The sequence below is a fragment of the Amyelois transitella genome, chromosome 21, assembly GCF_032362555.1.
Source record: "Amyelois transitella isolate CPQ chromosome 21, ilAmyTran1.1, whole genome shotgun sequence".
NCBI classification, from domain to species: Eukaryota; Metazoa; Arthropoda; class Insecta; order Lepidoptera; family Pyralidae; genus Amyelois; species Amyelois transitella.
The window spans coordinates 4215632-4270951 of record NC_083524.1 but is presented as its reverse complement, the minus strand read 5'-3'; the positions used below and the strand labels follow the sequence as shown (position 1 = coordinate 4270951).

Sequence of the window (55320 nt, the reverse complement as noted above, 5' to 3'; positions counted from 1 at the left end):
TATTAATAATTAGGAAATCCTATAGCGTGCTAAATGCGATTTGTCCAAATTTTCAAATTCAATTTACGCTTTTGGTGCAGAGGTTAGACGAGGGAATCGTCCTAGTTCGATTTTGAATTCTTAATTTATATTATGAAAGATTTTTACGAACGTTAATGTAGAAATAACAAAACCTTTCGTTTTCTTATTTATGTATTGTCAGTGACATCCGTAGTCTGAGATCTTCTTTTGGTTATAAATAACCTAGCAATAAACGTGATAAAATAATGTTAAACTTAGTGCATAACAAGCTATTCCTCTTTTCATATGTATGAAATTTTAAAAATAATAATTTTATAATTTAAATTTGGACATACATAGATATTACAATTATTATGAATTTTAACATTTTATGTATGTACCTAATTTTTAATGATTTTTAATTTGTTTGATATATTTAAATCAAATCAAATTTTAAACTAAATATTAAGTTGTACTACACAGCCGTAAAGCTACTTACTGACTTACGCGAAGCTTGCCGGAGACGGCGCGACTCCGGTCACGGTTCACCGGCGGAGCTTCGCAGCTTCCGAGCTTTCCCGGAGCGGCGGGAACTTGGGAAACAATCCTTTGTTTCACCAGGTTGATTTTAATACGATTTTAGTATTTTTGCATATTGTGTGTGATTTGATCATTTCAAAAGTGAACGGATTTTTTTTGACAATTTTTCATAGGATATTGTCTTAGCTTCCTTGCTGAACTGGTAGGAAATAAAAACAGCTTGTATCTGCATTTTGCCCTAAAGCTTATAAAAGGCTTAATATCAACATTTTACGCCATCCTGCAAAACCTTCATAACTATTGGCTCTGTTTGCCTAGTAAGATATAAAGATGTGATATCTGTATCTTAAGATATGCACTATAAATTATTCTTAAACCGGATGTAATTTCGCAAATCTTGGTATAAAGTTCATCTCGGAATTTAAACTGTAAGTTAGAGAAAAAGAGAGAGAACACCGGGCTTCTATCTCCAAAAATAGAACAAAAACAAAATATTAGTGGTTTTCAAATACTATCGTTGAGTTAATATCTCATAACACAAGTTTCGAATTAACTTCGAGGTTAACTCAATCTGTGAAATTTGTCCCGTATAAGTATATTTATTTACTAAGTTACCAAAACATGAAAGCCAAAAACTCGCTGCTTCCAAACCCCAACTCCAAAATATCATAAGCCACGTAACCCTTCACATTGTACGTAGATAATATAAAGTGTTGTAGGGTTATCTTTCATCAGGATTCTATGCGTGGAGCGGCGGTGCGCAGCGGCGTGTTAAAGACATCAACTGAGCCGAACGGTGGAAACTTGAGGCGCGGTTTTGCGAGACGGAACTATACAGAGATGATGCGTACTTATTTTTAATTACGTCTTTAACCCTTGCGGAGTAGACAGAGCAAACAGTCTGGAAAAGACTGAAAGACCACCAAGTAACTAAAATTAAAATAGTAACTGGTTGCTAGCCTATCGATAACCAAAATACCTTTTTACGACAGAGATGATAATATCATAATTAGCAAGCAAGAAAGTAAGTAACCAGCTTAAGTGAGATAGATTTGTTGCTACTTTAGAAGCGAACATAATAATTAGACATTTGACAGTGGAAAGAAGACACCTCTTTGCATACCTACCCCTCAAGGACAGAGTGATCGTGTGTATATAGAAGAAATGTTTGATATCATTTTGCCATAATCGTTAACTTTTTAGCAATCTCCATATAATTAATTTCAAAATACCTATACAACACTGTACCGCCAGGCTAAATTCTTCGTTCGAAAATAGTGTCTTTTAATAAAATTTTATTATCAAAATAATTTTTAAAACAATATTGCACAATTTTGTAGCGGTTCACTGAATAAACCTTTTATTTTATTTTAATCGTATAAGATACATTGCTTTGACATACTGATGGAAAAACGGACATGACGAGACTATAAAGATACCATTTAAGTCATTTCATACGAGTATATTTAAAAAATATTATCAGCTCTATGTAATATACCAAATCGGATAAAGCAGAGCAAAGTAACGTGCCTCGACCGCAAAGCGCGTCTCCTCACATACTGCTTCACTTCAAGATTTGATATTAGTCTTCTACGAAATAAATCCTTATTTAAAAACTAGAATTCTGCTCGTAATTTATTGTCTTTTTTAAAAAGGCTTTTGGAGTGCTCTTGAAACAGATGTGGACGCAACTAGGACTAATTCTTAAATGTTTAATCAGCCGTTCTAAGGAACACTACGTATGAGGGAATCTTCAGAAAGATGGGTAATTTAATTATATAAATATACCTACTCGCAGTCATTGGCAGACCCTGGATTCCTCTCTGAACAGGTGTGGACGCAACTAAGACTTATTTTAGAATACAAAATCAACCGTTTTAAGGACAGCAAGAATGGTAATAAAAACCAAAGAGTAAATCTTGTCTATCGCAGAAAAGTAAAAAAAATATTTTTAAACAAAACCTTATAAAATACGGATTGTAAAAATAATTTTGAAACTGCGTCACAAGGGTCACGTTATCTAACCAACAATATTCTCTTACTTCACTATAGACCTACAATATCTTTAACTTTAATATAAAAAAAATCACAGCCAAAAACATGACAAAAGCCTTATCTCCTAACAGCGAAGAAAAATTCCCATCACGCGACTTTCCACACACGGCTTATGGAAGTCGTTCACGCGCGCCGCGTCCCAATGCGGTGCGGTCGGATTAAATTATATTTCTAAGCGAATATGTCGGCTCTCTGGCTGGGAAATTGTCTTGCGGTGTACGTACACTTTGAACATTGCAGTTTTTCTTTAAAAACAATTTATTTTAATGTAGAGTTTGACTTTTACGAAGGAACAAGGAGTTGCCTACGTGTATATTCATCATAATCATCATCATTTCAGCCGTAGGACGTCCACTGACTTCCACCTCGCTCAGGTTGAGGCGACCTACATCCAAGGTTTCCCCGCGGACTTCACCAGATCCTTGGTATATCTCCCTGGGTGGCGTCTTACGCTGCTAAGTGTATATAAATTATTTAAAATGTTTAAACTACTTATTGATTTAGGTTCAAATAATTTTAATAATTGTATTCAATTGTAATTTTATTGTAATTTAGGTAATAATGATTTAGGTTCATATAATTTTAATAATTTTATTTGTAATTCTATAACGAGTTGGTTTGTATGCATTATCATTTTTGTCATATAATCCACATAACAAAGGATTATTTTGAGCTACAGTCAATAAAGATACAAGATGCCATTTAAATAAATAGAAGACAATAAAATAGCGCTGAAAGCGTATAGGTATTTCGTTTGTAACTATTTAGAACAAATTCCGTCAAGGAATAGTAGGCGCTATACACCTGTCTGGATAAGTTACTAAATCATTGAGGACATACCGTAGAATTAGTTAACTTTATTGTTTATTGCACAAAAATAAAAGTATTTTATGTCAAGATTTTCTACCCTAAATCTAAATACAAAGTTTAAATTGTATGAATAAAATACTAAGTTCAAGTTTCCAGTGTTTGTATCAGAAGAGCTGTTTAAGAAGAAATGAGGTACTGATTCGCCCCGGTCGGGCGATTCGCCCCGTTCTGCACGCACCCGTGATCATTTCTTTTCACCACACATTACATTGTTATACTTATATTTATAAAGAGAATTTCATTCGATGCACAGGGGTGAATAATTTCATTATTGTATCGGGTATATGTAAGTACCTACGTCAATGTTTATGACTTGTTGAAAATTTTCGTGGAAATTTTATTCATTTAATAATAAACATATTGTTTCTCTATGATTAATGACAGGAAAACTAAGTAAGATTTTTTAAATTTAATTAAACGTTTAAATATTTGTTTTCTTTTTATATCAGTCTGAAGTATTTGGCACTAAAACTTATTTCCAAATGCCAAGGCAGTGCCAGTAATTGAATAAGTAATCGATACGAATAAGATAAAGTTTGAAGCATTTATGTTTATTTTTTTTAAACAGTTAGATGCAACAATCAATCAAATACATATTTCTTACAACAATTTCTTATCTTGGTTCATTTCAATTCAGTACATGCATCTAGGGACCTTGTGAAAATGTCTCTAGATGATAAAATAAAAAATATAACGGCGCTTTTTTTAACGCGTATTGAATTGAAAAATATTACAGAAATAATCTTAAACAATCAGAAATACTTAGGTAAGTTAATTTAAACACATTCAAAATCAAACACACCTTAATAACCGTTTTACCTTAAGCTTAAAACGGCTAACTACTCCCCGTTAAGCGTCACGTATTCCTGTGTATTACTGTAATTAAGTTTATTGCGACACACGGGAGAGGGGAGGGGGTATGGGAGAGGGGAGGGGAGGAACCCCAGGTAGGGCTCTTTGACTTTATACCTCGGAAATTGTGTTACCCACTTAGAGTTCGCAATAAATTGTACAAAGTCCAATTTTACTCGCATTTGCATTTTTAATTGCAAATGATACGAAAATTGCGAAAGTTTGCCTCTGACGCAGTGGTGAAGTTGCTTCTATATCACGAAGTTCAAAGTTTGATTACCGGTCATTTCAAGATGGAAAATAATAAATAAACATTTCTAAGAGCTTTTAGAGCGACAACTTCTGTTTTCATATTTTATAAAAAAGTATATTTTATTTTCTCATTGCTATATAAATGAAATTAAATTGTACTATGGAAAAACGCCGTGTTAAATCTGCACATAATAATTATAATTATATTACTCCTGAAAGTCATTTACCCAGGCTGAGCTGAGAAAAATGAGACGAAGGCTCCAAGAAAATTTGTCTCTGTTTAGCCTTTCAATAATTTAAAATTAGGTTTATTAATCGAGCAAATAAAGAAGTCAAAGCATAATTATTTGTATATGGTGTACCTACTTAATACCATGTAACATCGGCATTAGGTTATCGAGTCTCAGTCGGCAGTCGTCGAATTAGACACGCCTGCGCGGAGTGCGTAATTACCAAGTAATTACATATGGGCTCAGTTACCTAGACCTCGCAGGTTGAGATACGACATACTGTGTTTAATATATTAAGGCAATGAGGAAAAATTAACAAAGACATACATAATTACAGTATAGCACGTCTTAAGTACGTAGGCAAAGCCCAGTCACAAAAAGACTGAGAGGTCGCGTTTAGCTGTATGGCAAAATGATGAAATCGAGATTCAAATAGTGTTAGGCATCGATTAAACGAATAAGCCCAAATTGTTTGTCAAATTAATAAGACTTGTGTTGAAAAATGATACATTTTTAGCTAAGCTTTCCGACATTATGATAGATTTCGTGATCTGATCTTCCTTACGTGATCCCGGTTAACCCTCCAATGCTATGCTTCGGAGCGGATCCACCATCCAACATATGTGTCTTCAGCATCTTCAATGTATGTGTTTTTATCGCAACAAACAGAAGCTTATTTTATAAAGAAATGTACAAAAATAAAATGCATAGCACCTCAGAAACCCATTTGCAGCAATTACGATGCGCGATGCATCTGATCGCCGCTGATCGAAGCTGATGAGAAATTTGCGCCCAACCGCTCGGAAATATGAGCCCGGGCTGGATCTAGCAAAATTGCAATTTTCTGGGTTAATATGTTAGCTTTCATCACAGATCCTGTACTTAAATACATGTACACACTACCGATGCGCCCCGGGGCTCCGCTCCCGTCTAAATTTCGCGATAAAAATTACTTAGGTATTATGTTATTCTAAGTTATATTCTACACGTGTGCCAAAATTTTATCAAAATTTGTCCAGTTAATTTTGGATAAAAGAGTAATAAACTTACATCTACACACCTGATGAGGTGAGGAGGGGACAGGCTTTGAAACATAAGAGCGTCGATTAGCAAACCTAGCTACCTCTGCTATATACCTACCAATAATTTTTGAGTACTTACATTAGTTTGAATGCAGACCTCTTACGGTGAGGAAAACTTTGTGAGGAAACTTACACTTTAGGTAATTGGATGTGTAACTATGATCCAAATCTCATGTAAGAACCTGACTTGCCTAATATAGAAGTTTTGACATAAACCCAAGGTTCTCCTCTGAGGTGAGGATGTAACCGTAGCTAATGCCAGGAGGTTGAAAGATTTTATATGATAAGAGATCGAATGTATATGAGAGAATCGGTAAGAGCATCAATCTCAAATAATAATCTTAAAAGTCCTTTTACGTAGAAAAATAAATACTCTAACATGTTCAAATTGAGTTAAGCAATCTTCCCCCGAAACCGGACATGACTAAGATACGCTGGTTTCTACCGTATTTTTAACAGCCCTGAAGCTCAAGATTAGTTATTTATTTCGAAACTTCGTAGGACCACAGAATAATATACATAAAGAGATAAAGTCATGCATTTTATTATTTAGGCCCTGTGCCTTTATTGATCAAGATTACAAGTGCTACAGCTTGGACGAGTTAAATAATGCCGATTACAGAAATGTATATGGCATTCATATAGTCACGCCTATATCCCTTGCGAGGTAGAACCAATAATCTTGAAGAGACTGATTGGCCACGTTCGGCTATAGTTATAATAGAATTGAGATTAAGACCATTATTGTTTATTTTCAAACAACAATATTTCCTGAAATATTTTTGAAAAGGGTCTGCCGTGCGGTGGTGCATTAGTAAAGTTACCCTGCGCAGAGCTAATGACGCGACGATTTGAGGGAATGCTGTTGACTGCACGAGTACGTGCCCTCCGTGATATATCTAAAACTGCGTGAGTGCATACTTCACTTTAAAATAAAAGGCTTTGAGCCTGTCAGTTAACTTATTTTTTTTATTTTGTGCTGCTATTTCGCTCGGTTCTCGTCCGATGAATAACTGGAGAGCGTTCTTGGCTACGCCCGCCTAAAACAAAAAATCCCATTAAGTTCCATTCGCGCAAGAATTTTGCAAATCCTTTCATAGTGCAACCTCCAAATAGGGAATTTGCATGCTAAATTACAGATCTCTAGGCTGGTGGTTTAGGCTGTACGTTATCAACCAGTCAGTTAGTCAATCAATCACTCAGTAACGAAAGAGTTTTATATATAAAGGTTTGAAGCCTGTCTTCTATTCATCTCTGGTTTGCTCCACGGCAGCAGTCCATCGTTCACGACTAATCGAGCGTTTAGAGCTGCGATTAACAAATGACGCTTAAACGCAACCTTTTTTCGGGACGCCTAATGGTGCTTAAACAATTAACCGGTTTTTATCCGGATATTTATCGCCGGATAAATTCTGTTGGCTTGTAAATGAATAATTGTTTTATTTGAATAATTTTACCTTGCTTTTTCTCTCAGCTCAATTTTTAATTTTGTGTAATTATATGTATTTGTAGGAACTAGTTTACTTGTCTTTCATTTGACATATCAACAATTTAAAAGACGGGTAACTGTTACTCTACATTTTTTTTTGACATCAATGATCCTTATCAAAATTATTAATCCGATTTTCATGATAAAAACTTAAGTAAACACTTCTTCTCCCTTTTGGTGCTGGTCCCTGTTACTTCTAACCTTTATGCACAGGATGATCCTGGATTGGGTACGTCAGCTTTTTTACACAAAACGAAAAAAGATTCTTTATTACTATTACCACGATGTTTTAAATATACTATACTTACTTATGTGGATACTTTGTGTGATACTTGTTAATTTCATCTTTAGCTATTTTGCATATCTGCGTAACACGAACCCATTGACTTTTCTTATTCCTATTCTCCACAATTTTTTTTCTAGAACACCTAACCACTTCGAACTAATACGTTACGCCTCTTACGTATGACTGGATCACAATATTTTACTACGTCGATCTCCTAAAGCAAAGCGGTCCATAGTTTATATTGCTTGTGTCATGAACACAGGAGCATCAATTCTTTTAATCTTTTATTCTTCATATGGTGGAGTTTTTCTTATTATACGCAAGTACTAATCCATGCGTCACTATCTGAATATTAATTACATCATAAGCCATACGTTCACCTGTATGGCAAAACATTACTTCATAAGGACAAAATTAAAACTGCGCTAAATTTAATCAAAATGAATCCATTAGTCTTCCTATTTCTAAAATTTTTACTCAGATTATCTAAGCTTATTTTACACTTTTTGTAGGTGCCACCATAAATAGGTACTGAAAAAATTTCTTGTGATAATTACTTACCTTTTTTGTTCGAACTTAGTAAGTTTCCACAGCCTGCTTGGTACAGTGGTAGTGTTCTAACGTCTGAACCACAGGTCCTGGTTTCGATTCCCAGACAGATCGTTATGAAGAACGAACTAAAGTTAGTAGGTATCCTGTAAGACTACTAAGCTTGGAACTTACTTTGGGACTAGCTCGATCTACATAATTATGTAATTTATCCCTTAGAAAATATTTATTTTTATATTTATTTAAGCTGGTGAATTGAAGACTCTATGATTACATTAGTGTAATATATAATTTGAAGCTTCAGATATTTCTTCCTTATAAATATATTGGATAAAAAAATATAATGGAATAATAAGTCGAATGTATACCTCTCACAATTTATTGAAATTTGAATATATAATATCATTAAATATGTAATTAATTATTTACAATAACCTTTTAGGGTTAAACAGGATTTAAGCCTACCATATAAATATAATAATATATGGTTATTATATAGGTACACAACCGAATATATCTTATACATACATATTATAAATAACATATTGAGGAGCACATATAGGTACGGAATTGTACTAAAATCGTATAAAATGTAAATTCAATAGGCAATGTAGATGACACTTTAAAATAATAATAAACTATTGTATAATTATACAACACTTCGTTATTGCGGCAGTGATTATTATATTTGGTATTGTTATGCATAATAAAGTATCAATACTTATAATTATTATTTTTCTAATAGTACACAGTATAACATTATAAATGTAGCATTAATATCCATTTGATTGCTTTCTAACTTATTAATTATATTACTTTATAGTTATCTTCTCTTTGGTATACATGCAGCTGCAATTTTCAGAAATTTTTATACAATTTTATGGTTCTTTTTACGTTAAAACTACACTCAATTAATACAAATGTAATTAGGTACGTGTGATTCGCGAATTAATGTAAAGGGGTATATAGGCGTATTTGGTTTAAAAATGAATATTTGTAATTAAAAAAATGTTCTGAGACACAATACTACTTTTTTCTAAATAAATAGAAAATACGCAGCATAAAAATTCTGATGAAAATCTGCAGTTTGATATTATTTGATTATAAAAGACAGGAATAATAGAGGTCAAACTCTTCATAAGATTTCTTTATTGCAGTGAATATAATACTCATATTAATTAGTGCCAATGAAAACTCACATAAAAATTTATCATTAATTATTAAAATTGAATTATTTCGTATAAAATCTAACCGCAACAAAATCCGCGATAAAAATCGTCCTTAGATCGACAGGACGGTTATATTCGAACCATTATTATCAAATACTAATATAATCGAATTATACTCGAACAAACCTAATTTGGTGTTTTTAATGAGCATTTAAGACGAATTCTACAGTTTGGGGTCATTTATTGGCGTATCTTCCTGTAATTATAAAATTTGGCACATCATAACTATTGGAATACCTTTTTTACCTACTCGTATATTTAAAAATCTAATTCACTCAATAATCATATATCTTAACATCATATGAAATACGTACTAACTTTATCAACAATAACATTTATAAAAAGCTTTGCTACATATACATATATTTCAAAATAAAATATATAAATATCGATAATAAATGAAAGAAATAGAAATCGTTTCAAATCTTTACTTTATCATATCACAAAAGAATACACAAAATCTCAAATAATAAATCAGACTTTAGTAACTTTATACAAATAATAAGGCCCAGCTATTTCAAAACTGTTGTTAACATCAAAATCTGTTGTAATTTGAGCAAACAGTTGCAATAATAGAACAGAATAATATCAAACATTTTTTTTTGTCATTAAGACATGATTATTGTACGCAAACAACTAATTTTAACTCCTTTATAACTACTACGAGCAAAATTAACATCGGAAGCTCATTAGTTTTTTTTTGTTGTGACGACCATTATAAGTAGACCTCTGGACATAGTTATAATTCTTCCTAGCTTTTAGGAATCAAGACAGGGAATAATCAATACTTATTACAACTCTACATGACAATACTAACCATGCGAATATGTGTAATATTAAATATGTTAATAAAAAAAAAATCAATATTGATGAGCAAAGCAATAAAGTTATTGATTCTCTAAATTAATGCATTTATAATTTGGAGAAACAATAACTTTATTGAATGAAAATACCTCTGGAAGGTGTACTTATAATTATAGTCGTGACATTAACATATAACATGATTTTGATATGTTTTATGTACTATATGTTAAGTTAGGCGTATTCGCGTCTCATAATTGTGATAGTATAACAACCCATCAATATATTCTTCTACATTCACTTACGTACTAATCTATTTACAACGTACTCTATTTACCATTCCTACGACACCAAAAACGTGGTAACGTAACATTATTGTGTATTCTCGAGATAATAATACTTTAGGCCTAACCGAATATAACATTAAATCCAAAACGCGTGATTGTAAAGCTAATTTTTTGATGTATAGGCTTCGCAGTGTGATTTGTAGTTAACGACATATTTTTAATATTGGTTTTATAAAACTGATTTTTACAAATGCCAGCTTTTTCAAAACTTAAGACGTCTTAATAATAAACACAGTTTGAGAATCTTAGGATATTGTTGTTTTGTCAGACTATGGAGCATTACACTATTTCATATTCTGTTACACTCATAGAAATAGCAATAATTATAAACTTATCTTTTTACGATTTCTATGGTTAAACTTTTACTTTTAAACATGTCAACGTAGAATTCGGCGCAACATTTGGACCAACAATCATAAAAGCAGCTTATATAGAGATCATTGTCAATATTATTGGAAAAAAAAAACTAGAATAAAAATTATTTTAGATCTTTTTACTCTAGATTTTTCCAATATCCAATAGATGAGTTTCGAATAGTAGTTATCGCTAATGAAACAAACATATACAATTAATAGAAACTACTATAAATATAATAACAGCCCCTAATATTTTACTATTCAATAGTAAAATTGATTATTTACCTAATATCGTACATTAGTTAAATAAATTAGGTTACGGTTCATAAAAGCAGAGTCAAAATCGAAATATTAGTTTTAAAATACAAGAATATCGTGTATACAGACAGACCAGCAGCACTTGGTATTACTCTGGCCAGTTCAAATACCCAAACAACATAGTTTACATCTAAATCGACAACACTTCTTTTTAATTCGAGAATATTTGTATTGTTTTTTAAATCTAAATGTTGTTGAAAGTTTTTTTTTTATAATAATTTCCTTTATAAAGAAAGACGATCAAATTTTATCAGATTTTAGATTCCAATTATTTGTTAACTTTTTTTTATGCAATAGTTCTAAGAAATTATGTATATCATTATATTCGTTCGACATTTCAGCAAACATTACCTTATCTTTCACAATTCTTCAGTGGAGGCTATGGGTGCTTTCAACAGAGGAGTTCTAGGACTCTTCGAGCCATCAGAGTTTCTGGCAGCCGCCTGGAAGTCTTCATTAGATAGCGATGCCGGCATCGGTACTATTTTAAGCTGGTGACCGTTCAACTTAATTTCTGTAATGGAATGTGATCTGCCGTGGTTGGTATTTGGTTTTTCTTTATTAGAGGTCGTCATGGGGTCGTGGGTTGGAGTTTTAGCTAACGATTGGGTCACTCTCGTTCTGTTCGACTGTTCCCTCAAAGCCATTTGGTAAGCCACTTCGAATGCCTCGCCTAAAGTTAAAATTACTTCCGTGGCTTGATCCTGTAATAAAAAAGAAATAAACAATGAATCAGTATTTGGAAGGTTTATTAGCTAAACAGCCTATAAAAGCCTACTGCTTGGCTAAGGCCTTCTTAGAAATGGGGGATTTGACCCATGGTCAATACGCTGGGCAGGCGGGTTGGTGACCGCAGTATCTCTTGATTCTGGACTTTGTTGTCATATCAGCGTAAGAGGGGCTGCTGCTCACCTTGTTAATTCCTTAATCACCTTACCAACGGGATGATAACGGGATGATATTCTGCACGGACGGTTCATTATGTCAACTCAAATAGAACTCTGATGACCTTTCTGCATACATGAGCAAAAATAGGCAATATAATATTTTCGGCTCTGAAGGGTTATCTTCAAACGTTGATGCTTTTGAAGTTAAGATGAGGACGTAACAAGTACAATAGCCGTCCCAAAGAATCCAAAGACAATTATGACATATTGCTAACAAATGATGAATATTGTACTCACCATAGTAGCAACTCTGAAGACATGGCAGTAGTGGCTCTTGGTGGCGTGGTCCTTGGTGATGTAGGCGAAGTGAGTGAGGTCGTCGGCGTCCTGACACGCGCAGTGGATGTTGCGGATCTCATGTTCGCAGACCAGCTCCTACGTGGAAAAGACATTTTGATTCAATAAATAATAAAGATAATCATGGCAAACTATTTCCGTTCAGTAACAGATACAATCAACACACTTCATTTAATTATATAAGTATCAATGAATGTAAATATATTTTTTCTTGTGTATGAGTTTAGCGTATAAATGGATACTTGAAATTTCCTATATTGAACATTTAAAAACATAACAAAAAAATTAATGAAAAATAATAAAACGGAAAGACCAAACAAAAATTAATTTCAACAGTCAATTCATAATAAGGTACACACTAAAATAACAAAGTTAAGTAAAAAAAATTTACTTTCAATTCGTAACAAAAAACAAATTTAATCAAAAATCACAGCGTTGCTTGGCAAGCATAATAAAGAAAAAACACTAATTATCCCACTTAACTAACCGTGAAGACTTCTAACACAAAATTTATTGTACAAAGGGGAGAAAAAAAAGCAATCTTTTTTTCTAGAAGAAACAAAAGGCAAGATTGGTCACTGGTCCGATCAAGTGTGAAGAATGTTCCATAATTAAAAGTCAAGCGACCGGGTCCGATCTTTTGTCGGTTGGTCTTGGTCAGACGGTGCCCTTTTCTCAAAGGGGACCAACACGGCCCCAACACACTTCGGCGCATCTCAAAGAAAACAAAGATTTACAAACAAAATACAGAAAATTGGCTAAACAAATGGTAACAGTGTGACTAATGGTGAACCCTTATATTTTGTGAATTTGTTTTTTTTTTTTTTTTGCAAAAAAATACTTGTTGTTTGTCTGTTGCAAATACACAATTTATTAATTGTGCCAATCTTTACGAAAAATCAACATATTTAAATGTACAAAAGATGGTTTTAATCCAAAAAATATGTAAAATAGGCGGCAGAAACTGGTCTTAAAATAAAACTCACCCTAGTAATAGTGTTAAGGAACTTCACGCCTCTATAGCTGATGGAGAGGATGATGTCGGGGGAATCCCGGGGTTCTTTGGTCGACTTCTTCAGCTTCTGTATGGACTTCTTAGTGGATTCCGTCCCCCGGAGCTCTTTCACTACCGTGGAGCCCAGGTACTGTGAGAAATAGAATTATTGATTTATTCAATCATCAATCACTCAATTGTCTTTGATTTTTATCAAAAGGTAGTATATATGTAAATGTAAGAAAAGAGAATATTTAATTGAGAGGAGTTGCACTGAATATTTATTCGCACTGTCTCAGGAGATAAACTTAAATCACTAACATCTAGTGCATGTTTCATTAATACTGATAGAAGTAAATAGGTAGACTAAACTAGTATATATGGCAAAAGAAGACTAACTTACATTAGCGACATACGTCACCGCCCCAGTCACCAACACGAACGGCTGATGCTTCCACTGGGTCTTCAGAGCCCCGGGCACCCCAACGAGGAGTTCTGAAGGCGCTCTGATCTCCAGGTCCGAGGGTCTTGGCGGTTGAGGAGCAGGCCTGTTCTTTTTGCTACGTTTCAACGTCTCGCCGCCAGGTGGAGCCAGTGTGGGCACCACTGGAGGGGGCACGGGCTTCAGATTTTCAGGCAGCTTTTCTTTGATTTCTTCTTTGAGCTGTTGTATGTTGTTCTTCTGTAACAAAAGTTTAAGTTAATGGATATGTAGGGGCTATTTTTAGAACCCTTCAACTATTTGAATAATGTAAAATTTGTGGCTAATACAAATTAAGTAGAGCACGTTTGAGACGTATAAGAATAACGTGTTCAAACACGTGAAGTATAACTTGAGCTGTCTATTCTATTCTGTATATATGTCATCTGGGACGAGACAAGAAAACATGTATATATGTAAGTACAACGGTACACGAGAAGAAGTATGTTCTTCTCCTTCTATCGTACCTTACTAGTTAAAGAGTATGTTTATTATTTTTTCCTCTATAACAGTAGTGACAATCATACTGACAATATTATTCCGTACCGAATCGCTCACCTACGCGCGACACTAGACGAACCCTAATTAAATCCAAAGTGACAATCACACTATCATATCAAGTGAGCGAATGACACTTCACACTTCACAAGTGTATAACAAAAGTGTCACAGCTCGAAAAAAAAGATAGCGGCAAATTTTAATTAATACACTAAATGAGAGATACAAAAGCAATTGCGAGTATGAGCCGTCTAATTTGCAGTTAGTAGTGACATTAATAAAAAAAAATTGAGGCAGTATTGCGAGTGCCACATTCAGTTTTGTGAATAGCATCATGTTCCATCGGAGTGAACTTGAATGGAGGTAACTCTGTGGCTTTACATTTGGTTATTACCATGTGTTCTCGAACGTGTACCTTCTTTTTAATTTTTTTTACTGACTTGACTCCCGATTTAGAAGTGTATACCTATATGAAATATCGTTATACCACAGATAGTAGTAGGGACTACGTAGTTATATCAATAGTTACGGAATTTGTTTTTTCACTAAAAGTCATTATAGTTCAACGTACATAAAGCATACTGAAGTTTAAACAGCGCGGAAAATTATTGAGATTCAGAAAGCGTAAGATCAACTAAAAAAGTAACGAACCCTTACCCAACAATAAATTTACTTTTAATATTAATGGTACACCTGTGCTAATATGTCAATTTATTTTACCAAATCGACATACTAGCATAGCGAACCAATAAATTAATGAATTCACTCGTTTTCAAATTCGATTCCGAAAAACTTCGACCCATGGTAGGGCCCAACCTCTCGCATCGAAACCTGCGGAGCGCGGCATGAATAGACCCCGGTGAATACGCGAATTGAGCTCTAATTACCTATACAAGGCCGACGACGTGTGAAATTAAAAAAATGTGCATTCCCGTTGCAGTTACGCATGTGTTGTGAAAACCCTTGTAGATGAAGTTTTCGCTGTTATTGATATATTGTACAAAACGTCATTGAAATATTTTATTTAAAAGATTCGATGGTAACGTAGGTACTGAAAACGATGAAATTTTCGAAGCTCTTAATCATGAGATTTTCAGATTGTATCTCTAACTATAATGCTTCAGAGCCGGGCTTAAATCCTAAACAAGAGTAATCTGTTTATTGAAAACCATGTAATCTGAAGGACACAAAATAAACACACAAGTTAGCCCCGTTTTATGTTGAAATTTATTTCTTATGTTAGCTCTTGAAACACGTGGTACGTGATAGGCAGAACAAATAAGAAGTGGGTGGTCTTCAGTCCAAAATGTCCGCAATTTCAAAAGGGGCAAGGCCTCAAATCTTAAAGCATTTTAAGTAAATTGTCACCTTAATCCACGATTATAAGCTATCAAGTATAAGTGAATTCGATGCTTTTTCCATCTATATAAAATCCCAATTAAACACCAATAACCATACAATTGGCTGACACTTCGTCAACCCTTCAAACGCGTCACGTCAATCGTGACACCTGAGGGGCCGCTTGGGTGACGATCGGGGGCCGTATGGGGGGTTGCCTGGCTACCACGTGATTACCGCTAGATGAGCAATCTGATGCAGATTAGCAGTTTTAATCGCGTCACGTGTTAGCAGGTTAATTTTGAACGCCCTCGTCTCAAAAGTGAGCAATGTTATTAGGTGTACTTAACGATAGAAATTGGATTTTAAAACCCTACTATCATCTCTTTTCCATAACATACTCTCGATTGCATTTTTAAAACCAGGGTTGGCTGTATAACCGGCCAAACGTGAGTCGAGCATATAAAATTTCACTAAACATTGACATAACAATATCGAAAATCTGTTTAAGTAACCTCTTTTATTATCATTTACAACTGATTCAACTAAACATTTATTCAAAATATATTTATCTCTTAGTAACATGTAAGATTGCTTTATTTTTCAATTACTGCACAATTTTAGACATACCTACATACGCACATGATGCCATTAGACTACATAACCATAACTGGACATTTATTCAATGATTTTATGCCGTAATGGACAAAATAATGGTGCTTCAAATTATTTAAACCTTCCCCAAAAAGATCAAATAAAGAGCAGAACTTATCGCACTTGCAAAGGTAAATGTAAAGAGATTGAACATCGCCCCAAAGTTAGGGGGTTGCCGTGCGACGTAGCACGTGTAGGTAATTGGTGTTAAATGAGCAATCTTTATTGAATGCAATTATATTTAAAAAACTACACTTGACTATCTATAATAAATGAAATATTTATTTCTCCATAATATAATTTGCTGCGCCTTTATACACGAGGACAAAGGTGGTCGAACGGTTAAGGTACCCACCCGATTAAAAATATATGCTAATTCTACCGATTTACCAATGTGTAGGTTTATATAACCGATGCTCTTACAATTGCTGCTCATTCAGGCAACTAGATGTGGAACCACGATGTAATATGGGTAAAGTTCCTCTGCAAAGGTCACGGAGGTCAAACGGGAGTCGCTTCGTGTGAGAACCTGACTCACCCATTCCAGGAGGAATCTCAAGTGGACCATGATTTACGGTGAAGTTGAAAAGAATAAATGTAATACCCAAAAGTATAGAGCGCCGGACAAAACCTACATACATACACACGTCTTTTTCCGTTACGAGGTATACAAGGTCTTGAAAAGATTGAAAGGCCACGTTCAGTTGTGTGGCTTATTATATGATTGAGATTCCAATAATGACAGGTTTCGAGCCCTTCGCCTAAAAGACAAGCGGAAGAAACCTAGATAATAATACTTCACTAGACACTTCAATTGCTACATTCAACACCCGACACATTTACGAGGACACAAACGGCTATAGACAGTCTTTGAGAAGGACATCCTCTTTAAAATTAATTCAATGCTCGTAAAGCACAATAAAAGTTTTATGCACCTGAACTGCAGTTGCGTCGCGTTGCATATCAAGTGCACTTCGGTATATGATTGAAATGAATAAATTTTAAACCTTTGCCAGTATATTGGCATCATATAATAATGTTTGATAAAATTCACAGATCACGGAAGATTTTTATATATAATAAGTAAAATTTTTTCAATTAATTATTAATATCTGAATAATAATTCTATTCTTAAGCCACTTAGCTAATTGTCCTAGTTCCTGTCCTGTCTACCCCGTAAGATAAAGAAGATATATGTACTTATATGTATGCAATATATGATTTATGTATGAATCTTAATCTGATAGAAGTATTCGCTTGACTTATGCTAATAACTTATTTTAAGTCTATGAAACGCCACTTACCAAGGTACTGAGATCGGCACTAATGTCTTCCATATTATTGATAGGTCCATTCTGTTCCCCCGAGACCGACGCCAGGATCCTTTTCCTGTGACCGGCCTTGTGGATCTCCAGGACAGCCGTCAATTCCACCTCCCAAATCCTTTTAACTCTATCCATATCAACATATAAATGTTTCCTAAACGTATCGCTATATTGATCTAAGTTAATGTTCCTCAACCATTCTTCTACAGATTCGTTTTGATTTTTACTTATATTATTATTGTTATGATTATTGCTTATTTCCGCTATTTTCAGAGGTAACTGTTTCGATGATTCTAGAATCTTCTGTCTGTCGTTCTCTTCTATGCCCATTTCTCGGAGGTCATTGTCGTCTAGGATACCGTTCTGAAACAATGAAAGAATAATTTATTTGTGATAGAATGCCCTAAATTATCAAGTAGAATTTTTTAATACAAGGTCATACTGACTCTCCGAAAATGTAACTAGGTACACCCAAACTTTATAGTTCATGAGAAACTTATAAATATAATTAAACTATTTATTTTAAGTTTCGTTGTGTTATTTTTCCATAACACAAGTGATCATTTCAGGGTTAGCCATGAAAATTGTTATAATTAAGTATACTGATTCATCATCAAACCCGTTGGTCTAAAACCCTCTGCCTGTGTCCAAACTTTCATATTTTAATTAAACCACGCAACGGATTTTTTTTGATGCAATTCATATTATGTATCTACTAAATTTATCCCCGTAAACTACTTAACATACTTAACAAGTTAAATAAAAGCTTTTAATATATCAAGCCGTGTATGCCGTGTGGTTCCCGGCACCAATACAAAAAAGAATAGGACCACTCCATCTCTTTCCCATGGATGTCGTAAAAGGCGACTAAGGGATAGGCTTACAAACTTGGGATTCTTTTTTAGGCGATGGGCTAGCAACCTGTCACTATTTGAATCTCAATTCTATCATTAAGCCAAATAGCTGAACGTGGCCATTCAGTCTTTTCAAGACTGTTGGCTCTGTCTACCCCGCAAGGGATATAGACGTGACCACATGTATGTATGTATGTAATATATCAAGAAATATCACTTACAATAAAATCGATGTCATCGAACCCGCTCTCCACAAAAAGAGGTTCGTAATCATGAAGCCCCATGCCCGACAGCCAGAGACCCAGGTTCGAAGCCACGGAGGGGCTCAGACTGGACTCGGAACAGCTAAGGCCGAGTCGGGACGTGAACTCCTGCTCCAACTCGGACACGAATACTGATTCCCGGACCAGCTTGCTACCAAACGACGCCATTATCTCGGAGATCTTCGCCCATTCCTCCTGTCGACAAATAAAATAAATTTTTATAGCTGTTGCACACAGCTGGGAATAGCTTCTTAACTTGGGATTCTTCTTTTAGACGATGGAAAAGTTACCTGTTTCTAATCTGAATCTAATTGGGCGTAAATTATCCAACCAAACGCCCAAGCAAAGGTAGTGCCCAACACGAAAGTTTTACAAAATTCTACGCTATAAACGATGCGCGGAAGATTTTTATATACGTAAAATTGCTACTACGCATTCCGGATGTGTCAAACTCTAAGGTCTTTTGCTGGGTGAAATAAAGGATACTAAACAACACATTTAGCTCTGCATGTAGGTAAAATGAGAATTGCAGCTTGTTACCACTTCTTCTGCACTGACGCCTTGGAAGCGGCAGTAAACTTAGTTTTAAGTAATTTATTTGACGTCAACCAATTTTGTGAAACAAAAAGTTTTGACAGTTATTAAGCGATATGAAGTATGCTATAATAATGAATAATTTGAATTTGAAAATTAGGTTATCACAAATCAGTTACAAACAGGAGTACGAGTATTCCTTTAGTTACACATTTTGACTTCTTACTACAAGTAAGTATATCACTTTAATCAATTATTCACCCAGAATCGTATGACGAGAAAGAGTAGTTATTCTAAAAGGAATCACACGTCTTATAAACCTCGCATGTTATATTCAAAAACATTTTTATCCATATCAATGTAAAACGAGTTTACAATCAAAACGGTGGAAGAGCTTTTAATTAAAACACGTTCAGCATTACCATTTGAGATATCTAAAACGACGTATTTATTCCATATCTTTACGCTCATTTCATAACAGCTGGCAGCCGTGTGACAGTTTAGCACCTGCCTACCTGCATGTTATTATCGGCAAAAATAAAATAAAATTGACACCAAAACCAGTTTGACTAGACACTTGCACTGTATAGAACTGCATACGATTCATGAGTCCAGTTACATTGGTAGGTATTTGTATGGGGGCGTCTTGCCCGCATATGCGCTTTTTTAATCGCATGTTGTGTTAGGACCAGTAGGACTGTGCGTAAACAATAAAAATGATAAACTTCTTGTTTTTTTTTCAGAATGATATTTTTTTACGTATTTAAATGAATAGTACCACCCTATCCCATGGATGTCGTAAAAGGCGACTAACTAAAGGATTGGACACATCAGGTAAATGAGGGGTTTACCCAATCCAGAATCATGGTCGAAAAGCGCATCCTGGGCTTTCCAAAGAGATCAGAAGGGATCTATCGACATAAGGTAATACTAATATTTTAGTAGACACAGCGACGCAACTAATGTAAATTTTTTGTAATCATGATAATGAATCATTTATTTTAATAGTGAATCAATGTACCAAATTAAACTCGATATGCCTTGGTCGATAGATAAGACAAATCGTTAATCCATTGTCACTGTTTCTCTTCTAGTGAGGATCATTGCATGTGATGCAATAGCGATGTCGATAAACTTTTGGGCCATGCATTTTCTAAGAAGTCAATAGCACATTAGTTGGTATTTGTTCAGGTAAAATATAAGGTTTTATCACTTTGCGTGATGTGTGACACAAAATGGTGGTAGAATGAAAAGAGAAAGATGGATAGCGCAAAGAAAAGAAAGATTGGGGAAGGAATGAGAAGTAAGATGGCAAGTGACAAAACCAATGGAAGGAATTAACAAAGTTTGCCGGCTCAAGGAAAAAATGGAAAAAAAACAAAACAGGTATACTTATATATACGAGTATGGTCCATAGCAACGCAGAAGCACAACTCTATGTAAAGAGTAATATTTCGCTTATTTTGACATCATTCACCAAACGAAATTTTATTTATGCTTTTTTAAGCATTATAACGTTTTTACTATTGACATTATTAAGAAATAAGTAATCTCATTGCGATCTCATCACAATTAGATTACTAATTTCCTAGTCTAGAAAACAATTGATCAGAAAGTTCTAAAGAAAAAAAGACTTAAAGCCTCACCTGTTCATCAAACGGGCTAAGAATCGACAGCGACTTATCGCCACTCTGGTTGGAGCTGGTCGTGTTGCTGCGCCGCCTGACCTCGTCCTCGACACCGTTGACGTTCCTCTCCACCTGTCCATTGCTGCTGAAGTTACCCACTGGCGCCTCGGAAGGAGACGTATCGTACACGGACTTCAATTTGCGGAGGGTCTTCGGCCGTTCGGCTGGCATCGGCCGGAGACCGATCCCGTCGAGAGTGGTCGTTGAGCCTTTGAACAGGCCTGGGGACAAAAAATACATGTAGGTTTGTTGATTTAGGACTATTTAGTATCTTACGATATGGGCTAGGTTCCCTTGTTATGGCTGCGGTGGCCAGAAGTCGCTTCGTGTAAAAACCACTTCACCAATCCAAAATTATAGTTGAAGGTGTACCTCGAGCTTCTCTCACCACACGTGAGTATTTCGCCGAGACTAAGCCTTTTTTGATGTCAGACAAACACCAGATGCATTTTTTGTAAAAAGTTTTAAACTATATTATTGAGTTTGACATGTAAAAATATACGTGCAACTACATTTGCTTTTAATATAACTTAATTTACAATTAGCAAATCAGTGAATCAATGCGCAATGCAATTGCATTTAAGTACATGAATTAAAACTGGTAAAAAGTAGTTATAAAGTATAATATTTATATGTAGATACTGAATATCCGTCAATAGTTCATTTGCTTGGACAACATAGAACAAAATCCGTCACCACTATATTTAAATGTAACTTTAGCACCTGTTATAACAAAGTTACTCGTTAAAATTTCCAATACGTCTATAAACTACAAAAGGTGTCGCGCAGTCCACGGCAATTTGAAAACAGTTAAAAAAGTGAAACCACCACAGCATCGGTGCCAAGGCGACACCACGGCTGTTAGATTATCAAAACAACCGGTTTGCAAGGCTGACTGTTATCGTGAGTGACGACTGTGCTTCAAATATAAGTAAGAGAGTGTTTTTATTTATTTTATTTGATCTAATAGCTTTCGCCCGCAGCTCAGCCCGAGTTAAACCGAAATAATCGGTTTTCACGTCCCCTTAAAACGTCTAGAAGATCTAATTTGCCAATATTCAGAACAATCAGTTCAGTGGTTTAATTGTTAAGAAATACCTAACAAATAAACAAACTTACTTTCGGATTCTTAGTAATAATTAGGATTGGAACGATTTTTTCGATCTAAGTAAGAAGTTCTTCATCAAAATGCAGAAGATCCTATTAGATAGAGAAATTTATTATAACGCTTGGTGTTACGATCTTAATTCTAGTGAATCTAAGTGATAATTCGACAAAGATTTACGGTCAATTTGTGGGCCTACTCAAATTTCCTTAAGCCTACAGAATGTTTACATTTCTTACGTTTTAACTATGAAATACAGAAATTCATGACGTTAGACGTAAGTGGCCTTAAGTGAAGTGTAACCATGATCATTGATCATTGTAGTTGATATGAATCGTTAACCAATGCTCTACACCTATCGAAGAGTGATAAGGCTATAGATTTGTGCCGATTTTTTCCAAGTTCAAACATAATCTTGATTTATTCTACTAAATCAAGTGCGTGACACATAACAATGTATACAAGATGAATTGTGTTTAAAATATTTTGCAATGATGTGCCCACGACATTATTTTATTCCCAACCTTTGTCACCACTCCGTAAAAAAGCCAGCATGAAGAGGCAGTAGAATCCTGCAAGTAGTTCAAAAGTTCAAGCCATTATTGCAGTTAAAAATTGGGAAGGTATTTAAAGAAATTAAGTCATTTACAGTATACGTACTATAAATTTCATTTCCAATATTTTTGTTATGAGGAACAACGTAGTTTGGTATAACTTTCAATATAGACTCATCACTAATACCAAGCGTTAAGCGTTTTTTCTGCTTCTATCAAATTTTATGACCAAATTAGCAGTGACACCCTGTTCGCTTATATGAACAAGTTTAATATTCTATGTCTTATCTCACAATATTTAGTCATGAAATCCCAAAATGCTTTGTTTATTTTTCCTGTAACCAATTTCCTGCGTCCATTGTATTAAACGATCCGGATTCCGGTTCCTTCGATCGATTTGAGAGCTATAAACAGAATGGCCATTGAACTTCTGGAAGAGATTACGAAAATATTTCGGACTACTGTAATCGATTACATGGTTAAATTGTAAGATTGTGTGAAAAGTTATTAAGTATTTAAAAAAATTGCAAATGTTTTTAAATACTTAATTTAATAATACAAAAGTTTAGAATAAAAGTTTATCGTACTTTTGAACCATTAGAATAAGTTTTTCCAAAGATATGCAAACACTTTAATAACTTAATAGTTATGTCAAAAATTATTATAAATACAACTTTAAATCTAGTTTTAATTTATTTAGAGTAAGTCTTCTTGTCGACATTAGACAATAGTTTTAGTGTCCTTTACATTTGCCAGTGCAGTGCGATAGCAGGCATAATTTCTCCACTAATTATTTTAGGATCCGTCCGGTATCGATTGGTCTAATTTTTATACAACTAAAACAAACACCGCCATTCGACCCAGAAACGCGGGAAACCAGACGGGAAACACATCAGACTCAGGATATTTTGGGAGAAATCAACATTGCAAATACTGAACATGATGCAGCACGCATTCCTATTAATTAAGGTCAATTACTTGGTACAGACAGAAAATCAATTTGTGTGCATGTAAGTACAGTGATAGTAAATATGTATATTTATAATAATTTTAATGTTCTTAACGTTAACGCGAATCATTCTTATTTTATATCAAATATTAAATTTGTATTAGTCTTGGTGGAATAAAGTATATTGTATCCATCTATGTTATACATTTGTATGTTATTGAGATTAAATAAGTAAGATACAAGTGAATCTGACCGGACTAATTCGTGAATACTTACTTATGGCGTTTGGTTCCCGGCACCAATGTTAAAAAATAGGACCACTTCATCTCTTTTCCATGGATGCCGTAAAAGGCGACTAAGGGTAAGGCTTATAAACTTGGGATTCTCCTTTTTTGCGATGTACTAGCAACCTGTCACTATTTGAATCTCAATTCTATCATTCAGCCTATCAGCTGAAAGTGTTCTATCAGTCTTTTAGCACTGCTGGTTCTATCTACCCCACAAGGGATATAGAGGTGATAAGGATCTGCAAGCATAAATCTACCATGCTCAAATCAGAGTACCTATATTCACAGATCATGTTACATATTATGACAATCAAAACATAACAAGTCCTTAAATTGTTTAACTTTCGCTGAGACAGGGACACAATGCTACTGTTGAATAATGGCAACTTAATTGAAACCATTCTCTGTATGGTTTGTGAATTAAACACTGAATCGATTCGTATAATTAACGTTATGCCTTGACAATATTATTCGACAATATTTTAAAAACATTAATCATACTTCAGTGAAATGTGTTTATTCAAAATATAGTTAGGTAATTCATATGTTTTTTATAAGTTGTGTTATCAGTTTACGGAATACGCAGTGTCAAATGCTTAAATACGGAATCTTAGTTTCAAACAAGTTTTATATCTCCTAGCATTAAGATTAGATATACTTTTCTAAGACATACTTCTGCAGTCTTACTAGACACCTGAATAATAAATCTGAACAAAGTTATTCACCTGCGTGTATAACAGTATTTCATTTTTACATTTATTATCAACGTAATTTTGACACTTTGTAACACTAACATTAAATGAATAAAAAGTGATAAATGTCAGTAAGCAGAAGCAATTACAGAAAATTATATTAACAAATGTTATTATTTACAAAGAAATTTGTTTTTCACAAACATTGCATGCTAAGACGTAAAATGGCAGATGTTAAGTCTAAATTAAATATCACCTGTAGCCAGACATTATGAGCAGGTGTTGTTAATGCCTACAAATAAGAAGCGTAAGAATAAACACTTGTAAGTACAGACAGGTGAGCTTTTAATATTTAAAAGAAACTGTTTCCAAAGTAATGAATATTTCACATATATGTAATTTAATTACTTTAATGGTAAAGACCTATAACTGAGCCTATCAGGACACAAATGCAAATTTTCACAAGCCAAAAGCAACGAAAAATCGCAGTTACCTTTTCACCTCTGTGATAGTAAAAACTAAAAAGATCAGGTCACGGCCAAAGGTGTACAGGATGCCATGACAGTAACAGGAGTGAGAGCGTCTGCCGTGAACAATGGTGTTGAAACAATAGCCCATTGTGGTCTATTGTAGTCATGTGTGGCAGCCCTGGATTTCGTGGTGATGCCACTGATGCCATAATGATAGAGCTTATCGGGGATTTAGAGTGGAAAGAACTAACGAGGGAAAATGTTTATGGGCAAGACCACCTTGGTAGAGGAATATATTACCAGTAATTTAAACTTAAGGAACTTCAAGTGAACCTTATCCTCTTACTTAACTATTTGCAAGATGTTCTTTACAAAAAGGGTTACAAAATGACATAAATTTTCGTATTTGTGTTCAGCATTATAATACATAAATTAAAATACTTCTATGATGTAGTTAGGTTTAACCAGTCGAATCTGTTTTGAATGCAAAATTAAGTTTATTCGGCAGACAAAGAGGAAGTTGTTGGGTGTCAAGGACAAATTTTAGATATTATTTACCGATAAATTCGACAACTCTGTTCTGATAATCAAAAAAAAAAATTGGAATAAGACTTTAAGGTCACGGTTTAAATAAGATTTAACAGTTATGATTTAAAATAATAATACCTATCCTTATTAACTCGAGTCAAAACTAGGAAGTTATTGCTTAAACAGTGAGTACAGTAGAGTCATAAACTGAAAACATGGAACTTACTGTTTAGTTTAACGAGCCTATTCAAAATGTAATGAATGTTTCTTTTACGATCAGTATAAAACGGCTCTCTTATAATTTCATATGTCATTATAAGGAAAATGTTTATTTAGAAATATTATTCAGGCAATATATTATATTTTGTGACTTATCATCCTCTGTGGCTCAGCGGTAGTACGCTTGTCTGTGACACCGGAGGTCCCGGGTTCGAATCCCGGCCAGGGCATGATGAGAAAAGAACTTTTTCTGATTGGCCTGGGTCTTGGATGTTTATCTATATAAGTATTTATTATAAAATATAGTATCGTTGAGTTAGTATCTCGTAACACAAGTCTCGAACTTACTTCGAGGCTAACTCAATCAGTGTAATTTGTCCCGTATATATTTATTTATTTATATTTATTTATTTATCATGGATTCGCAATGCAGTCATTGATAAACTTCTTTTCCCAGAACAAAATTGGAGTCATAAGAAGCATGTAGACGAAGTTAAGTTCTTATAAGGTAAAAAATACAAATTATTTTACAAACCTAAACAACTTTTAGAAAAAAACATTATATTAAATGACCTTTGCAAGTAACGACTATAATTTTACTCACAGTTTCCCATTAGTGTAGCAGTCATTAAATATTCCAACGGGTTCGGCCGTCATCTCTACATTAGTTAGATTTATTTCTTCAAAATATCATTTCACAGTGAGTTCCCACGGCACATTTCCATAATCCACTGCATCCAAATTCGAACACAAATGATGTTTAACTGATGATATTCGGTGAAACGTGTTCTGTTAACCGTGTAGAAGGTACAACTAGTGAGAATGAAGTAATCGATGGTATAATCTTAAGCAATGCGACCGATGAGCGCGTCGCGGACCAACTGCCGAAGCGCGGTATTGATAAGAATGTGCGAGGGCAGACGTCACTTATCGTGGCCACTTTATTAATCTGCATCAATTTATTCATGAAGACAATTGTAAGGATGTTGGCGGACTGCCTTATTGCCAATTTGTTTATACAATATTTAAATATTGTGTTAAAATTGATATTTTAATGATAAAATTAATTACCATTTATAAAGTACTTATATTGAGTTAGGTTATAATGAGAAACTAAATGCTTATGATGACGACATCGAAAAAACTATAAAATTTAATTGCTACGAGACGTACACACTTGACAATGTGAAAAAATATTATTCTAGTTGACGAAAATATCGTCACTTGTAAGTAAACATAACAAGAAAAAAGAACTACTTGCTTAAGAGAAAATTTGTTACGTTCCTATATTAAGTCATTCAAACTTATGTTATGACAAATACATTATAATATTTTCGGAACTGGAGCAAGATTGATAGAATTCGCTATCTTTTGAGGCGATGCGAATGTTTTCAATTTTATCAGCTTGTGTTAAAGGTGCGTCCTGCTGATAACGTGACATGTAAATATTGATATTTCTTATTTATTATATATTATTCTTATCAGTGCAAAGTTGAACCGCTTTCAAATCATCGAAAATTATAACACTGAAAGATTTTTAATATTATAACAATTACTACCTTTGAGATGACTTCATATAATTATCCTCTTAATGTTAGTCCTGGTTGCGTAGGGAGGAACTAGTGGCAAATTTTATTATAGGTAAGCCAATTAATCATACATTACAAAAACTTCAATGTATGTCCTTAAATAAAACGGCCAATGATAAACATGGAATATACCTACAAAATAATAATTTTATTCAAATTTAATCATAAAATATTCCTGCAACTGTTTGTTCCTATCCACGTTCATATCATTAAATATGTGGTACTTTATCAATGTCCATATCAGTGAGAAGTTGGTGAGTACCAGTTCCATTATAATTTACATATCAAAATTATGATAGTCGTTAATCAGAGATGGAGATAGAGTGAAGACTAGTTTTCTCAGCGGCTTTAAACAAGTTACACACTGGCGGAGGCTGTCCTGCTCGAATGTTTAACAAATTGACGTTTTATCCCGTGGGATGATATAATAATCCCTTATTTTTTAGCTTACATAAATTTTTTTGCGCCTTTCGGGGTAGATAGTGCCAATTATTTTTCTTTTACTGAATGGTTTGTATTTCAAAGTTAGAAACATCTCGGGCTCCTCTCCAGAGAGGTGAGGATACAACCGGGACTAATGCTGAAAAGATGTTGTGTTTGTATATATAACATTGGTGACTTAATAATATAAGGAAGCAACAATTTGAATTTCACTTACGGTCTAGCTAATCTTTATTCAACATAATTTCGCTCTTAATATTTTAGCCTGACTTTGACTATCTGCGTGGGATAAAAGCAGCTGGCACATACAATGTTTTTCTTCGCATCCAAACCAGCATTGAAGCCCGAATGTCCTTATGCCTTTAATCGCCCTTTACGACATCCACGGAACCACTACAGAACACAATCTATAGCCAATATTTGTTAAGCGTTCGCTTAAGTTACCTACACAATTATTTAAACTAGTTACACATAAAAAATCCAAATTAACGGCTTAACCATGACAAAGAGTGGATGTGGTTAACTTTAGACAACGAACAATGAATACTGATAGTGAGGGTTAGTATTACTGGCCACATGTACACTATTAAATTTGGGTAACGTAAGTCATGTGGTGGCGAGGATAAACTTAGTTGATAGATGCCGAGTATTTATAAATTTATACGAGATTTGAAATTTAAAATTTTATATTAAAAACAATCGTAATGCTTATAAATTTTCGTTCTCTGGGTTACTAAATTTACAGACTAATCGAGAACCTCATCCATTTTAACAGTGGCTTCATTTATCTTGAAATTATGAATTAATTTACTAATTTATTTTTTATCTTTGAATAATTCAACCTATAATTCGACATTCTGTATTTGACATTCTGCATTCGACATTCTGGGAGAAGATATTGGTCAAAACTTTATACTTGACAACAAAAATAACTTAAAAATTGAATTTCTTCATTTCAACCTCTACAAAAATAAGTTATCAGTGCTTCACGGCCAAGGCTGCCAGTATTTGGATGAAGATAAGACTTCTCGGAATAAACGCATGAGTTCGTTTTTATAGAAAGGGTTCAATCCTGCGGGTTCATCTCAATGCCGCTTTATCTGATGTTGTCAATTTTATTTTTTATTTTTTTATGAATTCCTTGACCTTTACTAATGAATGGAGGAAAATTAATAGTGTTATAAAAAAGCAGTCAAAAATAATTAATTTGTTTATATTAACTTAATAAACATTATGTGATTAATTTCATACTGAATAAATAAATATTGATAAACTGAAAACCTTGATTATTTTAAATTTAAAAACTACGTTACAATATCATTGTGTTTATAAACAATATTACTAAAATTACTGTAATACAATATGAAAGGATACAGTTTTAGTTAAAAAATCATTAAAAAGATAAAATTTGTGAAAAAACCGTACTGTAACCCTATAGGATAAAATTCTCACCAAACGTCACTTTTTGTTACCACGAAATTAAAACCACATATCCGAAATACAGTTGAATTTCAACTGAATGATCAACACATCAGAGTTCATATTGTACTATGTAACAAGAACCAAATAAAGCTGTTTGGTGGAATGGTGAAATCTGATAGTTCCTGTGGTTTTTATACATTTTTTAACGGCACAGATGTTACGATTTGCTCTATTTATAGAGATCGGTGTCAATCCGTCTGTTTTATTTTCTGATAATTATAAGGATACGTTTACATTATTTTACAACAAGAACTCACTAGTGTATGGAAAATATTGAAAGTACAATATATACCTAAAAATTGGTCACGTTCAGATGAATGGTTTAACGATGGATTTGAGATTCAGCCAGTGAAAGTTAGGTATAATTAGCAATAATTAAAACAATCAAAATAAACTACATAAGCTTAAATATAAAATAATTTAAACATAACATAATAATCTTGAGTCACGTCGTGTCACTTGCGTAATCACGGGCATTTCTCAAAATGAAGTGAGCGATGCGCATGCACATTTCATAAATGGTAAACGTGATACCTACTTCATAAGATAATGCGTATTGTTTGGGATTTTCCTTCAAAATTACTGCTCTTTGTTTGCTCTTCTTGTTCCGATAAAATATTTTTTATTTTTCCGGCAAATGGTTTAGATACACGAGTAATATAAATATTATCTTCCCCTAATTGAGTTCTGCCAAAAAAAAAACAAAAGCATTTAACAAAATAATGGCTATTGTTATATGCTAATATTTTCAATGCCTCTTAAATTTTTCTATTCCTATGAATCTGAACCGATCACAAAAAATTGTTGTTCACCAACATTGATCAACAACAACTTTTTCATGAACTAGATATACAAGTTATCAAAATCATTAAAATCCATTGTATAAAAAAGCTATTTATATATAATTCTTAAAATTTAAAGTAAAAACTATTTTACGAATATTTTTGACATATAAACAAAAAAAAATACAGAACGTAAGGACGTCCTGGTAAAGGGTTAGATCAAAAGTACCCGAAACCGCCGAGCTTGCATGAAGAAGGTTATGAATGTGGATGAAACGAAGGAAATATGCAGAGATCGTGGCAAGTGGAAAGAAGTAGTCTCTGCCTACCCCTCCGGAAAAGAGGCGTGATTTTATGTATGTATAAAAATACAGAAAAAACTGTCCGTCATTCGCAGAACATAGCATTGACAAAAAACATAAACATTTTATTTGACACGCTTGGTAGATCAAGTTAAGTGCAATATGCAGTCACACTCGGCTGTAATCACGTGATAACCATCACTACCGGTGATTCCTCTGACTCACTGACTGACTCATGTGAGGTAAAGTAATCCAACATGATGTTCCATAACACAAATAAGTAGAGTATAGAAGTGACTATACTACGTAGTAGCCTGCATTGTAATACAAACCTGTTCATACAAAACAAAACGAAAGGGTGGTCAAATTTCTCTGCATGCGAATGAAGTAACAGTCAACCGCATGTCAAGTTACTTTGCATAGAACTAAATGACGCGGTAATACAGGCAAATTTGCAGTAATATGTCTTTGACCTATTACTGCAAATTTGTCTATGTTATTAACACTGTACAGGGATCACAATTTAAAAAGAGTAATGCAACCTCATTTGTTTAATAATAGTAATGGCTGGTAAATGATGCTTAAAAAATAGTAAGTAAAAAAAAAATTTAAGAAAAATTTGAATTGTTTTTGAGAGCATAATTATTATGTTAATACATAATCGAGTTCACTGATTTTAGATCACAGTTTTTAATTAAATGTGTAATGTATTGAATTTAGTTCATATAACAGTCAAAGCTACAAGTCTAAAGTCACTATGTTATTTGCTTCACACAAAAGGCTCCCATATGTCAGCAGTGCAATAAACAAACACATAACCTAAGAAAATACCTATAGGTGCTAACTATTACTAGGTGTAAAACTCATAGACAACGAATTAAATATAAAAAAAAACACTTTGACCGTTTCTGTTTTTCTTTAATTTATACAGGCCGGAATTACCTTCATTTGCGCGTCAAACTTTTTTATCCGATTTAGGTCAGTCTCGACGCTTTTATCAATCGGGAATTTATCTCATGCCATTGTTAATTTTGATACAATTTTTTTTTTATGAAATTGAATGCAGACTTATAGAAAAAATATTTGTGTGGTATGTTTTGAATTGTGGTTATGTAGTAAGAAAAGTGTAAAGTGTCATCTTTCTATAAAAATAAAAAGTGTAAATATTATATACACCGTTTTTCACGATTATGTCATCCCTAGAAGACTATGTGAAGTCCGGGGCTATGACCACAGCTGGAAAGTCAGCGACCCCTTTCTGACCTCTGTGACCCTACATCAAGAGATAGGGTTTACCTTGTCACATTCAGTTTCCTTGCAGGTTTTGTCGCGATTTTTATCCTCACTGTCACAATCTCCATCTTTTACGACTAACTATTCAATCAACATCATAAATGCTGAACATAAAATCTATCGATATTTATCTTGGAAGTAATGGCGGCGCATTTTAAATCATTGATGGTTAAATATAACCACGTGCCGCCGTAAAGAGTGGACAAAGGAGTTCGATGACTTTGCAGTTTGTACATTCCATTGTTAGAGACGATACGATATTGCGAAAATGAGCGTCGGCGGGCGAAAGTTTAAAAGTAAGGCGTTTGAACTGCGGCATTCAGATTGGCGCACTTGTAATAACACTAAAGAATAGCTGCATTTCATAGTAACGCATTGCAAACGCGCTGTTCGTGAAACTTGTGACATGAGCCCGCGCAGCCGCCTTTACAATGAACATTAGTAACAAGTACTTTGCAACGAAACGCGCGATTCTTTTACATACAGCGGTCCACGGGTCAAGCGCGCGGTTTAACCAACCCTTTTGAGGTGCATTGCAAGGTTTGAATCCTAGAGTGCACCCATGATGATACCTATGACTGTTTTCTGGTTACGAAGGTAAGACTTGCTTATCTAAACGTCCAATTCAATATCAATAACTTGCGTCTTCAATGTTGCGAAAATGGATTAGGCTACTTTTCAAGGTTGCGAAAATAAAGGTTTGATTTTTTATTGAAATGATATCGTGACGCATATAACAATGGAGCCGAGCATCGAAGTCGTTGCACCGCCCCACCTGCCGACCTTGCAATATCTGCGCGTATATTCGCGGGTCTGACCGTAAACGAATATTTACGCCTCGCGAACTAGACGGGATTATGAGGCTTAAACTTCGGATTTATATTACTGGTTTTATTGGTTTTTATAATATTATTTTCAATACATTCATTATTTAGGCGTTTGTCTCTGTGACATCCTGCTGGGTGTCCGCCAAACAATATATTGCAGTCATGTAATTTTATAATGAAATAAAAAAAAATGGTGTAAATACGAACTGTTACATACAGAATGATCAAATGCTCACAAATCCAGTTGCCCAAAAGTGCAGAATTCCTTACTCCTTCACAATAAGAGATTATGCGTGAACAGCAACAAACAAATATACAAACTCACTTATCCATTGAGTTTCTCGTAATCACTACTTATTCCGGTTTTTGAAATTTATTTCATCTATTTTATCGCAAAAACGCATATTATAAATTAAGATTTCATAAAGGATCTATGTCCTACCTACATGTTTAAAATAAGAAGCAGCCCTTTTATGGCAAAATACCCCAAGTACCGTATCTAAGATCTTACGCTATTGTTGGTAGGTACTCGCATATTGTGTCCATAAAGGGTACTTGGTTTCTTAAGATTTTTTATTGCACTGTTTGCCTGAGTGGCGCAAGATAAAGTAGGTTTTGTAAACCTCTTTGTCAAAGTTCCAGAGAAATCTCGTGCATGGCTTTGTTGCACCACGGGTAAATAAGTGGATTTTTTTAATAGGCCTTGCAATGTTTGTTGTTGAAAAATGAGTAGTACTTTAAATGATACGAGAAACCAATGTTATAAGTCAATGTTATAAACGGATGAAATTAATTTTAGTTAAAACTATGACGCTTTAGTGAATGTTTTTTCACTAAACACCTCAGGATTCTTGTCGTATAAGACCACAGTATTATTGTCGTATAAGAAGAATAGAACCAGTTTATCTCTTCATGTGGTTGTTGAATAAGGCGACTAAAGGAGAGAAGGACTGCACTTCTTCACAAATTTAATCCTGATCCAATTCTATACGATAAGCATTGTACATTTTGCACCAATGGAATTTATACTCGTATTGTAAATTTTTGAAGAATAAATCAAATAACTTAAAATATGTTCCATCTAATCCGCTTATTAATTTCGTTATACATCTTGTTAACTAGAGTTTCCCTTTCACAAGATATGAAATAATAGTATCAATGTTAAATTTGGGTTTTGGCCTTTTTGCATAAATATATCATATCATTCATTCAGAAAAAAAGGAAACTTTTCAAAACTTTTTGTTCTCAATCCAAGTGACCCATTGGCCCTATACACAAGTTATTTGCCCTGTTAAAAAGTAGATAAAAGGTACAATATTGTCAAGTGTACACGACCTACATAAAGTGGAAGTGTTAAGTACAGTGTGTACAGTTAGCGGGCACGTGCGGTCCTAACTGCCGTACAAATAGTACAGTCAACGATGGTTTAGCATTGTTCTATAACCCAAAAAAAAACAAGCAGTAACCATTCATTTTTAGGTATCATTGTAAGTTAAACTACGAAACTCAAAAGAGATCGTAGGAATTAGAAAGTTGTAGTCTCTGTCTACCCCTCTTTTAAGTAGCATTGTAAAAAAACTGCAATACTCAATAAAAGAGATCGTGGCAAGTGCGAAGATGTAGTCTCTGCCTACCCCTCTTTTAAGTAGCATTATATGGTTGCCAGTTTTAAATGTAAAAAAGTTGAACGTGTACATTCGAATAACCCAGTCCTGAACTGGCTCTGTCTACCCCATTACATCTTTCCCATGGATGTCGTAAAGAGGAACTAAGGGATAGGCTTATGAACTTGAGATTCCTCTTGTAGGCGATGAGCTAGCAACCTGTCACTATTTGAATCTCAATTCCATAGCGGGCCTTCAGACTTTTCGAGACTGTTGAATCTGTCTACCCCGCAAGACCGGTTTGAGTAGCTAATGTCGCAATGAAGCCACAACGGGACTCAAACCGTGTACCTTCGAACCCAACCACTCCACCACCGACTCTTTATGTAATTTTTTTCTATTAAAGGTATAAATCACTGACCATCCCAACCAATGTTGGTCAGGTCGGAACCGGAAGCAGGGCCGTACCTGTGACTTCCGGGCTATTGGACTATTCTTTAGCCCTATTATGTCCCTTTGTCTGACACAAAGGGGTCGTTTGTATAGTTATTAACAATCGTAACTATTGTATGAACACAGTATATGGAGTCTATATAAATACGGTTTTAAGTATGTACGAGTATAATAAAATTTTGTTTGTTAGTTTACAAAAATTATAAGTATCAATCAGAGATGTTATAGATAGAACTTTACCAAAATAAATTATAAAAAAAGTAGTCGTAGTAGTAAGAAGTTAACTATACATATAATAAAATAGTCATTGACTTATGTCTGTCCTTGAAAGATATTGCCAAGAAATCGATATGGAGTTTGCTCTTACCTGCAAAGTCTCACAGACACCGTGTGAAACTAAAAATATACATACACATACCTATTAATAAATACATTGTAATTATATTGAACGAGTAACAATCAAGCCACAAAATTGCTTTATAATCTGATACTCGTAAATCTATATCGAAATAACCTCAGGGCTTCTTAAAGAGCTAAGTTGTTAACTATTCAGCTCCACATTGGTAGAGAGAAGTGGGCTAATAAGGTAATAGTTTGATTTTGCTAGAGGCTCTTCAAATCATTGTTGTTTTTGATGGTCACTTTTGAATTGATATGACGCTCTAAGAGGAGAACGAGTATCGAATCTGAAGTCTTATTATTAGATGTTTTTTTCCAAATGTTAGGATAATTGCCACTGTCATTCTTGACCCTGTTCCTATATTGGTGTGGAACTTAAAAGTAAGCAAGTATAAAATTACCGAGTTAGAATAAAATTAAAATTATGATAAGCCAAAATCACAAAGTCTACCCAAATGATTATTGCCTAAGTATCGTAGATAATGCTTCCAGCGTTAAGTCCGCCAATTCTGCTATACATTTGTATTTGGTGCAATGAAGTTTAAATAAATAAACAATACCAACAACGCCACAGTCAAATGCAATATATTTTATGCCAAAATGCTACAAGTACCTACCAAATTTTTAATGCCTTACCATTAGTGCATAATTATTTTTACTATGATAATTCATATCATTAGAAACAGTTTACTTTCGTCCATATCAACAAACTTGACCAATGTGAACTAACAACTACTCGATCTTACACAGTTGTTCAATATGCTACCTGTAATTACAAATCATTATCTACGTTTCAATTTAAAATTAATCGAATGCTGTAATTATAAATAGTTTATAAATTAACGGTACATCAATAATGATGACTAGTCATTTCATTCTAGTTTGAGTATGTATTGAATTTATTTTTATAGATAGTTGATGGTTTAACGTTTTAATTTCGTATTACTTTTTAAGAAAACTCAAAACCAAAACTTATATAATTTGAAGATCTTTTCATAAAAATTAAAGGAATATCCCATTTCCGTACTACTTTTATGGCTTTTTAAACTAAAGTTCTTTATTTTAATGTTTTTACTGACATTACAAATAGAAGTATTCTTAGTACATCTTCATGTAAAGAAGATATACTTTTATAACTGTAAATAACACTCACCAATCAGCCTCATCAAACTATTAGTAGCTATAACCACCACGTAACTTTATGGCTAATCTCCTTAGCCATAATTTTACTATAAAATCTACTTCGTTATGGCAGTTATTACAAGTTATAGCGTTTTTAAGTCAAGTTAATTAGTGCTATTATACATGGTGTATAATAACTTTGTTTATGTAGGTCAGATATGAATAGACATCTTAATTTATAAAAATATACAAATTCTTCTGCATTGTTTAGTTCTAAGAAAGCAGTAGATATATTTTTATACAGGTTATGTTATATTCTCATAATAAAAGCGATTAAATCAAAAAGAGTGTAAGAGTTTTAGAAATAAACCATCTCAAGTACAACAGCTTCTCGTAATCATAAATTTGTAAGGCAATAAGTTTGGTAATCTATTGTTAATCTTAAATTTAATATACCATACAAAATTTAAGTTAAAAAGCTACTTCAACCGGCTACCATGTTAACTTTATGACAATGAACCATTAAATTAGCTTTACCAAGAATACCAATTCAATTCGTGACAAAAAAAAAGAGTTGATTTAACCCCATTGTTGTCATGGACCCAATATAACACCTTCCCTTACAAAAAAATACTTTAAAAAAGTTTATTCAGCTCACGTCTTACCTATCTGATACCTTTTAATAATACGTTAACCAAATATCAATCGTAAACTTTTAGGAATAAAGTCGAAAGTACAGTAGAAATTGAGACAAAGGCACATGTGATAATACATTACAAAAATAATTTGATTTGAACGTAAAATAAGATTTATTATCCAATAATAGGGTCTACATTTCCATAAAAGGAGTAAATTTGCTGCAGGAATATGCTACGCAGAAAAAAATGTGGTAGACACAAGACAGTTCTTGATGATGCGAACAATGACCATAAATTTCATACTGAAGTCGACTAAACCGTAATTTAGGTCCAGTTTGTATTACCCGAATTTTTTTTCCACTGCCCAAAATAGGTATTTCTAAGTGGCACCGACAAAACAATTATACCTTTCAACGTGCATACCTCATGGTTTTTAATATTGAAGTAATAATTATTTCGATTTGTCAACTTAAATGCTGGTCAACTTTTTATAAATTATATAGCAGAAAACTTCAATTAGTTTCTGTTCTGTGAATGTCCTGTGAGACGAAACGAAAGCTCGACAAATCAATATAAATATTATGCCATTGAGCTAATTATAGCTTTTCTTTTTTAGAGTGTTGGCTTTGTAACGTACGAGATTAAAGACATAATATAATTTAATTAAAAAAGAAAAAAAATCCATACCCATTTGGCCGTCGGCCGCCGCGTAGTCGGGAATGTTTGCGCTTGCGCACAACATTCAAAGAAAATCCCTTGGCATTCTGTCACTACGCATATTAAACACTTTCACACTATCCCCAATACGTCAACCTTAAAAAAAAAGAAAAATATTTGAAAATAAATGAAAGGTAAATAATTCAATTCATAAATACGCTATGTGACTTATACTTATCTATCAATGCACAGTCGAAAGAGATAAGATAGATAAAATTATAACATAATAAAGGAACACTACTAAAAATTCATGAAGATTTAGGTCGAGTCGCTTCGTGTAAAAACATAATATATATACCATGATCATCAGATGGACCCCGGGCCCCTCTGCAGAAAGACACTAATGCCAAGATGATGATGAACAAGTTTAATTTGAATAATTTCAATCAAATGCTATTAATGCTGCAATAAGAGAAGTGCAAGTAAAAGTGGTTCGTTTAAACGTTCCGCTTCGTAGAAATTTTGTGTGTCTGTTTGTTTTTGCAATTGTTGTTCAAACACGTTTAAAGCCCTTTGAGCGCGAGCGCGACTCCAGTTCAGAAATTATTTGTTTCTTGTGTCATTTGCATTGCATAATTGAGCACTTACTTATTTAAATTTTGAAACGTGAAACATGGTCACGTTTTTAAAAATGATTTACTTTAAGTTATATTCACAGTAAAGTTAATCATTACAATAGCCACTTGGCCTATAAGTTTAGTATTAGAAGAAACAAACTAACTGTTAAAGTTAAGAACGTAAGAAAAAAAATTGTCTCATCTGTCACTAGATGTATATAATTTTGTGTACATAAATAAATAAATAAAAAACGCCCCTATCCCGGAGACTTGCAGAGACTTGACTCGACCACTTACCCCGATCACTGCATACTTCTTTCGCTTCATCCACATTCACAAATCTCTTCATGCAAGGTGGTCGATTAATGTAATACAGTCGTCAAAAAAACGTTTAAGTTTAAAACACTTCTTATTTACAGTTACTGCCATAGAGATAACCTTACTCAATAATAAATGGCAAGACATAAACTGAAATAAAATATAACAATGTTCTGTTACATTATTGGATCGAGTTCTGCCTGGACCTTCCATTTCTGCCTAGGTCACGACCCGCCCGACCTGGCTCCCAGATCACGATTATACTCTTATAAAGAAATAAAATATTATACAGACTCCAGTTTGCCTCCATTCTTAGGTCGCGTATTGTTTATGCTTATACCTTGTCTTTATCTGTGTACAAATTTAAGATCATGCCTCACAGTTTTAATGTAGTGATAGAATAAGTTATATACTTAATAGATATTTAAAAATAAATTGAAAATTAAATGTAGCTAGTTAATTTCAGGCACCTTCTAAATAATGAATCAATCAATGGATCAATGATACCGTTCTCAATGTATAGTATAATATTAGAAGAGGAAAGAAAGAAAACTGAATGAATAACGTCAGCAAAAAAAAAATATAAATATCGTTAACATATTTCCTTGTCTCACCACAAGAACATTTGGCACACGTCTTGAGATGTCAAAAACGATGTCTAGTGCTTTGTTTTCATAAAGTATCACTTACAAAAACAAGGGGTATCTTGGCAGTATGTTTATGTTTTGAAAAATAATACCGAACAACTGACATTTTTAAAACAGGGATATGAGCAAAGGTGTCCGTCCTACCTTAAGTGTAAAATATATACATATTTTTTTAAAGAATTTATAGAAAGTATTATTATTTAATTTAACCATGGTTCAAAAGGCCACAACTCTTTAATTTAAACAATATTTAAACCTAATTGAAAGGAATTTGCAGAATTTTGAAAAAGGAAATTTCTTTTCTTTTTAAAAATGTTTTTTCGTTTTAAATTATAACTGGCTAGCAAAAACAATAAGAAAGCCATCGGCCGGGAGTTCAGTGGTCGGGAATAGAACACATTCTATAATTAAACCGGCCGTTAGTGAAGCGCCGCGGGAACTCGCATTCTAAATTTAAATTATTTTTAAATTTCGAATCTTGTCGTTTTGTCACGTTCAAGGTCGTAGTTTGGAATTCTTCAGGCAACGGTCTTACATAAAAATGTTTATTTTTTTATGGGGAACTTGAAACATCTGGCATTAACTTCCATCAAATGAGCCACAAATGCTTTTTACAATAGTTTAGTAGCTATAAAATCCATACAACAGTTTTGTTTGGATACTTCGGAGCTAACCCTATGTCCTTTGTATCGGTATATGTAACAGCCTTGTAAGACAATCTATGATAATGTGAGTTTTTGATTGAATAAATTCTAACAAACAAGCAATTTATTTTATTTCATACGCGCGTGAATATAAAGGGACAGAAGGTAGGGACCTGATGACAGAAATTAAGAAGAAATAAATCTGTAGAAATAACATTAACACAAAATTTCAATTTAATTTTAAAAATTAATTAACCACAAATTTAGACAAAGACGGATGGGAATGTCACGTAATTCTAGTACAGCCATCATGAGATCTAATTCGTTTTTCTGCTGACAGAGAGACAAATTGGTGTTCTAAATCCTACAAAACTAGTTAACGAAGAACTGCTTATACGTATTGATAACATAAATGAGTGTGTCTATTTAATTTGGTCTGATCACCTTGTTTGTCTAAATTTGGTGTGGAAATGAGCTCCTTATGGTTCGTGAAATTGTTGAGGCTGTCGTTCGACGATATATTTAGAAACTAATGATAGTTCCATTTACGTAGTATCGTCTAAAATAGAGATAAAGTAAAAATCAGAAGGTTATCTTGTGTCGTGTAGTTTCCAGCACTTTAGAATAGAACCACTGCATATATTTCCCATGGATGTCGTAAACTAACTAAAGGACTACGGTAACTACAGGATAGGCTAATAAACTTAGAATTTCTCTTGTAGGATAGCAACCTGTCTCTATTTGAATCTCAATTCCATGGCATTTTAGTCTACGTGAATCCGTGTTTCAGAACGTGATCGTGAACGTGATACAGAAGTTTAAAAAAATACATCTAATTATTATATTAATAAATAATTTGAGCTTGCTAGTACCACCTTAGACTTTATATTGCTTACCATCGGGTAGTTAATGTCAAACTAAAATCTTTCAGCAAAAGTCATCACATTATATTCGAACAATATGAGATGGAATTCATCGCATAGTTTTTTTTTTGTAACAATTTTAAGTTCTAAACGCAAGAAAAATATCTAATAGCTATTACAGATTAGATATTAATATTTTCAATCAAATATAATAAATTAATTGATGGGTACAACATACAGTATAACTACGGAGATACTTTATAAAAACTATTTATTGTTTATTTTATTACTCATTTAGTAATTTTAGTACTATTTCAGCAAGTCTATAGAAATACTATTAATTTTCTATATAGTCAACTTTGAAAACTGTAAACGATCACCTTTAACCCTATCGCAGTTATTGTATTCAAAGTTAACCTTCTGAAAATGTGTTACGTACTATGAGTACGGCACCAACATTGTTGTCATACGTTTGTTTTGTATCTTATTTCTGGAGAATCGGCATCAAGTAAACTGAAATGATTATCTCGTAAGTATTGATTTACTGTGTCGTTAACAATACTTAACTTCCTGGGAACAGTGTTATATATTGCTTGAAATAGTGCAACCAAATAATTCACAGATAATCTGTGTATTACTTGAATTGTTTTGCCACCAAGCTTGTTAATGTGCCGTGTGGTTCCTGACACTTTAGACTACGATTTATTTTTAAGAATGACGTATTAGACGACAAAAATAGGCATATAACTTGTGAAGCTTTTACTATGATCCAATATGAGTTATTCCCCTATATATGCAGGATCATGGTCAAAAGGCTGATCCCGGGTTCCTTTCAAGAGATGTGAGGATTCAACCAAGATTGGCGCCCGGAGAAGAAGATTGTATTAGAATAGAATAGATTTATTTTCAAAATTGGATACAAGGTATCACTTATTCTTACTTACTCACATCACTTAAATCTAATTATAACTACTACCGCTTCCAAAGCGCATGTGTAGAAGAAGCGGCGGAACAAACTACACTGCAGAAATCTAAATCGTGGACGAATGTACATTGTCTACATTAAAAATCATGAATGAATGTAGAACTATTCTTTTTTTATCTTTATGAAATACTCGACAACAAACATATCTTTACCAACCAACTAATGAGGAAAACCATAATTTTCAAAAAAAATTAGTCTAGTAAAATGTGTAAGAGCTTTCTTCCATGAATCAACTGATAATTGCTCAGCAGGTGGTCGCGTGGTCTAACCCGTAAGCTATAAAAAAGTGATACATTTATGTTTCTACGTACAATATTGTGTGGTTGTCGACAACCCACAGTATTGGCCCAGTTAGTAAGTATTGTATTTTAAACATTATGTATTATAATAAAAAATCATATTTTCTTTCTAAATCACCCAAAACTTAGGTGGTCCGTGGCTCCTACTGCGCTTGCCTACGCAATCTTAACGATTAACTTTACAAAATATGTTTTGTTTATGATTTTAATAGTTTAGTATGTATGGTAAATATAAAATGACATAACTATCACACTGTTTAGGTTCCTTGTATTTCTGTAGAACTGTATAATCTGTAGAATTGGCAATTCGGTAAGTACATTAAAAATATAAAAGAAAGAAATCAACATATATTAAATTTAACAAAAGTTAAACCGCACTTATATTTATTCCGTAATCATTTCAGAGTATTAAAAGTACTTGTACTTAAAAATCTATTTATACAAAAAAATATTTTGAGGTTAATTATATTCTCGCCAAAACAGGTTACGAATTAAAATATCAGCTGGACCATAAAGGCAACGCACTTCGATGTCAAATGTATTTTATTAACACATGTCTTAATTTGTGGTAATGAGATCTTGTTATGCTTATAAGGTAACGATAATTTAATTAAATTATTTCGGTAAATGATATTTATTAAATGGCCACTCACAAATTATCGCTTAGCAACTTGTTCAACAGTTATGGTTATGCCGAAACTGTCATTAAAAAAAAAAATCTACAAAAACAAATTTGTTTTTTCAAAAAAAGAATTATGTTATTTACTTCTACACCTAGCAAATGTACATAGCCTTTTAATCTTTTAAAGACTGTTGGCTCTGTCTACTCCGCAAGGGATATAGACGTGATTATATGTATGTATATAGCTCATAATATTTTCTACACTTTTGCAACTCTACAGTGACATCTTGTTCAGTGAATCAGTTCCAACCACAGAACAGTTTAGTTTGAAATAAACACCAACAGTAATTTAAATTTTTCTACATAATAAAACCCGAAACTAATTTTCAGTAGTTCTCCGAACAGAACAATAAAAACTCCACTATCACCAATGATTCACCCACCATTTTATTTGGGACTCACGCAGCCGCGTATCTTACAGGAAATGCTTTAGTTATACGAACATTATCGTGGTATATCAGAGGTCTTTCTATTTGGTTTACGACCCTACTGGTCGCGTTACATGATATCATCAGTGGATGCAGGTCGCGACCTTCAGTTAATCCACTTCTGTCATGGGAACGTTATGGGACATCGAGTTGAATTTGATACGGACATTGTTGGAACACGTAATTTTTATTTGAGCAAACAGCATTAGGGATAGACAAAATTGATTCAATCATCTGAATAATGCTTTGTGTTGATGTTTTAATACTTTTGGGTAGCTGTTTCTTCAATATTATATCTCTTTTGATAGCTGGTGGTTTTAATGCTTATTGAAAATTATACATCTCACTAGAAATAAATTTTCAAAATATGCCATTTTTGACTACTATACTATTCAGCAAAATGAACTATCTTCTTCATCAGCACTAATGTACTTGCCTTGTTTGTAAATAATAAGTTTTTGTCAATATATAAATGTAATAGCTCATTCAGAAACTTTTCAGTTCTCTTTTCTTACCAGTTGGATTAAAACGTTATCACGTATAGTTGTAGATATCATAAATTAACTGTTTTTTACCATTTCCACTTACTGCTTTGTAAGCGCCATTAAACCTTAAACGGTCACCATTTGTCTCCCTTCGTTTAGTCGAGTACCATTTTACTTTATTCCACAATAGTTATACTGCTACATTTATTAGTTCGTTTTTATCTTTATATTCTACATCATTAAGTTCATTTTTATTTGTATCATCATCTGGTCTATTATCATTGTTAATTTCAGCAACATAATCCTCTGGCAGTGGCTTGATTACAACAATTAATCGCAATTGAAAGGAATTTGTTCGACTTCCTACTCCAATGTGTCTATAATTGATAGTGGTTCTTTGATGTCGCTTTAACTTCGTAAATTGTTAATTGCTACGACATATTTAGATCCTTTGTTGGCTCGAGAAACTAGTGTAAAAATCTCATGTTCAATCCTATTTGATTTGGTGTTGCAATGAAGTGGCAGATAGCATTAATAAATAGCCACATTCTGATTGTTTTCATGAAAACTATCATACACAATGAAAAAAATATGAAGTGTTTAAGTATTGTCAAATGACAGTGAATCAACGAAACGGTTAACTTCATCACTGCCCAAAACTCTCTCAAAACTTATTTCTTTGTTTGTTTGGTTATTTTATCAACAGTGAGACATCCAAACACGTTTCACACAAATACTTATAGCTAAGTGGTTACTATAACTTTTCTTGAGGTGTTAAACTCATGGAGACATCCGGCCTTCTACCTCATTGCGAAACAACCAGCAACTGAATGTTGCAATATAATTGAGTCTTTCCTTTGACAGAGCTATGAAAACCTCATTAAAGATTAATAAATGTTATCCTGCTTTATTGCGCGCAAGGTATTTAGGATGGATGAATATCTAAATTCGATTTGAGTACGTGCCTGACTGATTGTGCCAAATGAGCTATAAATTTAAAGGTTTTACACATGCTTCCGCTGATGGTATTATGTTGGTAGTAATAATTAGATAAATATCAATGTGACTTTACCTGGAGTTCATGTCTCGAGCAAATCTTAAGGCAAAAAGGCCGAATGGTTTTGGTTATTTATGTTCTGTTATTATCGCTACACAGTCGCTTGTCATGTATGTCACAATAATAAATGAAATCTTACTAATGAAATGAATATTTTTGCCTTTTTACCGTTATACATATATTTTTAACATGCTTTAGGTAAGTAAATTAACAGATACAGAAGAAAGACTCTACAAATAAACTCTCTCTCTCTTTTATAACTATGTACTATTTTCTTGTTACTGTATAAATTTCTATGCAATAAATATATTACAAACAAACAAACAAATTTTATTGCGGTTTAAAGCTACAACAGATATCGATCAATCAAAGACAACTTTATCTATTCGAGATAAAAGTAACTACGATAAGAAAATTACCATCTCAAGAATAGTCATTCTTGTGCAATGAAATACAATTATTAGCATAAGTGCTTGCTTCTCTTCTCGCGCAGTTTTAAAGTCAATCAAGGGAATGGCTTAAAAACTTGATATACTAACTACATTAAGACTAGCAACCTCTCACTATCTTTAATTTAATATTGTGCCATCTGTACCACGTAAGGAGCCATACATACATACATACATACATAAAATCACGCCTCTTTCCCGGAGGGGTAGGCAGAGACTACCTCTTTCCACTTGCCACGATCTCTGCATACTTATTTCGCTTCGTCCACACGTAAGGAGCCAACATGCCAAATTTCATAGCTTCGGCTGTACGTTCTGTCAATCGTAGAAGTAAAAGAAGAGTTTTTTTTTTTATATGATTTACTATAGATATGTGCATAGAAAATGACAGTTGAGCTACAATCCCATGCGGCAATTTACATAGTAACCGACGGGACATTCCTCGTTACTTCGTTCTGTTAATGACGTAATAGACCAAAGGAGGCACGAGACAGAGTCAAGCTAATCGGCAACTAATGTCTTTATTATCTGTGGCAGTTAGATCTTCTCCTGTCAGTACCGGAAATCGTCCTTTAAATTATTGTTTTACCTAATGAGATTAAAACGTTACATAATCTTTATCGTTACTCTACTCTCTAACTTATCAACATTTGGCTTTATAGCTTTAAATATAATGATGAAAACCGCAGGCAAATCTGTTTACTGAATTATGTGGTTCATTTATATTTTAAATACTGACCGAAGTAAATACAATGTATTTCAGATTTCTGGGCTAGACGGTCAGTATTTTTTCCTGATGATCAAGAAATCAAAATTCTAAAATCTCATTAATGAAACATGGATATAGAAAGAATTGTATGCTTATCGGAAACTAGGTCAAATTCTTAAAGTGTATATCGAAATTCTTGAATAGTGTAAATTATGATTTTGGGCTCGATAACAACTTATGTCATAGTTTCTCACCTTATTAACGCATAACTACACAAATTGGCATTCTCCGACTATGTGTTATGAAATTTGGCATCAAAAAGAAATAATTTAGAATACTTTTGGAAGAATTCAGAATAAGACTATAGAAGTAGTAGTGTACTGGTGAATGTGTCGCCGCAACTGATGGTAATCACGCATTAGTCACCATCAAATTTTCATGACGTCTTTACAACTACGCAGAACTATCTGCGAAATTAGTCAGACTTGAGATGGCGCTCTCGTTGTTTTATTACAGAAAAGTGCTAACACTAATAGATATATAACCAAAGGGATAAGGGAAAAGATAGTTCCCCGAATACAGTAAACCACATAGATATATACATATATCACCTTACGAGGTAAAGGAATACAAACTACCTCCTATACCTATCACAAGTTAGATAACCATGTGTATGAAGCACTTTTCAGTACTTAATCAACGACACGAAGGTGGTATACTTTTCTATTTGACCTACTGTAACGGCGTACCTTACATAACACACGTAAATATGGGCCCTTGAGAACCTTTCGCTGTCATGATGAATGAGTCCCTTGTTGCGTTTTAACTCGTATCACTCCGCCCGGTTTCCGGCACTCGAGTGCGGGTACCGACGATCAGTTCCGAAAGCACAAAAAAATACCGTTGCATTTATCTGATTTCAAATTTGGTTGATCTTTAAAGGAATGATATAACTAATGTTGTTGTTGAAAAAATTATGAAGTTATGATTTTAGTTAATAATTCCTTAAAATTATCAAAGGATAGCGTAAAAAGAAAAGATGGCGAACATCAAATGGAAAATTTAAACCATTGAATGGGTTTCACTAAAATTAATATATACCTAATGGCTGTATAGAAAGTTTGGATTAATATCTACTAAGGAAGAATTTTTACCGTTGTAGCTAGCTAACAAGGGGTCTAATAGAACCAACTATTAGTCTTGGTTTTATTCTAAAAATAACCAGTTTTTTTTTAATAAGAGCATACACAAAACCTTTGAATCCATATTTTATTCCAAATATTGAGACTCAATACTGTTGAAATTATACCATATCAAAATTTCACAATTTCACCAAAAAGACAAACTTATTAATTTATCATTTAATGACCGCAACAAGTCCGAAGAAGTCCAAAATGTCTCCCATCGCATTAATTTATTGTAAAACGAGTTAATGATTGCTCCTCAAGCTCTCAATCATACCTCAAGTTTTTCCGCGGCAAATATGGCCAGATACGCAACTTTTTATCGCATAATTAATTGCTCTTACCAGCACATATTCATTTATCATTATTGTCGGTTTAAATTACCATTGTAATATTTTTAAACGGTTTTATTTGTTCTTTACTCATAATATCAGAATAAAATTTTTAAACATACCTATCATATTTTCTTACTTAAATTGTAAACTTAGGATTTTTCTTTTAGACGATACGCTAACGACCTGTCTGATTTTCTTGTAGTAATAGGAAAGTGATTATAAATAAAATTACTATTTATGGCCGATATCTGCAGACTACTTAATGGTTAATGGTCGTGCGTTTGACGGTTAAATATGTCGAGCTGCTCCTAAATAGACACGCTATATGTGCACGGTTTTATTAGTAGTTACGATTGTTAAATTTTTCTAAAAACATTTTTGAATTTTAATTTATTATATACGCGATTTTAACTTTGTTACGAATTTTTGTTTATATCTTTAATATGACTGTTTCAATAACTTTTGCTTTACCTAAATTTCTTACAAATACTTTCTCCCTTTGAAATTGTTACATTCATTTAAAGGGTTTTTTTCTTAATAATATTATTTATTATACACCTCACGAAAGTCATTCATATTTTCATCATTTCGATAGAACATGTATTGGTTGCCTGATAAGAATTGCAATACGATAGGGCCGCCTTTTGTATTTTCATTATGTGTTGATGCAATATATATGTAAGTAACTCAACTTACTTAATTAAAAAAAATATCTCAATATTTAAAATTGAGTTAATTACCTCAAAATGCTCTGCACAGTTGCCTATGTTCCACCACTGCTACACAACTACGGTTCGTGATCTCGACAGTACAAAAAAAACACGAAATGAACAATACCGGTGGAACCTGCTGGATGATGCAGATAAACTGGCACGTGTGTAGTCTTCACGATGTTTTTAATGTTATGTGTCTCATCTTGGTGGTCTTTGAACACTTATGTCGAAATATTTGTGTCATAATAATAGAAAAGAAAAAATAATGCGCAAGAAGAAATATATTTTGATTGGAGGAGAAAAAGTGGAGCAAGTGAAAGAGTTTGTATATCTAGGATCAAAGTTTACATCAGATGGCAAGTATGATAGTGATATTGAAAGGAGAGTGAACGCGGGGAACATGGTGAATGGAGCTTTGCATGCCTTTATGAGCAGTCAGAAACTATCCAAAAAGGCTCGACTGGCTGTGCACAGGGGCGTGTTGGTCCCGACATTAATGTATGGGAGTGAAAGTTGGGTATGGCAAAAGAAGCATGAAAGCAGAATAAATGCAGTGGAAATGAGAGCGTTAAGGAGTATGATGGGTGTGAAATTGAGTGACAGGATAAGGAACAGCGTGATAAGGGAATGTTGTGATGTGAAAGAAGATGTAGTTACAGGAATAGAAAAGGGTATGTTAAGATGGTTCGGTCATGTGGAGAGGATGAATGAAAGCAGGTTGACTAAGCAGATATACAAGGAGAGTGTGGAGGGAAAGGTCGGAGTGGGAAGACCTAGACGAACGTATCTTGATCAAATTAAGGACGTCCTGGTAAAGGGTCAGGTCAAAAGTACCCGAAACCGCTGAGCTTGTATGAAGAGAGTTATGAATGTGGACGAAGCGAAAGAAGTATGCAGAGATCGTGGCAAGTGGAAAGAGGTAGTCTCTGCCTACCCCTCCGGGAAAGAGGCGTGATTTTATGTATGTATGTATGTATGTATGTAAGAAGAAATAAAACACTTTATAGTAAGTAATATAGCAGTAGCCCTTTATCGCAATTTTAATATATCGAATGCAAGCTAACTTTCTAAGAGTCTTGTTTTTTTTTTTGTTTTGGTGAGCTATTACCTAATAACCTTTACCTTAGATTCCCTCTACATTTGAAGTAACGTACTCAGCCCATTTCGACTAGACAAAAGAGGCGTATAGTCCCAACAGAGTTTAGAAGCTGTAGGTACGAGCAATTTAAGTTGACATACATATATCTAGCACAACCTACTTACTCGTTACACCACATTTGATAATCTACGTGCACCGAATGAGGCAACCGTCATTACACAGGATGCGCCTGCGCAGGTAGACGGTGAACAAACAGGGATGTTCGCCTGGTGCGCAGGGGACTGATTTAAAACGAGTCTTTGTTGTTCAAGGATATTGCGGTCTTGTAATTTTTTTGCATGATGTGGTTTTACAAAATTTTGTTTCCGTTGTGAACCAAAATTAAAGTGACAATAGTTTATCTTAACCATCGAAAGTATAAATAATTATGTATAAGATCTTTTCTTGTCTCATCTATTCAACATTCTGCTCAATAGAAGACCTATATAGCGCAAACGACCACACAAACATTTGAAGCAAAACAACACGTAACCTAATCTGCAAAGCATATTTAGGTTGGCTTGGCATCCTCTGATACATATTTAATGAGATACGCTTATTAACTTGGGATTCTTCTTTTAGGCGTCGGTTAAACAACCTGTCCCTATTTAAATCTCAATTCTATCATTAAGCTAATAGCTGAACGTGGCCTACCAGTCTTTTCAATACTCTGTCTACCCCGCAAGGAATATAGACGTGCCTTTATGTATGTATGAATGTGAATATCAAAAAAATAAAAGTATTGTTGGTTTCAATAAAATACCTTTGAGCCATTCAATTCAATTTAAACCGTACCTAAATAACGTGATCAATAAAATTTCCATACCCAATAACTTGAATAAGCATAGCATATAAAAAATAATTGCCTGCAATATTATACAACAACTAAATGCAACAATTTTAGATGAAAATGTTAGATTGTCACGAAGAGCTCTACACGTACTACAATGCTAGCGATGCGTTGCGCAAGTTTTATTTTATTATAGAATTCTCAAGTTTCTAATCTAATATCTTCCTGTCTTACATCACAATTACTATCATCTCTGTTGTTCCCGCTTTCTACATTTTATAAGTCACCAGAAAGTATTGCATGTCAATTAAAAATTTGATCTATCAGACCATCAACAGTATACTCGCCTAGAAGTATTTAAAGGTGCGTGGGCGCCTTGTTAGTTTTTTTATTTAATTAATACTCCGCATTATACAATTGAATGTGGAGCGAAGCGAAGGAAGTATGCCGAGATCCTGGCAAGTATCAAGTAGTCTCTGCCTACCCCTCCGGGGAAGAGGCGTGATTTTATGTATGTATGTATGTTTTATACAATTGTGGCAGTGGTGTGAAAAAGTGATAACGGAAACTGATGTCAAATGATATACCTACCAATTTTATTTGGTGAGCATTCACATTGATCATGACCTTCCAATCAGCCGACTTCCAACAAGCATCTTATCTCAGGTTAAGCAAATGTTTGCGTTGACCATGCCGGCCGACTGCTTACAAAAACAGTCTCAAAATCAATAATGAATCACCGGTCACTCCGCCTACTGCATTTGGACTATCGATATGTAAAAAAACCTCATACTTCTGGCGTTTAGTTTCCGTCGCGTCCTCACATCTCTGGAGGGGATCCCGATGTGCTTTTCCTGATCCACGAATCTGGATTGGGTAAGTCAGGTTTATACACAAAGAGACTCGTGTTCCCAGCACCAATACAAAAAAGAATAGGACCACTCCATCTCTTTCCCATGGATGTCGTAAAAGGCGACTAAGGGATAGGCTTAAAAACTTGGGATTCCTCTTTTAGGCGATGGGCTAGCAACCTGTCACTATTTGAATCTCAATTCTATCATTAAGCCAAATAGCTGAACGTGGCCATTCAGTCTTCAAGACTGTTGGCTCTGTCTACCCCGCAAGGGATATGGACGTGACCATATGTATGTATGTAGACTCGTGTTCGACCTTCGCAACCTACGCAGGGATACCTAATCTTTCTTCTAACTCCTTGCTTCTCAGTAACATTATCACCTCACTGGAGAGGAGCTCGGGGTGCGCCACTTTGACCGTAGGATAAGTCAGGTTTTGACACAAAGCGATACCCGTCTGATCTCCAGAACTTTTGCAGGGGAACCTAAGCCATCTAGATTCGTGGTTGTCGATATGTAATGTATTAGGATGATGTGAGTGAAACAACCTTATTTGTGGTTAGCAAAAAGGCCGTATTTTTTACTGATATGGTAACTGTTATTACTGCTAGATAGTTATATATCATTTCTCTATGGGTGCTCCAAAAGTCATTCCTACGTCATGGACAACTAAGCATCAATCACTATCATAATTTTATTTTCATAAGTGATATAAGGCCAATTGTAAAGTAAATAAAAGGAGACATAATTTGGCACAACTACGTTCACCAAACAGTTAATGACCACATTTCACTATTAAAATTTGCATAAATTTTCTAAATTTTGGTTCTAAGACCGTAAAAAACTTAAGTTCAACGACATTCTTAATTTGGTAATTACCTAGCCGAGTCCCACCCAAATGAAATGTAAACCACCTTTTAAGGAAATTTAAGAGTTGCTACTAAACAGTCTGTTTATTCGACAACATAGAATGTAATATTAATAAAGAAGCAATTACTTTTAAAATGTTACTTTTCATCTGATTACTCCAAACCTGCAAATTTTGCCATGGCAAAAAAATCATGCGCATCTAAATATGATGTTGCTTAGCCCACCCTACCAATTATTAATAGCATCACTTACATAACAACTGGAGCTTGAGTCAAATATGATAATTAGCAATATCACATCACTGACAAGCAAACCATTCAAAATGAGAAGGTCGACGTTTGTGTACGAAATTTACATAAAACATTTACCATGTTAGACGTGTTCCTAATTTAGAGAATATGCAACTGGTTTTGTTTAAATTCAGCGATTTCAAGTAAAGTTCTTTTTTTATTCTAAAACAGTGTTTTTTAATGTGTGGCATTTGATACATACTCCTGTGGCAATTGACACATGCATATATACCTATTTATATAGGTATAAATTATGTGTTTGTACAAAAGTGTAACTAAATCAAATTTCTTTCTTGCCTTTGTACCACCAGTAGATTCGTTTACAAGAACAAAGCTGGCAAACGGTTCTAAACATCTACTTACTTGTTTTTACGTATACCTAATAATATTTGTTTAGCTGAAATGAACTCTTCCATCGTTAACATAACTTCTTGTTCTATCAATAACACTCTATCAAGTTCTGAGGGAACATTAGAAGCCAGATGTTACATCTGTTTACGTTTGTCGTAGACATTTCTTTGGTTATCCCTTCTTAGCATTCTTGATTTATGTTTATTTAGCATCTCCTAGTATAGACAGACACTCGCCTACACACAATTAAGTTGTAGCTTGATGTCTAGGTCTTAAGTTTTATTCAATGTGTTTATTTGCATCCTTAGATATATAATGATCTAAGTTTCAATCAGTTGATGTAAGGACGTATAGTTATATACTCTAATAATCTAATTGTATTAATGTTCCGTCTATTTACTCAATAATAACGTGTGTTAAATTTTAGCTTAATTATATTAGCAATAGACTTAGACAACTATACATTTTGTCTATTCACTATTTAATCGGAAGAAAAACTTCTAAGAAATGCAATATTGAGTCGAATTGCGATGTTTCTAATATTAAAAGATACTTTGTGAATGTATTGTTAGCTTTGAACAAGTTCGGACTTAGTATTAAATGATAATATTGTGGACAATAACTCAATGACATTCCATTGTCACGTAAATTGGTGATAATAATGTTGTCGACGCGATTACTACTGTGCAAATGAAGGTATGACATGGACAGTTAGCAGATCACGTTCGAATGATTCTTGATTCATACGATCAATGAAAACGATGACTCAAATTCTATTTATTTTCATAAGGCTAACGCGTTAAAATTTTAGGTAGGTACTAGTACAGTTAACGTTATTTATGATTTGATAATCAAAGCGTGAATCGGATTAAACAAAGATAATTTAAGTGTATAAAGATAAAGATTTAAATAACTTATTACGAAACAGAAGTTTTAAACAAACCACTATCACTCCATATCATTAAATATTCCACGATTGAACATAATAAATCAAATTAGAAGTCTTATAAATAAGCTGAAAATATACCTGAAATGGCTGATTATAAATCACAAAATCGGCGATCACAAGGAAGCACTATAACTTCACTATAATCACTGAAAGGATCTATTTAAAACGATCAATAGAAGCGAGAAGCAAACATGTGGCCTCATCGATAAACGTGCATGAGCAACTGACAGTGTGGAGTCTTCGAACCATGCGCCGGCGCAAGTTTACGCGGCCGATTTTAAAAGGCTTCAGTGTAATAAGTTTAGTGGAAATAAAAGGAGATTGCATTTGGCAGGCTGATATCGTGTTGATACACCGTGAACTAGGGTATTTTTAGTGAATATGCAGGTAACTATAGGGCAAGGGCTTTTGTGTAAAAGCTTAGGTAAGGTTTGTGTGTATTGTCAAAAGAACAAAAAACATCCAAGAGCACTTGAGGACAAAAGGAGTTGTATAAAACTTGGACGACACAATAATTTACTTAAAGTTACTTAATTTATAAATAAATAAATATAACACCAAGATATTTACAATATCATTTATAAATTTATCATTATTGGAAAAAGCTTTGATATTATTACGTTAGATTATTTCAAGCTTCTAGTGTAAGTATGCAGAAAAACGGGGTGCCATAAATCTCTGTACGACGCGACGTTGTGAAGTCCGCCTCGACAGACCATTAATTAATGTAATCTGGTGCAAATCACAATTTAAATAATCGATGAAAACTGGTGTCTGCATAATTGCTATGTTTACATGATTATCCTACCTTCTGATATTTGGATGATTAGGTGTTCGAAATCATGTCTGTTTTAATATCATTAATCTAGAGTCTAGTGTATGTCGGCAGGAGAATGTGTATGAAAAGTGTCGTGGATCGAACTGTTGAAGTGCCAGAATAAAAAGGGTGTTTCTCTGGGAGGCAATGGTTCACATTTTACCTCTCTCACTCTTTTCTAAATTATGATATGAAACCTGTAGGATTAGGGAATCTGATTGTGCAACCATTATTAATATAGGGAATAGGTTAACTTGTGGAGGTCAGACAGGAATCCCAATTTATCCAATCCAGGAACATGGTCAAAAAGACGCACCCCGGGCTCCTCTCCAGAGAGAAGATGTAACCGGGATGAATGCCATGAAGAAGAAGAGTGTGTTGGTAAGGGAACTAATTTTAAAAATTATATATTTTAATTTGAAATGTAAACAAATCCACATAGTTGATACGAGAACGTTGCATGTTCCCATTCAACTGTTTATTTGAATAAACTGTTTGGTAATACTTAATAATATTTGTATTCCCATGATAACGCATGCATAATATGCGTAAGAAAATAATCATAGGGTAATATAGTTAACTTAAAACTATGTTTGGGTGTCTTATTACATAATACTAGCTTTGGCACGCAAGTTTTGTCTTTTCATTTATATTTCCACACCTATCATACGTACGTATCATACTCGTAAGTACATTGAAATATTTAGCTGATTAAGATTTTTCTGATTTGTCTAAACATAATTACATAAAGAGGTATCTATCCTTTACCAAGAAGACAGAGACGATATTATCTAAAAGATTTGAGGGTTCCGTTCAAATTGGTGGGTTAATTATGGAATTTTATTGTATACATTCTGAGCCAGTTTCAAAAGCAGTTCGGTAGAAGTACTTTGAAAGTTAATATGAAAGCCTATTAGGACTAATAAAACCGGTCGTTGCGTCCCTAATACATCGATCTAAATTCAAGGCAGCCTTCCATGCGGTTCATTGGTGTCATGTCAACGCGCTTCAACTTCTACACTAGTGGGTAAACTTGGAAGCAAAATATAATACAATAACTTTTTAACTAGAAAATAAGAGTAATTTTATATATCAGTAGATGTAAAAAATGCATCAAAAACCCACCTTCTAAAAGCGATATCTGCAGGTAAACGTTAAATAAAAGTACTTATAGAGAATTAAGCGAGGACATACCTATAATTAGAATTTAAATTAATGAATAGAACAAATTTCTTTTTTAGCTGAACATATTTCTTAGGGAACTCGAATAAACCTCAAAGGAGCATTTCATTGTACCTACCTATTATAAAACCAATAGAAATAA

At 33.8% G+C, this 55320-nt stretch overlaps 1 protein-coding gene across 4 annotated transcripts; it reads right to left on the bottom strand.

Annotated features, from left to right (window-relative positions):
• Window positions 1-9847: 9847 nt before the first annotated feature.
• On the bottom strand, window positions 9848-53405 carry LOC106138775 (ankyrin repeat and SAM domain-containing protein 1A). 4 transcript variants are annotated; one of them, XM_013340051.2, is made up of 9 exons: window positions 53258-53405; window positions 37553-37678; window positions 21088-21350; window positions 18866-19102; window positions 17770-18153; window positions 13898-14176; window positions 13487-13645; window positions 12441-12578; window positions 9848-11960 (listed from the first exon to the last, which is right to left on the bottom strand). In XM_013340051.2, the coding sequence occupies exons 2-9, from the start codon at window positions 37605-37607 to the stop codon at window positions 11616-11618; spliced, it is 1860 nt and encodes a 619-aa protein (XP_013195505.2). In that variant the 5' UTR covers window positions 37608-37678; window positions 53258-53405; the 3' UTR covers window positions 9848-11615. The 4 variants fall into 4 exon arrangements, with proteins under 4 accessions (XP_013195505.2, XP_060806289.1, XP_013195507.2 ...); XM_060950306.1 differs by having other exon boundaries at window positions 13898-14173; XM_013340053.2 differs by lacking the exon at window positions 37553-37678.
• Window positions 53406-55320: the final 1915 nt, after the last annotated feature.

Excerpts from the sequence above, each read along its gene's own strand:
- LOC106138775 (XM_013340051.2), bottom strand. The coding sequence starts at position 37,607 with ATGTTGTGCGCAAGCGCAAACATTCCCGACTACGCGGCGGCCGACGGC. Across the intron at positions 18,154-18,865 it reads TCGATGACATCGATTTTATT|AACGGTATCCTAGACGACAA; the intron begins GTAAGTGATATT and ends TCATTGTTTCAG. Across the intron at positions 12,579-13,486 it reads TCCTTAACACTATTACTAGG|GAGCTGGTCTGCGAACATGA; the intron begins GTGAGTTTTATT and ends TTTTCCACGTAG.